We start from the raw sequence: 71,755 nt of genomic DNA on the forward strand, positions 1-71,755 counted from the left end.
TATACATACACACACATACACATATACACACATACACATACACACATACACACACACACACAAACACACACATACACACAAACAGATATCTGCCCAGCCCATTGGAGGCCTGGACACACACACACACATACACACACACACACCAAGAAAACCAAAGGGCAGCCTGGAGGGCCACAAAGGGTGCCTCCGTTAACTGCTGGAGCACAGCCCAGTCAGATGCCACCTTCCCATGGCTCCAGTCTTTCCACAGGCGCTCAACCTCCAGGAGCCACGGACCCCAAAGAAAGCAGCATTGCAGGTGCAGACACTGAAAGAGGTGTGCGGCTCAGAGAACCTGAGGTGGGAGCGGGTGGGGCCTGGACTGGAGCCAGGCAGGTGAGAGCCAGGCCGGGGTAGCACATGTTACCAAACACATGCAGAGGTGGGGCCGCAGGTCGGACTGCGAGGGCCCGGGCCTGGGCAGCACCTGCCATCGTCCCCACACAGAACCGAGGATACACAGACACCACCACTCAAATGCTCAGCTGCTCACCTGTGCCTGTCCCGAGCCGGCCCAGCTGAGTGACGGCCCCTTGGCACAGATGGCCCGATTTGATGGGTCCCTTACTTCCCTCTCATTCCTGTCTGACAGAGCCCTGGCAGGAGCCCAGGCCAGGTGACGGGCTGGGAGGAGAGGACAGGACATGTCCTCTCCTGATGGCAGACACGGCAGATCTGTTGCCAGAGGACAGCCCCGCACTGGCTTCTGTAGACAGACAGCAGGCTGCCAAGGTCTGGCTGTCCCACAAGGGGAGGGGGTAGGCAGGAGTGGGCGCAGGGTCCAGGCAGGTGCAGGAAGCCCCGAGGGCACCTGGGTATTGAGCCTCTAACACAGGCGTGGGCACAGAGGCGGTTCTTAGAACTACAGTGAGCAACCCCGCTGCTCCATCCTGCGGGCCTCAAGCCATAAAGATCTCTGCGAGGCTTTGTAGGCAAGACCCGGGTGGCAGGAGACGGGGGAAGGGGGACAGAGATTTGTCAGAACAGGATGGGCCACACTGTCTCCAGGGGCCAGGGGCCTGGACCTCCCAGGAGAGATGCCACCGTGTGGGTTGGCTGAAGACTGGTTGTGACTTTGTCCAGTGGGATGAGAACGCTTCCTGCGCGGCCCTGGGGGCCCTGTGGCTTGTGGAATGGACCCCTGGATGCACGAGACACCGCTCCCTGAACACAGGCCACACCGCATGTCCCCAGAGCTTGTATATGGTGTCACCTGGGCCCCGGGGATCCCAAACATCAGGCTGAGGTGGGGGAGAGAGAGGAAAAGGAATCTTGAAGGAATCGTTTGATGCCTTAGCACCTAAGCTCTGGGCCACCGAGTCACATGAGTCAGCAGATGCTCCCTTACAGCCAAATGCCACTCGGCGGGGTTCACAGCCACCAGAAGGAACCCCATGTGCTTCAAGGCAGAAGTTCTGGGCTGTGGGCCAAGTTGTTTGGTTCTGGTAACACTGTTCACACCAGGGCAATGACCAGTGACCACTTCCTCCTAATTCTATGAGTTCCTCGTTAACTAGCTGGTTTCCTGGGTTCAGGCGAACCTCTGCTTTTTGGATTTGGGGAAGACGAACCAAAGTAAAGAAGATGGGTGGAAATGGTAACTAAGCCTGAGGCGTGCCACTCTGAAATGAGGGGCGCCACAGATGTCAGCTGCCCCCAAGACGCTCCCCTGCCACAGCTCCTGCAAAGCTTCCCTGGATTTCCACGTCCAAGACAGGCTAAAGGTGAAATGGAACGGACAACATGAACCTCGGGCTTTGAAACGTCACAGGAAGCCCGGCACAGCACGACGTCTCATGCGCCCCCTCACGGAGCACGCTCTTCAGAGCAAGCCCCACCCAAGGTTTCAAGGTGATCAGAAAAGATGGTCTTCTCCGTCACTGCCCCTTCGCAGGTGACCGAGCCCCAGGGGAGGAACTGCATCCCAGAAGGACTGGAGGACACTGCAGCAAAAGCTCCCTGTAGCTGCTAGAGGTGTTCAAGGTTGCAGCAGGAGAGATGGTCACCTACCTGGCTCCCAGCTACAGGCAATCCCCAGACCCCTACACTGCCCTCTGGTGGCACAGCCCTGCCTTGCAGCTCAGAGAGAGGAGAGCCACAAGGCAGTCAGTGGCCTGAGCCATGAGGCCAGAGGGGACAAAGGTCAGGATGGGTTGAGCAGGACACACCCCAAGTTACCTTGGTGGGCATCGCTTTTTAAATCAGGCCAAGGGTGCAGCTGCCGATGCCCCCAGGGCCCTGCAGGGGATGCTTATTGCAAGGCCTAGAAAGACCTGCTACACAGCAGGATCCACCCCAAGACTGCATGGAATGGCCAAAGTCCCTGAGAGGCGGCATCGCATCTTTGTGTCCCTGTGACCTGAGCAGACCCCAGCCTGTCCCCTGGAAGAGAAGCCCAGCTGCCCCTGGTCCCCTCAGGGCAGAGCCAGACCTCAAGAGGGCTCCCGACTCACCCTCCCTGTTGGGCTCAGGGCCTGGCCTGGGAACTCTGAGGCAGCTCAGCAAACCGAGGGGAAGCCTCTTCCCTCCAGGCAGGGGCACGCCATTCATGATCAGCCAACGACATCCAAACCATCTCTGGAAGCAAGCCTTCTTCCACAAGAACTGAGTCCAGAGTCTCCGCCCCTTCCACATCCTTCTCTTCAGGATTTTTCTGCTTCCCCCTTACGGACTCAAGTGTCATCTGGGAGTTCTAGGCCCTTAGCCTCGTCCACTCCACCATGCCAGAGAGGCCCAGAAAATCACCCAGCAGGTACCACAGGCCACTGAAGTTGTTCTGACCAGGAAAACATCCTAATAGAAGATGTGGATGCATGGCAGCCCCGCGGCAGCCCCACTAGTCTCAGGACCACACACAGTAGCTCCACCCCCTCCTCTGACAGGCAGCTGCCGCTCCATCCTACCATCCCTCCGTCATCTTCGACCGCCATCGCCATCGTCTCAGAGTGAGCAGCAGATGTTACTGGTACCACCTGCAGCCTCTGGTATAAGCGACAGTGGTTGAAGCTCACCGTGTGCTGTCTTCTAGGTCATTTACCAGAGAGCTGTGTCGGGGCCCTGAATAGATGAATTCTACAGCTGTGGCCCTGGGTGACTTCAATACTCCCAAGGGAGAATGTTCCTGGTACCCTTTCCAGAAGACCTCCCAGACTGAGTTGCTCTAATAAATAACTAAAGCAAGCGGTTCGCACAGCCATGCCCTGAGCCTTTGGGGGACATGGCCATCTACGTTGGCAAGTGTCAGGACTCTGTGACAGGTGTTCAGCTACTGGGTCTACATTGTCCATTTACCCTCAGGTGGTCATCAAAGCCTTTGGGACAGAGCATGTCCACTCAGGGAGATAGAAGCTGTCAGGACAGCTATGCTCCTAGGGCAGCCATGTTCCCAGGACAGCCTCCCTAAAGAAATGAGCCTAGAAGGCTGTTGAGAGGGCGTTTTATAGATGTGGCACACAGCCACAGTCCACCAAGGAGCTGCAGATGCTACTGAGGCTAGTGCCAGTAAGCGCCCAGGACGGCCAGACCTGTCCCCAGGTCCCCGGTGTAGCTCTGTCTCATGGTAGCAGCCACACCCTGCAGGCCACAGTCACAACTCAAGAAGCGGCTTGGAGTTTTGCCTCAACTCTTGGTATCATCACCATGTGGAGGAGTGTGCAGGTGCTCTGCCCCAGCAACAGTCCCCTCCTCTTACAGATGCTTCCCTCTGGGCACATCAGTCCCAGAGGCCCCAGTGACATCTACAACTACCAGGTGACATTTGAAGAACAAACCCCTTCCAAAATAAGCTAGAACACACCACGAAAGCTCCTCTACAGCCTACTGGGCTCAACAGTAGCTGCCCAACAGCTGGCTTCAGTTAGACAGACATCGGTCAGACAGACAGACAGTAAACAGACATCAGTCAGCCTCGCACTGACTGCCTAGGCACTGGCTTCTGCAGGGCACAAACCAAGCATCAGAGTACACTCAGGATGAGCTCTGGCACTAATGTCACCGCAGTAGTAACAGAAACTGCAGTGACTGTGTGACAAAGTCCAAGACAGACCATGAGCGAAATCAGCAGGAACTAAAGTCAAATCAACACCGGTAGAAAGAGAGGGCCGCTCTTACCTGTGGATCCTCGGTCACGTCTGCTCTGCCTCCTCCAGCGAAGAGCCGGCCTGTCTGCAGGGCTCCGACACACGGCTCTCAGCGCGGACTCTGTCAATCACACACAAACATTAAAGCCATGTGAGTATTGACTGTCTCCCAAACACAACTCGGTGTGGACCCCACGGCATGAGGTGTGGGGCTTTGGAGGTCTTTCTTTGGAGGGAGGCCCTGCTCTGGGGTACTGGTGTTAAGTACTCGGATTCCCTTCCGCTCCTCCAGGAATGCCTCCCACAGTGCTCCCCTGCGTGAGTGTGGGTGAGACACCCGTGTTCTCAGGATAACATTTAGAGCTTCGTAGTCTCATGTGCGCCTACCCTGGAGACGCTAAGGATTCAGACCCCACGGCAGCTGGCGCACCCTCTGTGTGCTAAGCATTCTGGTTGCTGCACAGAGTCCCAGAGGGGTTGCCCACTGTCTGTACTGGGCTGCCTGGGGGTGGGGTGCATAGGGAGGGGCCCGGATGTCAAGGCCCAAGAGGTCTTACTTCTAAGCATTTCCGAGGGAGGCCCCTGATTTTCCAAGAGTCTGCCTTCCTTCCTCTGGTCTCTGTTTTCTAGGATTCTGGATGCCACCTTCTGGCCTGAGCCAGCAGGGATGATGGTGCCCTCGCCCTCCCTGCCTTCTGGCCCCTTGCTTGGGTTCTCTGCCCTTTCCCTGCCACTTCCTCTGTCTCCTCTCCGTGTGACCAGACGCAGAAAGAAGCCAGTCCCTGCCAAGGTCCTGGGAGTCATCTGGGGAAGTGAGGACCTAAAGACTCACGGAAGAGTGAGAGATTTGGAGACCAGAGCTCTAGGCTCCGCCCGGCCAGGCGACTGGTGCTTCTGTCAATGCCTCCCCACAGCCCCAATGGGAGGAAAGAGACTCTCGTGCCTTCTTCAGTCTTGTCAGAGATGCAGCACACAATCTCGGGACCTTAAAGCTCTCGGTGTTGCCCCCCCCCCGACCCCCAGTGTGCCCCCGGAACACCAGTGGTCACAGGAAACCAGCCTGTGAGACTGTTGGGTAAACCAGTTCCTTATGGCTTCACAGTTCGCACTGGTTACTGGAACCAACTCCAGTGTCCCCAAAGACACATTTTCCTCCCCGTCCTGGAGATTCCGTGCATTTACACGGACCAGGCTGGTGGCTAGGGTCCTGTGTGCTAGGCCCCATGCACGCTGAGTCTGGCTTACCCGCTCCAGGTGCTGCTGGCCTCCCCCGCCCCACATCACAGTGTGAACTGCCCAGACTGTCAGCGGAACATAAAACCAGCTGCGGCTAGAGCCAAGCTCACGTGGCCCCCTGTCTCATCTGCCCTTCAATTAATAGTTTCCAGGTCACCGTGGCCCATGGGAACATCTGTGTTCCATCTCTTCTTCCCACAGATGTGGGCTTTCTGGAGACGGCATCTCAGGAACACTTTAAAGAGAATGTGTCCATCCCCCGCCCTCCACCCCCTCCCCAACCCCCAGTCTTCTGGCGTGATAGTGATAGTGTGTGCACTCACACTTGCAGCAGAGCTTGCCTGGGCTGCCCCCAAGCCACTTCCGGCATCAGTCTGCCGACCACATGGAGCCCATGAAGAAATTCTCAGGAGCCACATTGTGATGAGTGAGGCCTGAGGTCCATGTGGTGTGTCACACACGAAGCCTCGGAGGGGACAGTGCCCCTGGGAAGAGCAGATCTAAACAGAGCTGAGCTCGTTTTTTTAAAGTTTTTACTGCATGTAGCGGCACATGCGTTCCATCCCAGTACTCAGGAGGCAGAGGCAGAGGCAGGGTGATCTCCATGAGTTCAAGGCCAGCCAGAGCTACATGGCAAAACCCTGTGCCAACATTACCTTTCCCTAAGTGTGGGGACGCACGGTGAGGCGAGGCTCCAGCAGTAGTGCGAGCTGCTCGTGCTTTACGCGCAGCTTCCGTCACCTAACATCTCTTTTTTATGAGATTCATCCTTTTTAAAATTTTGTGTGGGAAAATATGCATAAGGTTTCCTACTTTTAAAGCACATTAGTGGTGCACACAGTCTTCACCACGATCCACACAGAACTCTTCCCATCTCCCCAACGGAAGCTCAGCTACACTAATGGCCCCTGGCACTCCCCAGCCTCAGGTCTTCTGTGGCTCTCCTTTCTGTGGCTGTGCGTGTGCATACATGTGTGAGTGTACATGCATGTGTGCCTGTGTGCATGTGTTCAGGTGTGCCTGCATATGTGGGAGCATGTATGCATGCGTGTATGTGTGTCTGTGCATGCATACATGTATTCATGTGTGTGCAAGGGTGCATGCATGTGTATGGGTGCATGTTTGTGTGTGCAAGTGTGCAAACGTGCGAGCGTGTGTGTGGGAGCATGTATGCAAGTGTGTGGGAGCATGTATGCATGAGTGCATGTGTGTATGTGTTATGTACACACATGAGTATATGGTGTGAGTATATGTATGTGAGCATGTATGCATGTATGCATGCATGTCTGTACATGTATACATGAGTTCATGTATGTGTGCAAGTATGCATGTGTGCATATGTGTGAACGTGTGAGCATGTGAGCATGGTGTGTGTGTGTATGTGTGTGTGTGTGTGCGCGCGCACTGAAGCAGATTCACAGTGCTGTGTTCATTCTCATCCTCGTGCCCTGTAGATGTGTAAGCCAGAGGTTGACATTAGATGTCATCTCCCCAGACCCTAGGCTTTTCTGACTGGTTATTTCTCTTAACACAATCCTCAGATCTCTGTGTTGTTGCATGAGGTTGAAGCATCTTTCCCTTTAAAGGTTAGCATTTCACACTACAAGGGGATCACATTTTGGTCATCTGGATGGAGACCTGGGTGCTTTTGTGCTTTTAGCAATTGTGAACACTAAAGCCTTCGGCAGTTTGGGTTTCATCCAGAAATTGACTTGCCCGTCTATAACAGGATCTCAGTTTCCTTCCTCGAGCGGCATCTGAGCTGTCTTCTGTAATGGCTGGCCACTCTGCACCCCCACTGCAGTGCACCTGATCCCTGTCTTCCCGACACTTGTGGTTTTCTACCTCAGGGTAGCTCAGCCGGCTCATGTCCCCATTGTGGTTCTTATTTGCAAATCCAACTGATGAGAGAGATAGTTGCAATTGTCAACTTTACTGAACTTAGAATTGGCATGGAAGCACACCTCTGCGTACGCCAGGGAGGGCCTTTCCAGAGAGGCCTGGCTGAGGAGGCAGACACACCCTGATTATGAGTGGTGCAGTTCCACAGGCTGGAGTCCCAGATGGGAAGTGAGGTGAGCACCTGTAGCCATCTCTCTCTGCTTCTGACTGAGGCACAGCTGCCTCACTCTCCCGCCCTGACTCCTTTCCATAAGGGACTGGACTTTGAACTGGACCTTCCTCAAGATCATATAAGTTTTTTTTAACCTTTATCTTATGTGCATTGGTGTTTTGCCTGCATGTATGACTGTGAAGGTGCCAGACACCCCAGAACTGGAGTTACAGAGAGTTGTGAGCCGCCATGTGGGTGCTGGGAATTGATCCCGGGTCCTCTGGAAGAGCAGCCAGTGTTCTTAACTGCTGAAGCCATCTCTCCAGCCCCTGTTAAGATTGTTGTTAACCAGACATTTAGTCACAGTAATGGGAAAAGTAACTAAACATGTGAGGCCCAGCTTCATCTCATGTGTAGAGACGTGTGTTTTTAATGTGTTTATTCCACTTTCTCTGTGTGCCGGGGTGTGATACCTATGCACCACCAGCATGCAAGGGCCCACAGATGTTGTAAGAAGTCATCAGATGCCTGGAACTGGAGCTATAGGAAGTTGTGGGTCACTGTGTGGATGCTGGGAACCAAGCCCAGGTCTGCTGCAAGAGTGGTAAGATCCCTTGTCTGCCGAGCATCTCCCCGGCCCCACCACATCAGGGCTTGTTTAAAAGCATTCTGCAACAAGCCTTCTGCTCAAGATGGCCACTGCAGGGTAGGGGATGACCAAGGACTCATTTCTTCCAAATGCTGTTTCTTCCCTGGCGTCCCACCACAAAGATATAAATGGCTTCTGCCTGAGTCTCTGTCAGTCACCTTCTATCTTCTATTCACTGTCCATCTATCTACTGATCATCCACCCATTATGACCAATCCTTCATCTTCTATCCACCCACCCATCCATCTATCCATCCACCCATCCATCCATCCACCCATCCATAATCCACCCACCTCTCCACCCACCCATCATCCATCCATGCATCCACCCATCCATCCATCCACCCACCCATCATCCATCCATGCATCCACCCATCCATCCATCCACCTATCTACCCATCCATACATCCACCCACCCATCATCCATCCATCCATCCACCCACCCATCATCCATCCATGCATCAACCCACCCATCATCCATCCACCACTCATCCACCTACTCACCTACTATCTACCATCCACTTGCCCATCTATCATCCATCTGCCTGCCCACCATGTGTCACTGTCCATTCACTAGCCACTCAGTCCCTGGTCCACGGTTCCCTGTTGGGGTCAATGATTGTTGCTCTTGCCTTGACACTAAGCAGACGGCCACTCTACAGTCCCTTTCAGCCTGGCTCCATGTTCAAAGACATGGTGTGCCCTGGGCTTTGCACTGGTGCTGTTCAGGCTGAGCCTCCTTCCTGTGAGGCACCACGTGGCCTCCCTGGGGAGGATGCGCTGCGGTTACATCTTCCCATGTTCCCCTTTTCTCTGTTGGGACAGCAGTCGTGAGAGCTTAAAGAATGGCATGGGATTCCCTGGGCATCATGGGCATCTCCCTGGGAAGGCAGCCTGGCCAAGACACCAGTAGTATCTCAATGAACCGCCAACAACCCTGCAAATAGCTTCTGTGTTCTCTCTCTTTATGTCTGTCTGTCTGTCTCTATACACACACACACACACACACACCTGTGGACTCAGAGAGCAAACAAGCCGAAATCTCACCCTGACTCTGGAGCTCAGTGACCTGGAAGAGGGAACCCACCCTAGTGTGGCCCTCACATCCCTACACTGAAAATAAGAATACGTGGACGGACCCGTGAGCGAGCGAGTGAGCGAGCAAAGGCTCAGAAGGCAGTGCTGCCCGTAAGGACGGCTGCTGGACGCTTCACAGACACGTCTCAGAGCCAGGCTTCCCTCCCTGGGGAAGTAGAGGCCGGAAGGTCAAACCCAAGTGCAAAGCAAGGCACTGTGGAAAACAGCTGAGGAATTCCCCACCCCCAGGCCCACGGGATTATTTCAGCGGCTTGGAATCTGGACAAGGCCTGAGGAAAAAGTGTCAGGGTGAGTTTCTCTGATTTCTATGCTGTGGTCGCAGGGGCCACCTGGAAATACTGAGGAGCTCACCATGTGAATGAAGCAGGACACTTCCTGAAAGGCAGGCCTCACACAGCCCTGAGACTCACAGTCTCAACGCCGCCCCCTCCAGCAGCAGATCTCACAGGAAGCTGCTATGCTCACCAAGAACTGTTGATAAAACACCCATCTCAGCCAGGCAGTGGTGGCACAAGCCTTTAAACCCAGCACCTGGGAGGCAGAGGCAGGAGGATTCCTAAGTTCGAGGCCAGCCTGTTCTACAGAGTTCCAGGATAGCCAGCTATACAGAGAAACCCTGTCTCGAAAAAAACAAAAAACAAACAAAAAACCCACCCCCCCATCTCTCCATCTTTGCTCTCAGTGATGAAAAGTGGGTGGCAGGGTGGGTAGGCTGGAGATTGGGGTGCTGGGCCTAAAGTGAGTGAGGGGCAAAGCCCCAGTTGCTCCCCTCCCCATCTTCACTGGCTGTGGCCCGTTTCCCTCTAAGGAAGGGTAAGAGCCCCCAACTAGCCCCACCCTCTGTGTCCACACCAAGCGAGCCTTGGCTTCCTCTGTCCCCGCTGTCTGTGACCATGACCGTGCTCATCCAGCCTTAGAGTTTCTGCTGCCGTGAAGAGACTCCTGTAACTCTTACAAAGGAACACATTTAATGGCGGCTGGCTCAAAGTCCATTGTCATCATGGAAGCACGGTGGCGTCAGGCAGGCGTGGTGCTGGGGAGGTAACAGAGGGTTCTAGTTCAGATCAGCAGGCAGTAGGAAAAAAGAGTAAGACACTGGGCCTGGCTTGAGCCACCATCAAAGACACACTTCCTCCAGCAAAGCCACACCTGCTCCAGCAAGGCCACGCCTCCTAATAGTGCGACTCTCTGTGGGAGTTTTGGGGGCCATTTCCATTCAAAACTTATACTCTTGAAAAAAAGAAAAACAATTGGCCACCCTGCCATCACTGGCAGGTGTCCCCAGAGGCACAACCTGTGGGAACAGCCCAGACTCTCTGTTAGAGCCTTGAGCTAGACAGCCGTGCCTCCTGCAGCCCCTAAGTCCTTGAGGCCACCCAGAAGGCTGATGGGTTTCCTACCTGAGAGGAGGGGTGGAGGAAGGCTGGCCTAGCAGTTCTCTATGGCAAACAGAGTTACAGTGGCTGTCCCCAGTGCTGGGTGACTCAAAGGAACACGTTAGGGCTGAGGATGTGGCCGGCTCCTTTGGTGGAGTACTTGCCTAGCATGCACAAAGCCTGGGCCCAGACCCCAGGACCCATAAACCAGGTAACCCCAGGACTCAAAGGCAGGCGAATCAGAAGTTCAAGGTCATTCTCTATTATATAGAGAGTTTAAGCTAGCCTGGGCTACCTGAGACCCTGTCTCAAAGCTGATGAGTGGACATCTGTAAGCTTGCAGCAGGAGAAACTGCAAACTCTGGGTCTTGGTGGTGTGAGAGCCTTCGCATCCAAAATCCCGCTGCCTTCCTCCTGCATCTACAGGGTAAACAGGGGTGGGCACTGAGTCTCTCGAACATCGGTCACAGGCAGCTCGTGAGGCACCTGAGGTCTCTGTCCGTGCCTATCACGAGGAGGACAGGGTAACTAGAACACAAGAGACCACAGCAGTGGCTTCAACATTACTGGAGCCCAACAGATTTTCTTGAGTATTCCAAAAGCACTGAGAATCAAAAATAAAAGCATCCGAGCGTTGTGGAGAGCAGAGGCTCTGAGGGCTCTGAGCATACGGCTCCTAAGCACCTGGACATAGACTGCTACAGCTCGCAAGGGTGGGATCTCAATGTGGCCCCAGAAGCCACAGATCTGCATGATTAAGATGGCGCAGTGTTGAAGGGACAGAGCTCAGAGGTCACCCCACAGTGCAACACGATCCGATCTCCTTAAGCCAACTTGAGATGAGTCACAAACTTACTATAAAATGCTAATATACCTAGAAGCCGTGGCAGAGGACACCCACGCGACCTTGAATTGCCAACGAACATTAGGCCGCGCCAAAAGTGTGACCCAAAAGATGAGAAAAGATTAGTGAGTTTTATAGACTTTAAAACTGGCTGTGAAGGAAACAGAAGGATGGTCCATTGATCAAGGAAAACACCCACAAATCATATTTCTGAGAAATGACTTCTCATGCACACACACACACACACACACACACGCATGCACGCACGCACACACGCACGGCACTCCTGGAACTCAGCAAGAAAACAAAAGAACCCATTTTAAAAACAGGCAAAGGATCAGAATGCTAGCTGCATCTATGGATACCCCGGGCTCTGTCCACCTTCCAAGGATATCAGGAAGAACAGGACATCCTCCTGGTGAACGGTTCTGCCCTTGGGCCTCAGTAATATGGTCTCTCCAGCCTGGGGGGACAGTAGCCAGGGTATCCCCAGAGTGGAGGGCCTCAGAGGTCACAAAGGCCCTGGCTTCTACTCCTGGTTTCTTGGACTATCTTCTCCAGTCATGTCTATTTTTCTTTTTGGTGGGGAAGGCCGCTGGGTTTCGAGACTCTAGAATTTTGAGCGAGGGACCCTTTACGGCAGGCTCTCTGTAGTGGCCACTGGATCCTGTACAGCTTTCCTCCCCACTCTCGGATACAATGCCTCAGAGAACCATGAAGTTGGGAGTCCTGCAGAGGAGAAAACTCCACGCAGCCCCAGAGCGCTGAGCATTCCCTCCCGTTGACTGCTACCATGAAGAGGAAAACCAGGTGAGGCCACGGGTTATCTGGTCCTTCCTGTTGCTTTGACAGAATCCCTGATGTGACTTATGGAAAGAAGGGTTTATTTAGGCTCCTGGTTGGAGGGCACAGTCCACCATGGTAGGGAAGGAGGTGACGGTGGGGAAGGAGGTGATGTTGGGGAAGGAGGTGATGGCAGGGTGGGGGGGCAGGAGGTAACGGCAGGGTGAGGCAGCTGGTCACATGGCATCCACTGGCAGGAAACGGAGAGGTGAACGCTGGTGCTTAGCTTGTCTTTCTCCTTTCAATTCACTCTAGGACCTGGCCCATGGGGCGGGTCTTCCTGCCTCAGTTAACCTCTCTGGAAATGTCCTCATAAATACACCCAGAGCTGTGTCTCCCAGGTAGTTCTAAATGTACTCAAGCTGTGGGTCAGTACTGTGGGGCGTGGCTGCCCGGCATCGCCATTCCCACTCCCCTCCCCCCATGTGGATGGAGTTAGTAAAGTGAGACTGTGAAGCAGCCCAGAGGCACCTGGGAAACTCTCTGAGGGCTGAATGTGAGGCAGGAGTGAGAACTTTAGGTCAGAGAGGTGGGCCTGACAACAGCTCACAGGAGGGGATGGGGATGCAAGCAGGGGTCAACTGTGGCTCTGACCTGTGTCAAAGAGGGCTGGGGAGAGAAAGAGGGGATGAAGGGATGGAGGAGACAGGTCACAGTCCTGAGGACGGGAGAAAGGCAGGAGCCTCTGCAGATGTCAGACCAGTAGAGGTGGCAAACTGAGAAGGGCCATGGAAGTGGGCATGAGCACAGGATGGCCCAGGGCTATGGAGGTGAACATGGGCACAGGATGGCCCAGTGCCATGGAGGTAGACATGGGCACAGGATAACCCAGGGCCATGAGCAGAGAGGCTAGATGGGCTGGGTGGCCAGTGGTGGACCACAAAGCATCCCCTCCCCTCTGTTGACTCCTTCTGGAGAATGCAGGACAAGCGTTGGGCAAAGGCCTGAAGCCCCTGGGGCAGTGTGACCCTCTTAAATCAGTGTGACCTTCTCGGGTCACTGTGACCTTCTCAGGACAGTGTGACCTTCTCAGGACAGTGTGACCCACTGGGGCAATGTGACCCTCAGGACAATGTGCCCTGTGGGATAATGCCATCCGCAGCGTGTATAGGAGACATCCAAGCGGGCCTGAGGTGCTAGGAGGCCCAGGCAGTCAAACTCGTGGTAGAGGCCCAAGCTCTGTGAACACTGGCCAGGGTCCCCCAGTGAGCTGACGAGGTGTGAGCAGTCTGGCCTCCTGCCTGCTCCTCCAAACTGGGTGATAGGCCCCACCCCATGTGGTGCCACCTCTCTCTGCTTTCACAGACCTGCGACCTGTCTGCAAGGAACTCATCTCCTAGTTCACATGCTGCTCCTGGGTGGAGAAGGTCCTGGAGGGCTCGCCCTGGGAGACAGGGTGACCCCTGTGGGTGGCTTTTAAAGCCATGGACGCTGCAGTGCTTCCTGCAGGCAGCTGTCTGGACCGTGCAGGTTGGTGGGGGGGGAGGGGCGTGGTGACCCAGCCAAGGAGAAGGTACTTCCGTTCCTTCCTTGCAGTTTTATGATGGGTGGGTGTGGTCAGCTGAGCCAGCTGGAATATTTCCAGGTCATCAGATGGATCCCAGACCTGCTCTTGGGAGGGCTGTGTAAGCTATCTGCTGCCTAGGTCTGGAACCCCTCACAGCTACCGGCAACAGACCAAAGCCCTAATTCCCAGACTGGTCCCCTCATCCATCTATCCATCCATCCGTCCACCCATCCATCCGTCCATCCGTCCGTCCATCCATCCACCCATCCGTCAGTTCATCTGTCCGTCCATCCATCCATCTGTCTGTCCGTCTGTCCATCCATCCATCCATTCCACGGGCCCAGCTCCTGCCCATCACAGGGCTCCCAGCAAGCTGCCCCTCTGCTTCTTGAGGGGCCTTCCGTGAGTCTCCTCAGCCACAGATATCACTGCTCATTGAGCTCTCTCACAGTAATACCAGAGCGGAGAGGCCTCAGTAGAGACGCATGCCTTCCACGGGTACCCTCATTCTGCCGAGGACTGGTGTCATATGGGTCACGTGAAAGGGGTAGTTGGACATACCTGCAGTCTGTGTACATACACTGTCTGGTTTGTTTTCTGATCTGTGGAACATTCCGTTGGTGCTGTGGAGAAGTACGGTTGGCGTAGCTGCCCAGTGAGCTTGCTCACCCGGAGTCCCTTGGCACAAATCCTTTGAGATGGCACAGCCTGACAGGGTCCGTCCTGACCCCTCTCATGCTGGTGACTGTTTCCTTAGGCTAATGTCTGCTGGAGGTCATGCCTGTACCATCTCAAACAGTGAAGTCCTCGGCAGCATGTCACCAGCTGGAGGTGGGCACCGCCCTCACATGGGGATGGAGTCAGCCACCTAAGCCACCGTCACCTGGCTGTTGACAAGCCTTCATCCAGCAGGCCTACATCTTACTGTACTTTGGGTGATCCCTGAGATAAGGCCCTGGTTCTGTGGAGCCACCAAGCCTGTTATCAGAGCATCCAGTCCCTGCCCAGTGTGCCTCAGCAGTCCCGTCAGATCCAGAGAGGCCTGGCCGTGGTTCCTAGGACCGAGAGAAACATGTTCCTTCTTGTCCAGGTGGAAGAGGGACCTTGTCCCCTGGCCAGATGCTCCCTTTCCAAGCAGGGTTGGCCCAGTCTCTCCGAGTATCTGAGGCGGAAGCTACTCTCCCTTTAGCCAGTCCTGAGAGGGTTCCCAGAGCCCAAAAGGAATAGGGGATCGCCAGAGTAGATGGCCCAAGGTGGTTGAGGTGGTGACAGTAGGAAGGGACAGGGTGGTAATAAGGCTCTTTCTCATAGAAGAAGAGTCTGTGAGGCACCATAGGGATGGAACAAAGGGGAGGCATTTCCTCCACACCACCAAAGGCACAGTGCAGGAGGCAGGTCTCCACGTCTGTCCTCAGCCGCTTGGTCTTGAGAAACCTCTACAAAGCCCCCACCCACCCACCCACCCACGGCTCAGGGCTGGCTCCGCCCACTAGCTCCTGTTCACTGGAGTGATGTTCTCTCCAAGCCCTTCAGAGCGTGCCCAGTCCTTTTGTTATTTCAAATGTTATTTCCAGTGGGTTTCCACTGCTGGGGCCATAGGATGGAGAGGGTGTGTTTTTGCGAATCCAGTACGCCCTTAAGCAAAGCAGTTTTGGGCAGAAATAGCCTCTGGGATCTGAAGGAACGCAGTGGTGTCCTTACGTGGTTGGAAACATTAGCACAGCACAAGCCCACCCACCCACCCTCCACCGCCGCCGCCGCCGCAGTACATGTGCGGGCCAAGTTCACCAGGGGCCACAGACTGCAGAAAGTTCTGGGTTGCGTGGACTGGGTGTCCCTGAGCTCTCTGGCTTCCTGCAGGGGCAGCAGGAGCTGAGCCCAGCACCAAGGCCTTGGCTTCTGCTCTGTGGTCTGTTATGGGGTGTGAAGCCTTCTGTTCACTGGAGAGCTGCCCAGGAATCCTTCTGCCTGGTAAGCAGCTGGGGAGGGGGAGCCTCAAGAAACCTGGGTCTCTGTGGTTACTCCCAGCCTGACCACAGCCAGAAAAACAGGGCAGCCCCTGCCTCAGACAGATTTCTGGCAGCCAGAACTACCTACTCAGCTTCCCAGCCTCAGAGCAGATGGGGGTGGGGGCTAGGCAGATTTGACCACATCGCAGGCAAAGACTGCCTTAGTCCATTACCCTTATCCCTGTGGATTCCAATCTTACTAACTCATTTCCTTACAAAGCTGGAGGTGTGGCCAGGGTAGGAGCTAGTATCCCCTTAGCCAGGTCTGACAAGGTCCCCAATGCCCAACCTAATGGAGGCAGCAAGATCGGAGGGGGCAAAGGCGGCTGGGGTGGGGGAGTGTCTGAGGAGACAGAGTGGTAGAGAGTCTCTTTCTCACAGGGAAGGAGTTGTGAGATGCCTTCTGTCTGGGAGCCTCTGTCTCTGGAACATGGAGTCCCTCCAGGTCTCACCTGCTCTTGTGATCAGCCTGTGCCCTAGTTGAGAATGCCCAGTGTCCCCATAGCTAGAGCAGCAGCCGGTCTCCAGGCCCTGCCTCTCCCGCTGACAGAACCAGGAAGTGTCTGCTGAGCAGTTAGGGCTGGGTCTTCAGCCTCCCTGTCCTTTTCTGTCCAGCTCGGGTGGCAGGTGACCCTCAGCTCCGCCTTCCTCTTCCTCCTGGACCTTTAGTTCTCTTTGCTTGTCTCTGGTGACACTGGCCCCACCCCTTCCATGTCCCAGAACCACCTCCCCATAGGAGCAACACTAATCCGGTTGCGTATCTTACAGGGGCGTTGATGGCCGTGAGCTGGAGGCCATTACAGCTGTGTCTATGAGTCGATTCCAGAGTGGGCTGTGACAGCCTCTAGCCTTGTGGAGTGAAATCAGGGGGTCACTGGCTGCTGCACAAAGCCAACTGGGGAGCTCCTGACCCGGCCCGGCCCACAAATGTCCCCTGGGTCAGGGTGATGAGGAGAAAAGACCCCAGGTCCCCTGGGAAAGTCTTTCCATGAGGATGTCCTAGTTCAGATCCGGAGCAGTGAGTGGTTTTCAACCTTCCTAATGCTGTGACCATTTAATACAGTTCCCTATGTTGTGGTGACCCCTCAATCATAAAATTATACTTACTATGACTGTAATTTTGCAACTGTTATGAATCATAGTGTGAATTTCTGTGTTTTCTGATGGTCTAAAGTGAACCCCATGAAAGGGTTATTCAATTCCAAAGGGGGTTGAGACCTTCCTGTTGAGGACCATCTGCCTCAGGGATCAGTCCAGAGGCTCCAGTAATAGCTGCAGAGGCCTGTGGTTCCCTCTATCCTTGTCGGAGATGCTTCATGAAAGACACTGTCCGCTAAGAGGTCTGGGCAAATGAAGACACTTGGCCCTGCGGCTCTCAGCCCAGCATGAATCAAGGCTCACACAGTTAGGCCCCAGGAAAGGGGGCACCGCCCCTGCCCTCCAGCCCAGTGTCACCCTCAAGTGTTAGGACAGGTATTTAAAAGCAGCCTTTTTCCAGGAAACCCCAGTTCCTCACCTGAGCCACAGTTAACTAAAGTTATCTGGAAACCCCAACACCTTCATCTGCCTGCTCACTGAATGTCACCGGCTAACTCTGTGCACAGGTAACTAATCCCTCAAGAAGTGTCCGTCACACACGTGTGTGCAGACACACACCTGACCACCAGACCGAAGATACACAGAGCAGTCTGAGTTTTAGAGTCCTGTCTTCTACCCAGAAAAGTTGCCTAAAGATCTCCAACCAGTGGTGACTTTGGGTTCTGGGAACCAGAGACTAGCTGAACAAGACCTCCTTTCCTTTTGGGGGATACTTGGGAAAATATGTGTAAGCAGAGGAGCAGGGTGGGGGAAATGGGGGATGGGGGGATGGAAGAGTAGGGGGTAGGGTGGTGGGCCGTGAACGAGGCCCAGGAGACTAGAGTAAGAAGCCTGGAAGGGTCACAGTCACAGGCCTGGGAATGCGGTGAGCATCTCAGGGCGAGACACAGACTCCAGGGCAGTGGCTTCCTGGAGTGGAACTAGAGGCATGTCTGGCAGCCAGCTTTCTCAACTCTATGACCAAATACCTCAGAAAGACAACTTAAGAGAAGAAAATGGTATTCCGGATGATGATTTCAGAGGTTCCGGTTCACACAGTGGGCCTCACTGTTGTGGGGACACGGGGGAGGGGGGGGTCTGTCTGCTCTAGCTCACAAGTGGTCTTCCTTCTCCCCTTTGCCCATCAGCTGACTGGATTGGCTCCCTCAGACACACCCAGACAGCTAACCTAGGTGCTTCTCATTCACATAGGATAATCAGTTGGAGGTGAGTAGGACCCTGGGGGTGGAAACCTCTGAGAGCCATTAGGAGTGCCACTGACTCCGGGGGACTTTGGCAGCCAAGCAGATTCTGAGGGCCAGGACAGTTGGCCTTTTGAAGGCAGGAGGGTCCAGCTGCCTTGGTCTCAGAGGTTTGTGATATTTCTTCACACTGAGCTCTCTGGACTAGATAGAGCATGCAGAATATCTCAGTCTGGAGACTCCAGAGCGGAAAGGCCTGTTGTTTTTCCCTTGCGAGCTTGCACGGACAATGGTGGGTTTGTCTTGTAGCTTCCTCCAAAGATCTGGCTGTTCTCTCTGCCCTGAGCCAGCTTCCTGTGAGGAGGGCACAGTGGGACAAGGAGGTGCTCCATGGAGGAGCTGGGGCATCTTCTGCTGAAGCCTGATTTCCTCAAGACACCCAGTAGCTTTTGGGGTACACAGGCCTCCAAGTTCTGAGGAGAGCTGTCCACTGCCACCGTGAAGGCTCTGGGAGTCTGAACATGAGTGAAACCCTGGATTCCTTTTGCTCTAAGACCAAGGTTCTTTCTCCTGGGAAGGCTTTCCCTAAAGGGGAGACCGGCAGGGTGTTCTCTGGCACGCTCAGCTCTGTCCCCTCAGTAGGCAGGCCGTGCCTAGGGGCCACCTTTACCTGATATACATGTGGGGAAAGTTGTGGCCACCCCTCTGTCCAGGTCCTGCATTGTGGGGTCACTGGGTGAAGCACTGTGGAGAAATGCACCTCCTCTGTCACCACCAGAGCTCTCTGTTCTTCGTCACTCTGAAACGCCACTGGCTTTGGTCACATCTGTGACACTCAGCCCCATCACTTTCATGCTGAGTTTCTAAGAGAGAGAGCACGTTCTAACTAAACGCTGTGGTCCTTAGCACCTGTAAACCGGACCTACCCAGAAGGAAGTCTGCCCCTGACGTAAGCACCCCAAACTGTAAGCCCAGAATCTTGAATGACGCGGGACTCCTTTGCACTGGATATGCTTTGGCCGATGTCTCCTGTTACAGGGATGGCAGAGCTGATTGTCTCTTGTACCCAGAATATTCCCCAAAGGCCTGAAAGGACCCTGGGTAAGTGATTAGACCCCCTTAGGGATGCTGTTGTTGGCAGTGATGAAACCTTTAGTGGGTGGAGCTTACTGGAAGATTATGTCATGTGGACAGTCAGACTCCTACCCCTTTCCCAGCTCACTGTTTCCCAGCAGCCATTAGAAGACCAGGCTCCCTCTACCCACGAGGCAATATCATCACAGACCCAATGCAACAAAGTGGACAGAGAGACCAGGAACTTGAGCTTCTGAGACCAGGAGCCAAATCAGACTTCTCTCTTATAAATTGATCTTGATGGCCACTTTCTGTGACAAAGGGCTAGTCACCATGGGGCACCTCGATACGTGCCTGGATGATATGTGCACGTGTGTGCACACATGACATTGGGGAGTTCATGTGTCACCATGACTAGTAACATTACAACGGTAATTCTTTGGGTTCACCTCAGCCTGATTAGAAACCCTTAGAAACCCTGTCAGGTGGGCTGGCGCTGTCTGACTGGCTCTCTTCAGACCCTGGTGGGGCCTCAAGTGTGAGGACACTGCTCGGAAACCTCACACTTCTCTGCTTGGTTGACACCACACCCCTCCATCCTCCTTCCTCTGGGGAGCCTTCCTTGACTCAGCGAAACTTCTCCACCAGGCCCTGTTTCCATACCCGGTCTCCCAATTCCACAGCAAGTACTCAGCAGGTACGTCAGCTGTTCTCAGCCTTTGGGGGTTGAACCACCCTTCCACAGGGGTCATGTAAGACCATCGGAAAACACCGAGACTTACATTATCATTCATAACGGTAGCAGTGGAAATAATTTTACAGTTGGGGACAACCACGACAGGAGGAGCTGCATTAAGAACAGGTGAGTGGCTGGTTTTGCTCAGCCCTTCCTAGGATGATGGGTAATCTGTCAGAGCAGGATGCCCACCGTGGGATTGCACTGGATGCTGAGAAACAGCCTGGGACCAGAGTTGACAGCCACACAGCACATACTTTCTAGGCACTGGCTGACCCTTCTGACCCAGTAACCTTTGCTTGGTGCTTGCTTGGGCAACTCCTGACCTGCTCTAGCTGAACGAGGCAAAGTGACCATCATGGCGGCTGGACTGGGCTCCATGCAGGAACTCCCTGGGGAGGCGGGCTCCATGCAACAACCTCAGTCTCTATGGCTTGGTCACAGTGTAGCGGACACCAGGCCACACGCAGACGTGTTTGATGTCTGTTAGAGCAGGGTGTGGGGAGGCGAGTTCCCAGAGCAGCTCTGAAGAGGAATGACCTAAAAATAGGCAGTGAGGCGTGACTCATGAGCTCTGCGGGCAAGAGGGAGTGCAGTGCCTGGGGACAAGATTCCCCTCCTCGGGGTGACTTATTTGGGTCTGTGGATGATGAAGAAGGTGGCCATCATATGGTGACTCATCTGGGAACACAGAGGTCAGCCTTTGGCTGCTCCCATGCAGCTGACCTCTCTGCCTCAGACTTGTCTCCAGGATTACTGAGGGAGACGACAGTGTGACCTTACAGGGGTCACGGGAGGACGCAGCCCAGGGAGGCAATGCTGGGAGCTGACGCATCCTCTCACCCACTGTTCTGGAGTCAGACTCCGACAAGAAGCAGGCCTGAGAAACGGCGCTGCAGCCCAGACGGCAGACTGAGTCAGGATTCTCCCTGTTGCTCAACATCCCAAAGTTCTCACGGCTGTCTGCCTTCAGGTCCCGACTCGGCATGAGCTCGTACCCAGCGCCTCCGAGAGAGCCGGTTCATCAGAAGCAGTCTCCCAGAACACCCCCTTAGCACGGCCGAGGCCACCGAGAATGCCATCAGTGTCACCAGACTGCCTCTGTCCCCTGTTGTGTTCCCGCAGCTCGGGAGTGCTGAGGCTAAAGGACAAAGTCCAGTTCCTGGTCTTGCCTGGAGTGGTCATCTCCTGGTCACTGACAATAAGACCGCACTATCCCCTGGAGTGGTCATCTCCTGGTCACTGACAATAAGACCTTTGATTAATGGTCTGGCTAATGGCCTTTCTGTGTCACACCATTGGGTACTTAGGATGCTTTAGCTATCACAGTCAGGTGACTGTTTTATTCCCACCCGACTGTCTGTCTGTCTATCCCTCATCCACCAGTATACCCATCTACCCACTTATCAGCTCACACGCCTACCCATTCAACAGTTCATTCATCCACCCAGCTGGCCTGCAGTGAGCCACACCCAGCCACCGCCTGTCTACCGTATCCATCCAGAGAACACACACGGAGTGCTCACTGCCCGGAACTGCGCTAGGAACGTGGATTGGATGAGATGCTCTGTCCCCTGCTTGCCCGAGAACAAAGCCCACTGAGATGGGCCACTCCCCTTGAGAAGTACAATCTTAGGGGAGTCCATATTGGATGTCTGCAGAGCAGGGCATGAGCCCTAGGTGTGAACAGACCTATCCTGCTACCACTCTGCCTAGGGAATCTAAGGAAACTTCCAGAAAAGCTTATAGATGTCTTACAAGCCACCCGAAGCCAGAGGAGACACATTTGCACATAGGGCATTCACCGGATTAGGGTGCACATGGGAGGATGGGGGTCACAGAAACATCTTCTTCCAGTGTCCCTGGTCCACACTGATGCCCCTGGAGGATGCTGTTAGCTACTGTGTGAGGACTGAAGAGCTGCTGAAGGCAGAGGAGGACTCGTGGCCAACTTCCTAGCTCTGTCTTTGGAGTGCCGTAGCGGGGCTCAGAAGCCACCCTGATTGTGTAGTGACCTACATATGCGTCTACATGGCGCCTCCACTAGCTGAGGAGTTGGTCCAGAGGAAGCTGGAGTGAAGGGAGGGAGAGCTCGTGAGCGGAGAGCAAGACCAGACTGCACATCCCAGGTCTGGATGTGAGCACGTGGCCTGCAGGTTGTGCACATTCGGTCAAAATGGGGCAGGTTCTTAGGATCGCAATGGCCATTCCAGAAGACAGGGTGAACTGTCTGGTTACGGAGATAGGACCTTTGGGAAGATGTCTTAAGTGAAAGAAGCCTTTGTCCGATGTATGAGCTTTCTCCTCATACAGTCTGTGCCCATGCCCGGTTTTGGAGCTGCCATTACAGAGCCCCACCCTAAGCCAGAAGGTTGTCATTGCCTCAACCCCAAAGGGGCCGAGTCAGGGGCTCAGGAGTTGGACGGGAGATGCTGTGGTGTTCAGGATCCCTTTTCCAAGCAAGCTACTGCATGAAATGACTCACTGTCTGTCATGCCCTCCTGGCCTCTCGGGACCCACAAGGGCTTCAAGAGGAAGGGGATAAAGATGTCTTGTTTCAGGGCATCCCTGACCCAGCCAACTTCAGAGCGCCAGGGTGTCTCTGGAAATACCTTCCCGCTGGCACCCACACAACCTTCTGGGAGCTGATGCCCGCCCTCAGGATACAAGTACCAAGGAGGGGCCTGATCAGAGGAGATGCCAAGGGGCTCTGTGGCCAGAGCTGCCCCCTCAGCCTGGGTGGGCACCAGAGTGTCTCTGTCAGGGAATGTGCCCCTTGTGTGACATCAGTAATAAAGAATGTATCAGATAACAGCAAAAACAAAACAAGGTACAGCGGTGCCACCTTATCTGTGGCTGTGGCAGTGCCACCCAGGTCTCTGTGCTTATCTGGGGGCTACGGCAGTTCAGATTTATTCCTCTTGGGTTGCAGGAGATGTTGGGATATTTATGGAATGTCCTCAAAGGCCTCAGGCAGAACCTGTTCCATTTAGAGAAGAAAGCACAGGCTGTCCGGTCCCACCTTCAGGCTTCTTGCCCTTGGCTGTGCAGAGGCAGCGAGCAAGAGGCTTCCCCAGAGACAGCTTGCTAAAGCAGGTGCTGGGCGGACCTTGTCTGAGCAGCTTGTAGGGATTACTGGCCACAGACGCTTACCTCCTCGGGTCCAGCCTTGCCCAGCCATGCTTACATCTTCCCAACAAAGGCAGAGAGTACTTGACATAGTCGCAGGCGCCTGGGTGTATCACAAGCACCCTCGTCCCACCCACCAACAGTGGCAGAGGCTAGCCCATGCCCGCCCAGTGCAGTGTTGCTAGAGCCTCCCCTCCAGCTCAACCTTCCTGCACCTCTGCTCTCAGGACTTCGGTTCCTCATCCTGTGGCCCCAGCTCAGCCGGCCCCGCCTTCTCTGTGTTCTCCTTTTCATCTCTGATCCCAGAGGAACGGATCCCTGTGGTCCTGCTGGAGAGGCTTCGAGCACACAGAAGGCATGGGACTGACATCCGCCTGCCACACCCTGGGAACGCTGACAGGGCCACCGCTTCCTGGTTGGCAGATATCTCCTGTGACCTTCAGTCTGTCCCATGGTCAAGCAGAAGACATTAGCCACCATGCCAAGCATACCAAATTTCAGGATGCTGTGTCTGGTTTGGTGTCAGGTCCAAGGCTGTGACCTGGGCCCCAGTGCCATTTGGGCTCAAGTAGAGCCGATGACTGCAAACCCAGCCAGGCCAAGCCTGGGCTCTCTGAGCCTCCCAAGCCCCGAAGCAATGAGCACACAAGGGAGCAAGGCCTCGCTTTAGCCCTCACCACCGCTCTGTGCATGGAGCGAGTGTGAGGAGTGCCCGGCAGGGTCATGCATGAGCACGAATACTCCAGGACAGAGAACCAGGCAGGTGGGCCTGCAGGACGAGTATCCTGGGGTGGCCTCGCCTCCAGGCCTCATGGGTGTCTCACTCATACTTAGATGGTCCACAGTACTGGTCTGCATGTATTGAAGGTCACTAGCATACACTGGGAAGGGCCCGGCTCTAGAGATGGCACTTCCACACCACACGCACCCTTTCCTCTAGCACCCTTGGGCCACAGACCTCGGCAGTGGTTTCCCTGACCCTGAAGCTGTATCCCACACAGCCTCATCTCCTCTTCCTAAGGCTGCGGAGCCCCAGAACTGCACCACACCTGTCGGCCTGCTCTGTCCTGAGCTCTGTGGTCAGTGTACACCCTTGCCCATCTGTGTACACGCATCCGTGTATCCTACTCGGTCCAGGGTCACAGAGGGCACTGGATGCATTGCCTGCACACAAACACCTTAGAAAAGCCTCCTCCCCACCCAGGCCAGTGTCCTCCCCCCAACTCCCCCCTACCCAGGTCAATGCTCCCTCCACCCAGAGCAGTGCTCCTCCCCACCCAGGGTAGTACTCCCTGTCCCAATCAGGGCAGTGCTCTCCTGCTTCCTCCTCACCCACGGCAATGCTCCCTCCACCTAGAACAATGCTCCCCCACTCAGGGTTGTGCTCCCCCTACCCAAGGAAGTGCTCCCCTGCCTCTTCCCCACCCAGGGCAGTGCTCCCCCTACACTCCCCCTGTCTTTTTCTCCTTCCTTCCCTCTCAGTCCTCATTACACGATTCTTACAGAACTGACTTGGGTCTGTCTAACCCTCCTTAAGTGGGCCATTTCTGGTGATGAGAAGAAATAGGCTCTAGGGATGGGCTGGGGCACAGCAGGCACTGCTCTGAGCCAGTTTCCCCTGGCTTGTGTCAGCAGCCAGTGAGGTAGAGCCTTCAACTCTCCTTGACACAGGAGCAGACAGTGCAGGGACATGAGGCAGAGAACTCTGGCTCCTGTAGGACCCATGGTTTTCTGTCCAAACAGGTCATAAGGCCAGCCTGACCCAGAAGCAGCTGTGGGGCCTGTTGTGCGAGTGAGAGCTGTCAGAGCTAGCCAGGAGCCATGGTCACCACCAGAGACCATGGCAAAGTCCTCATTCAGGCCAGGATGGGGGACATGGGGGACCTGTCTAAAGTAAAGCCAATGGCGGCAGGCAGTCCAGTGGTCCCAACATCTTTCTGGTCTGTATCAGGAATGCAAAATACATGTCATAAGAGGGGACAATGAGAATGCGGCTCTTCAATCTACTCTAAGAGTGGGCTAGCCCACTCTTCTGGGTTACACAATCAGCAGAGCCTGCAGAGAAGCCCGGAGGGCCCCGCACAGACGGCAGCTGAACATGGCTCCTGACCCACATCTCGGCAGATACGGCCAGCCTGTCCAGACCACGACAAGGTCCTTCGGACCCAGTACTCTGCAGGGTGTTACCAGCTCTCCCCAGACAGTGTGCAAGCCTGGACTGGCTCTCCTTCCCTCACTTGACCCCCAACAGCTTAGGTCAGACAGAAGAGTGATTCAAGGCCAGGAGGTGGGGCCATGTTTCTGCTGTCCAGCAGGGGGCCACAGAAGGGTGACAACTGGGCTCTGTCAGGACAGGGTCAGGATTCTAAGGCCGCTTCTTTAGACAATCATTCCGCTGGGAAGCAGGGTGATTGCCCTCAGGGACAGTGACATTGGTGGATCTGGTAGATCCTGAGCGGTGGCTAAGGCACAGATTCCCCTTGCTTCCACTGAGAGGCTCACAGTGGGTGGAGCAGGGAAGGCTAACCATCTCGCTGCCTTTGGGTCTAGATTCTCCTCCTGTGTGTGTGTGTGTGTGTGTGCACGCGCGCGTGTGTGTGCGTGTGTGGATGAATGTGCATGTGTGTGTGCACGTGTGTGCGCGTGGGTTGGTGAGTGTGCGAGTGCATGTGCATTTGTGCGTGTGAGTGTGCGTGTGAGTGTGCTCGTGAGTGAGCATGTGTGTGAGTGCACGTGTGTGCATGTGTGTGCACGTGAGTGTGCGCATACGTGTGTGTGCACGTGAGTGTGTGTGTGAGTGCGTGTGTGTGTGTGCGTGTGCGTGTGCATGTGTGTGTATAAGTACAGGTACCTGTGGAAGCAAGAAGAGAGCATCCAGTCCCTTGGGTGTGAACTCCCAGGCTGTGATGAGATGTCTGATGTGGGTGCTGGGAACTGAACTCAGGTCTTCTGCAAATAACTGTGGAGTCGTCTTTCCCGCTGCAGACATGTACTGTTTAAAGTCTAGATTAAGTTATTCCAACACTAAGATGGGAATGCAAAGAAGGCCAGATTCTTTGGGTGCTGCTAGGCCGACAGGGTATCTATTTGGGGCCCATCTCTTATGTTTTGATCCCCCGCCCCACCCCGCCCTGCCCGTAGCTTCTCTGCATGTCTGCCCTATGAGTCCCCAAACAGGACTGAAGCATTCACTTTCATCTTTCTCCCTTTATTTCACTAACCCATTGAATACAGACAGACAAGGAGCTGCTCTGCCTCCCATGCTGAGGGGGTGCTCCTGGCCATGTGGTCAGGACAGACCTTCAGACTGGTGAGGGTCACGGAGAAGCCATGATGGGAGTAGAGGGGAGGCAGTGCTCATAGCTTTAGCTAGGTTTTCTCATCGCTGGGACTCAATAGCCGTTAGTCAGAATGGCAGCCTCTCTCTTGGGGTGGGAGTCTCCTTGAGGGTGTGGACTTGGTGTTCGAAAGAAAGCTGGGACAGAGCCTTTGAGGTCTCCACGGAATGCTCTGAGGAGGCCAAACGGAAAAACTGCCAAGTTTGATGGAGTGGACTTTGAACCCTGCTTATCTATTGCCTGGAAGTGGATTTATTGTTGGAAAAAGAGGGAGACTCAGGGGCCCTGGTTCGAGGCTGGGGTACAGCCAATAGGGCCTGTGTCTGTTGGCTTCCCCAGCCTGGGCCTCAGTATGTGTTGGGTTAGGGGTGAGGTGCAGGGTGTACAGGGCTACTCTAAAGCTTTGTAATGGTTGAATCCTAAGTGTCCCCCAGGCTCACATTTTGACACTTGTTATATACCTGATGGCACTATTTCAGGGACCTCAGGTGAGGCCTCAAGGGAGGAGGTATGTCACTAGGGTATGTCTGTTCCGGTCTCACTCATTCTCTGGTTCACTGTGATAGCCTCAACCACACACCGTCCCGCGTAATCTGAGCTGCCCGGCTACGCCTCCGCTAGTTGTGTCTACTGGGCATTTTGGTCACAGTTATGTGACAGTAACAAAGACACCAGCCTTAAGCGGTGACAAATGCAAAGTACCAAGCTGCTGGAGAGAGAGAGAGAGAGAGAGAGAGAGAGAGAGAGAGAGAGAGAGAGAGAGAGAGAGAGACGCCTGCGTTCCATATGGGGCTGATACACAGAGAACACAGGCAGCTGCCGCGTTCCCAGAACAAGGGCGCTGCCAGATGGGTCCCTCCTTCGCTGAGGGGCCTGGTGCAGAATGCCAGCGTCTGTGCAAGTGGTAAGGATTTTCAGACAGGATTGGGAAGACGCACAGACCTAGACACCTGGAAAGCAGGAGCTGACTGGCTTGTGGGCGTGCTTGTGGTACATTTTCTCCATTATTAATTGATGCGGGAGATCCCAGCCAACTGTGGGTGTTGCAATCCCTAGGTTGTTGGCCCTGGGCTGTGTATGAAAACTAACTGAACAAGCCAGAGGGAGCCAGGCAGTCAGCTGCACTCCTCCATGGTCTCTGCTTCAGTTCCTGTCTCTAGGTCCCTGCCTTGAGCTCCTGTCCTGGCTTTCCCAGTGATGGACAGTGATCTGTAACCAAACAAACCCTTCCCTTCCTCCAAATTCCTTTTAGTCAGTGTTTTATCACAGCGTCACAAAGCAAACTAAGATGACACTGAAGCGTAAAGACCCAAGTTCTGATCCCCAGAGCCCATGTAAAGCATTGGCTATGGTGGCACATGCCCATAATCCCAGCACTGAGGGCATGGAGACAGAGACAGGAGGAACTCTGGGACTTGTTGGCCATCCAATCTAGACAGAGTACTGAGTTCCATGTTTCCTGAGAGGCCCTGCTTCAAAAAATAAGGGAAGGATTGACACAATGTCATCCTATGAGCTACACACACACACACACACACACACACACACTATATCCAGTGGTTTCAGAGAACTAGCCCCTGTGCAAGGCCTTCTTTGTGGGTGTCTGTAAGGCCCTTCCCGTCTTTAGAGTGTGTAGAACCCTGGCCAGAGGGTTGAGCCCTTGCAGGACCCAAGAGCTCATCCAACCACCTATCAGGCCACGAGACGTTCTCTTAAAAATGGACACTTGACTCGCTGGAGTGAGGAAGTCAGGACTGTAGCGGCCTAATGGCTCCCTTGAGACACAGTGAGCGAGCCCCTCTAACATCTCAAGACCCTCACAACCATTCAGGGCCAGGGAGCCCCAGGAATCACAGGGGATTTCCAGCACGTCCCTGCTTTAGCCTTCGGTCAGCCGAGCAGGTGCTTCTGCCTCTGTCTGAGAACCTGCCTGCCATCTAAGTGGACACAGCTGCCTGCTGGAGCTCCTGGCTGGAGGGGGACTGCCAACTAGGACCCCTTGACATGAAGCCGCCACCCTCTGCAAGCATCTGGACACCCTTCTGAGGCCAGAAAACTCTAGAATGGAGTACCTGGCTCCCTGAAGGCCATGCTCTGGCCTAGCCTGGCCCTTTCTGTGGAACGAGAAAGGCTGACCAGGAAACCAGTGAGAGCCAGGGTCCTCCCCACCTTGCCCAGCTCCACTGTTTGCTCTGGGCAGAAGCCTCCTCGCTGACTCTTGGGAAGACTGCCTCGGCTGAGGGTGGAAAAGTGTGGTCCCACGGATGCCACAGAAAGCTGACAAAGCCCTTGGGAGTCAAGCAGGGCTTCTGTAGTTGGTGCACCAGAAACTGAAGCCACCTCAAAGGTCAAAGTTCACATTGGCTGCCATGCCTGTCAGGAGTGTGATGCCCAGCCTGTCAACGGGAGCTGCTCCCTGGAGTCCCTCAAACCAGACTGACCAGTGTCCAGAGACCTGACAGAAGCCAGTGAGCTCATTCAGCTAGGATGAGGAAAATGTCATGCTTTTGAAAAACACTGAAGCAGCAAATGATGCTGGCAGGAACCGGCTGTGGAAACTCACTGTCAGGCAGATCAAATCCTCAAATGGAGGCTTAGATATGCAGATGCTAGAGAGGTCTGCGGGCAGAGACAGCAGGGTGCTGAAGCAGAGGCTTACCAACAGTGAGGGGGGAAGCTGTCCACTAAGCAAGTGCACACTGCTCGTTCTTGCACACACACCCATCACTGCTTTCCCTGCTGCCTCCTGAGTGCCCCCCGGCTCCTCCCTGCAGTGCAGGATGACCCCAAAACACCTGTTCTTCCCCCCACCCATTGACTTGTTTATTCACTTTATATCCCAATCCCAGCCTCCCTCCCCCCCAGTCCCCCTCACACAGCTCCTCCCCATCCCCCTTCCTTTCACCTCTGAGAAGTGGGAGGACAGCCCTGGGTACCAACTCACCCTGGCACATCAAGTCACTGCAGGACTAGGCACATCTTCTCCCACTGAGGCCAGACAAGGCAGCCCAGTTAGGGGAACAGGATCCACAGGCAGGCAACAGAGTCAGGGACAGCCCCTGATCCAGCTGTTAGGGGACCCACATGAAGACCAAGCTGCACATCTGCTACATATGTGTGTGGGCCTCTGCACAGCCTGTCTGTGTATGCTGTGTATCTGGTTGGTGGTTCAGTTTCTGGGAGCCCCGAAGGGTCCAGGTTAGTTGAGTCTGTTGGCTTCCTGTGGAATCCTTGTCCTCCTTGAGTCTCTCAATCCTTCCCCCACCCCATTCTCCCACAGACTTCCCAAATACCATCTAATGTTTGGCTGTGGATATCTACATCTGTTGCAGTCAGTTGATAGGTGGAACTTCTCAGAGGACAGTTACGCTAGGTTCCTGTCTGCGAACATAACAGAGCATCATCAATAGTGTCAAGGATTGGTTCTTGCCCACGGGATGGGTCTCAGGTTGGACCAGTTCTTGGTTGGCCATTCCTTTAGTCTCTGTTCAATCTATCCCTGCACCCTGAGGCTGATGACTCTGCTGTGTACCCAGCAGGCTTTGTGACCTGAGCAGAATTTTCAAAACCGAACACCTCCAATTGCAACTGTTTTGTGACTGGACACTTGTGAGGGTGGCCCTTTTCTCCCACAGAAACCCCTAGACCAAGACACTGGTGCTACCATGAGCTGTGTCAGCCCTGTCCAAGGTATCTGTGACAGACTCTCCACAGTATCACTATACCTAGGTTCCCAGGAGGCCCTGAAACCTTAACACTGTCCACTCAGACTTTTATGCTGGGGTTGTAGACAAGAAAAAGGAAGTTAACAGGCCCTGGCCTGGGGGTGCCCTGTGCCAGCCACACAGTACAGAGAAGTGGGAGTGTGAGGTAATACTCTGGAGTTGCCCCTCGAGCATCAGAAGGTCCCACTGGTGCAAGGGCCTTTAGTGGCCACGTGACCCAGCTTCTAGGCTGTATGTCCTCTGTTCCCAAGGGAGATGCTGAGTGTTTTCAGGAGCCTTGTCCTTGACTGGCTATCTGGGGCAGACGAAGCTCCCAGGAACTCTGCTGCTCAGGCAGAGGGGAAGCAGGGCCAAGGCCTGGACATCCTCGCTTGGCAGGAGATGGTAACTCAGGCCTACTCGGTCTCCTGACTCCTGTCTGCTGAAACCCTGAGAAGGGCTCTGGACAGGAAACTTGCCCTGACCTTGCTCGAGGGCACAAGAGCTGAAATCTGGACACGCTTGCCAAACGCCTGCTGGGCTGCCAAGGGAGTTCCCAGGGTCGACAGACAGCCTGGTCATGAGCACCTTGGCCAAATGAGCTCAGAAAGGTGACACGGGGACCTTGTCACCCTTGTCCTCAGACTTGTGAGTGGTGACAGGGGTGGAACATGAGCTCTCCCACACCCCTGGCTTCTGGAAGCCTGCAAGGTGCACAGACTCTGCCCATCTCTGGGCCTGAGCAGGAGCCAGAGATCTATCAATGTCTCCTAGTGCCAGGAAGGCTTGTTCCCATTTGGTGCAGGAGGAGACTCTTGGAGAAACCAGGGCATGCACATAAACACACACACACACACACACACACACACACGCATGCACGCATGCATGTGGGGGGAGGGACTCTGTATACTGCATTTATCTGACTTGCCATGGTGCTTGCCAACAGGTGAAAATATTACCACCAACTTTATTTCCACCCTGGCGCCGTGCTGTCACTTCCTTCTGGCTCAGTTGGTTTATTTGAGAATACACTTATTTATGTGTGAAGTTCCAAGAACCAGAATTCCAGGACAGGTGATGGTTACCAGTGTCTCTTGGACAGTCACCATCTTACCTGGATGACAGACAAAAGATACGGCTGCAACTGCCACTGCCTCTCCCTGGCCACACACCAACTGACCCTGTGGTCCTCCCACACATGGCACAACCCTATCCACCCCAGAGTACTCTGACTCCAGGCTAGACCTGTGCATCGTTCACCAAAAATGAAGTTCACAATGACATGTGACCCTGTTGAGATGCCCAAGAGATGGTAAAAAAAAAAAAAAAAAAACTGTTTTTCTCGGACAATCTCAATGACTGAGACAATTCACAAGAATTTAAAGAGTCCAAAGTAAATACACTGAAGTATGAGTTATAGCTGTCCCCGGGTATCTCTTTGTTCTTTTATCTGACTTTACTCGACTCCCAGATTTTCAAAACGAGAACATGGGACCAAAACAAAAGACAAAACCCAAACCCAGACGTTGCCATTTTTAGCAAGTTCAGTGCAAGGCTCCCAAACAAGTCACACAGATGTCTCCTCCCTTCCAAAGCGTGTTGCCACTCAGAGCAGCTCCTCAGAAGGGGACAGGAACCAGGTCTGGCTTAGGCCTTCTGACCTGACGGGACCATCATGAAACTTACCCTAGGAGTCCTGAAATCTTCCTGGGAGGCAGGGGCTGGTGGCCCATTTTACTGGCAGAAAAGGTGTAGCCTCAAGTCACACAGCCCAGATCTAGGCTAGCACATGCGAGGGCCTGCGCTGCATGGGTCTGTCTAACCTGCACCTGTGAGTCTGGAGTGTTCCCAGTTCCCTGAAGGCTGAATGACGGCCACGGAGCAGTGCGGGCCCAGCCTACCCTGCTGTGGTAAGGTGCAGTGTGGGCCGCCACAAACTCTCTCGCTGGGACCGCTGAGCATGGGCTCGTTTAGAAGCCAGAGCTTCACAGTTGGTTTTAGATGACACTATCGTGGCTAAGGGCCCTCAGCCTGTGGCCATGGTCTCTGTAAGGGCAGAGGAAGGAGCTGTGATGGCAAAAGTTTGGGGCTGGGGTGATGGCCACCAGACGGAGCCTGCAGGGATAGTCAGAAGTTGTGTGACACCTGAATGTCTCCCTCGGGGCCCTGGCAGGAAGGGACTCTGCTTATGATTTGGATGTAGAGTCTGGAAAAAAAATGAATTCTGTGACTATAAACCCGACATTTGCTACAAAATACTGGTGCCAAAGGCAGGGTAGGAACTGGAAGCAAAGCTAGAGGCCCACGTGGGTCACAGAGGCTGCAGGAAGAAGGTGGTGAAACCTGAGGCCAGGCCCGGCCAGGACCCCGAGGTCTCTCCACCCACTCCCTCCTGCCTGCTTCTCTGTATGTGATTCCTGACGGATGGCCAGCATTGCCCCCTGCCCTGGAGGGGTGCAGCTTGTAGCAAGGCAATCCTGGGGCCTGCCTGCTCAGACACACATGGCGGGCAAGCAGGTCTCAGAGACACAGAACAATTCCTCACCATGAATGTCTGAGCTGCAGGGCCCCTGGGAGAAGCCTGAGGAGGGCCACAGGGCATTTCTATGTCCCTGAGAAAATTCTCTCCAAGCTGAACTGGACTGTATTCCTGTATCCTACCCACCGCACCCCCGCGTCCCTATACCCCCACATCCCTGCACCCCCACACCCCTGCACCCCCACACCCCTGCATCCCCGTATCCCTACATCCCCGCATCCCCACATCCCCGCATCCCTGTACCCCCATAACCCTACACCCCACACTGCTGCATCCCCGCATCCCCACATCCCCGCATCCCCACATCCCCGCATCCCTGCACCCCACCCCTGCATCCCCCCAGCCCTGCATCCCTGCATTCTTGCACCCCACACCCCTGCATCCCCACATCCCTGCACCCCACACCCCTGCATCCCCGTATCCCTACATCCCCGCACCCCTGCATCCCTGCACCCCCCACATCCCTGAGGCAGTTCCCAAGCATCCTCTACCTGGGGACCCACACCTAGCAAAGGGAAGGAGAGGGAATGGGACCTCGAGGTGACCCAAGGGCAAGAGAGCCGACAGGGAGGCGCCACACGCACAGCATGCTGGGAATGGAGCTTTGTTCGGATATGAGCAGGTGTCACCAGGTTAATGTAAGGGCTGGAGGGAGGACTATAAACCAATGGCAGAGACACCTGCATGCCCCCACTGAGTGCCGCACTGTGCACAGGGGCCACGCTGTGGGGCTGGACTAGGTGTTCATCACCCGATACGTCTGCGTCGGGGAGGGAGGGTTACTATGAAGTTTGAGTTAGGTGTAAAAGATGGAAGTGCATCACTTGCAGAAACAGACGCAACTAGAGATCACTATATTCCGGGTTAAGAAATTGGACTCAGCTACTCAAGGCTGCCGCAGGGACTGCCTTAGAAAGGGGCTCCGACCACAGCCCCCATAATGTCGGGAGTTCTCCATATCAGTGATGCATGTTGGCACTGCTAACCCCGGGGAGCCCAGTGGCAGGCACAGCGTAGCCTAGTGGCCCTAGTACCCCAGCACCCCTAACCTGCAGGGCACAGCCCTACTGTGCAGGGAGCAAGGGTTTCTGAAGAAGCTAGCTGCCAGAGTTGACAAAGTGAATTAGGGTGGCCATCCTGGATCATTCAGGCACCACAACAGGCACCGACAGGCACCGACAGGCGCCGACAGGCACCGACAGGCACCGACAGGCACCGACAGGCACCGACAGGCACCCACAGGCACCCACAGGCACCACAACAGGCACCGACAGGCACCGACAGGCACCACAACAGGCACCGACAGGCACCGACAGGCACCGACAGGCACCACAACAGGCACCGACAGGCACCGACAGGCACCGACAGGTTGGGTGATTTGTTAATAACACAGATACTTCTAGGTTCAAGGTCTCAGATGTTGGCAGGTTCCCTTTAGTTCACAGATGCCGCCTTCTTACTGTGTCCTTGTGAGGAGGAAGAGATGGCCTCTCTTAGGTCATCCTCTCATTGGGGCACCTATCCCATTCTGAGAACTCCATACTGTGACGTCATCAGCTCCAGAGACCCCGACCCCCGTCACTGAGGGGTGAGAGTTTCAACTTGGGTGAGACTTTCTGGACAGAAACAGCCCATGGTAAATGGCCAACCCCGAATCCTTCTGTGCCCTTAGCATTGTCCCATCTCCCCTAAAGTGAAGCCCTCCCCCACCTGGAGCCACCATGTCCCTTTCCTCACAAGAATGTGGTTCTTCATGAAGCGTCTCACCTGACAAGACTGAGGAAAGGAAATTCAGACTTTAACCCCGTGGAATCTGAACTGGGTTAGTGCGGGATCCAACTGGAAGACGCTAGGGTCGGGCAAGCAGACCGAAGCTCTGGGGGAACTAAACTATTTCAGGAAGTTTGAAGAGGGTCATTTGATCACCTGTTCACAGACAGGTGGCCTGAGGAAGCTAGGGGAGGGAGTTAAGAGAGCACAGGGAGGAGAGATGGAAGGACGTGGGGACACGCAATGGACGGCCTGTTATACCTCCATCCGTGCCCTGCAACAGGCAGGGAACTAGAGACGGCCAGCCTTCCATGCTCGCTGTGGGGAGGCCGACAGAGCTCGGTACTCTGTGGGATCCTAGGCTGTGGACAGTGCAGGGGAAAGGCTGCTCCTGCAGGCACAAACCCTGGCCTACTCCACACATAGATCCGAGAAGCGTCCGGTGGGGGCTCCCAGGTGTGAGACGCACACACATGCCTCCAAAGTGTTTGCACACACGAATCCAGCATGCAACTGCATGTTCATACTCAGATCCACCTGGAGACTCTGAGTTTTCATTTCTGGGGCAACCGCACACAGGGCTCACAGCTCCTAAGCCACTGCGGCACCTGCCACCCTGCACCCAGCACCCTGAACCTAGCACCCCTCACACAGCACCCCACACCCAGCACTGGTACCGGGCACAGCCCAGGTGCTCAGGAAAGAAAGAACCAAATGATGAAGCAAAGGCTACAGGGCATGCTGGGTTCCCCTGCCCCAACAGGCCTGGGGTGGCGGTAATGCCTGCACTCAGCCGTGAGAACTGGAGACGAGGCCACCCACCCCCAGCTTGCGTCTACTGTGACACGACCTAGATCCCTTCCCTGGAGCGAAGGGCTCAGAGCTGGGAGGGAGAGAGCCACAGGTGGCAGGTGACCTGGAGCCCTGGGACACCTTCCTGCTGTGTGACCTCATCTGGACTCGCAGGCTCCTGGGGCTTTGGGCTCATTAAAAGAAGCCACCATGTCTGGGCCTTGGCAGCACAGACTGTTTCACTCTTGCTACGGCCTTCCTCCAGTGTAGACGGGATGAACGAGACCTTGACTCATGTGACATCTTGGTGACACTGAGAACCCAGAAAGGAAAGCTTACCACTCACGGGGGCCCCTGCACTGCCTGTGTCGCTGAGATCTGTCCCTGCTGTCTATCTGTCTGTCTGTCTTCTGAGATTTGTCCCTGCTGTCTGTCTGTCTGTCTCTGAGATCTGTCCCTGCTGTCTGTCTGTCTTCTGAGATTTGTCCCTGCTGTCTGTCTGTCTGTCTCTGAGATCTGTCCCTGCTGTCTGTCTGTCTTCTGAGATTTGTCCCTGCTGTCTGTCTGTCTGTCTCTGAGATCTGTCCCTGCTGTCTATCTGTCTTTGAGACCTGTCCCTGTTGTCTCTCACCACAACTTGTCGTTGTGGGTGATGCCAACCTGGATCTGCAGGGTGTGCGATCCCTTCCTGGTTCCTCCTAGCCTCCTCCTCCTCCTTCTGTCCCCAGGGAGTACAAAGCCGCCACCAGACACCTGCACAGCCGACAGGCGTCATCTCTTTAATGTTGCTTCCAACATAGGAAAGTGAACTTCAGTTTTCGTGGACAAAAAATAGTCTTCCTTAGAGATAGTTAGGCAGCTAGGGGAAAGAATGAAAGGTTTGAAAGCATCATTCATTCATTCATTCATTCATTCACAGCTGCTCCTCCAGGCCCAGGTGGGATGTGCCAGGATCCTGGCTGGGGTGCAGTAAGATGGTGCAAGTGCCCAGTATTCAACTTGTACTTGACAGAGGAGGCAATGGACAGACACGGGCACCAGGAAGAAAGGCCAGATTGGGGCAGACTGGAGAAATCCTGTGAAGGGCTGGAGGACAGACGGAAAGAGGGGCTAGGGGTGGGGCTCCTTTGGTCACACTGACACACTTTCTCCTTGTCCCTCCCTGAAGTCATTTACACACTCATCACACGCTCACATACACGTCTACACCTGGTCAGCATCCAGCACTGGGTTGACCGTTATTCCTTCAGTCCCTTCCCCAGCTTTGTCCTAGGGCAGATGTCCCCGCTTGTCAACCTTTTCTAGTTGTTACTACAAAGGCGGTGGCGGTGGGCTGCTCAGTGACACAGTCCTTGAGTCTTTCCAGACTCCCCGGTGAGTGGACACTTAGGTTGTCCCCTCTTCCTCCCTGTTGTAATGGCCTCTGCTGCCGACATCTTTGGGCTGAAGGTTCTCACCATCCAGTCAGTCCTCCCTCCCAAATGTGTGACCACCTCTCGGCGAGACCCCAGCACTGCCGCAGTGAGAGGCTCACCCTCATCAAGGAGCCTGCAGCACGCACACCCCTGCGCTGCCCAGAAGCTGGGCAGGCAGATTAGTGAGCAAGCAGCCACCATTCAGGAGAAGAAAGCCAGGCACGGTGATGTAAGCCCAGCTCTGGGAAGGCTGAGGTCGCAGGTGGAGACCAGTGTGTGTGTGTGTGTGTGTGTGTGTGTGTGTGTGTGCCCGTGCACATGCATGCGAGGGCATGCACTAGAGAGAGGGAAGGAGAGAGGGAGAGAGAGACAGAGAGACAGAGAGAGAGAGAAGGGGGGATGAATAGAACATGAAAGGACCTTGTGTTCACTTAAAAGGCCGTGCTCCCTCTTAGGAATCCGCAGGTGAACAGTGGTGTGCAGGTGTGTGTGTGGAGGGAAGTGGAGGGAGCACTCCTCACTGCGGAGCTCCGCAGAGTGGACAGTCTGCCAAGAGGAGGTAATCTGTGGCCTTCAAGGTCTGTGCTCTGAAACTGAGAGTGGCCTAATTAGAATAAAGGGACTTCGTAGGATAATTGGTGACATCAGGATGGGTGTACCAATGGTTAGGGCAGCCTCTACTCTCAGTGACAATGGTCCTTTTAAAAAAGAGAGACAGAAAAGGCCCAGAGAAGGCCCAGACAACTGAGGCAGAGCCTGGGGTGAGACATCTGTTTACCAAGGGAGGCCAGAGACAGGGGAAGTGCCTTTCTGAGACACTCAGGAAGGGAGAGTGCCTGAGACACCTTGATGGGGACTGTGGCCTCCAGATGCAAAGAACTTGCTTTTACTGCTGAGTGTGTGTGTATGTGTGTGTGTGTGTGTGTGTGTGTATGTGTATGGGGTGTAGGTATGTGTGTGTGTGTGTGTGTGTATGGGGTATAGGTATGTGTGTGGAGTGTGGGCATGTGGTGTGGGGTGAGTGAGTGGTATATATGCATAGCAGGTGCCGGTACATAGGAGGTACAGGTGTGTGCAGGCTGTGTGTGTAGGGGTGTATGTATGTGTGCAGGCTGTATGTGTAGGGGTGTATGTGTGTGTGCAGGCTGTATGTGTAGGGGTGTATGTGTGTGTGCAGGCTGTGTGTGTAGAAGTGTATGTGTGTGTGCAGGCTGTGTGTGTAGGGGTGTATGCGTGTGTGCAGGCTGTATGTGTAGGGGTGTATGTGTGTGTGCAGGCTGTGTTTGTAGGGGTGTATGTGTGTGTGCAGGCTGTGTGTGTAGGGGTGTATGTGTGTGTGCAGGCTGTATGTGTAGGGGTGTATGCATGTGTGCAGGTTGTGTGTGAAGGGGTGTATGTGTGTGTGCAGGCTGTGTATGTAGGGGAGTATGTGTGTGTGCAGGCTATGTGTGTAGGGGTGTATGCGTGTGTGCAGGTTGTGTGTGAAGGGGTGTATGCGTGTGTGCAGGTTGTGTATGTAGGGGTGTATGCGTGTGTGCAGGCTGTGTGTGTAGGGGTGTATGCATGTGTGCAGGTTGTGTGTGAAGGGGTGTATGCGTGTGTGCAGGCTGTGTGTGTAAGGGTATATGTGAACAGATGGGGGAAGACTGAGTGTGTTTGTGTGGGTATTCGTGTGTGCACGTGCGTGTGCGTGTGGTGTCTGTAGCGTGTAGGTGTGTGAGTGTGGGGTGTGCAGGTGAACACAGTGCCATGCATGTGTGTGTGACAGTGCTCAGCCTCAGCCATCCTTCCTCAGGTGCTGTCTACCTTGATTCTACGACAGAGTCTCTCACTGACCTAGTGCATACCACGTAAGCAAGGCCAGCCATCCCCCAGTCGCAGGAGTCCCCCTGCCTCTGCTTCTCCAGCCCGGGGATGACACACAACCCACACCTGTCTTTTCTATGTCCAAGGAATTGAACTCAGGCCCTCATGCTCGGGCATGAGCCGTCCTCCCAGCATGCCCCCTGCTGTTTTACAAGCCTCAGTTTGTGGGACTCTGTGACAGAATCCTAACAGATTTCAGATGGACACACACTGGAGAGCTGCAGGGCAAGGAGCCAGGGAGGCCTCCTCGGCTCTGTCTGTAAGATCTGTTCACAGGCCCCGCCCCCATGCCTGAGACCACCACATTCCTGCTCCTTGACAAAAGCCTGCGTTTTGGCCCCATGGTCTCCTGGGGGAAAACATCCCTGTGGCTAGGGAGGCTTGGGCCGGATGGGGGAGCGTGATAACAGCCCGGAGAGTGTCTCACAGAGCTGAGGCATTTCCTTCACTCCCTGTGTTATCTTACTGGAGCCCCTGACAGCCATGGGAAGCTGACGGAAAGACTGCAGTGCTGAAGGGGCCAGGAACGGACACAGCTCTGCAGCCCCCAGGCCCGTGTTTGCCTCTTCTGCCAGTTCCTGGTGTTCTGTCACGAGCCCTGCTTGGCCTCCATGCGTGAGATGTTCCCTGTCTCACTCTGGAAGTCCATAACACCTCATACCTGAACTGACCTGGACAAAACCGAGGAGAAGTTTCTCTCCATCTCCTGTCTGATGTCTTCCCCACCTCTAGTCACATAAGGATCAGTGTCCTGCCCAGGTAGGACACAGGCTAGGGTGGGGCTGGATGTTGACTAAGAAGATTGAAGTGAGGAACCCCTGGGCAAGTGACTCCACCTCGTCAGCCTCCATTTCTCCATCTGTGAAATGGGATCATACTAGCCTCAGCACTGTAGGGATGAAGTGCAAGGAATGTGTGGGTGAGTTTGCAGGCCTTGGTGGGCATGGAGTAGGAATCCTGTCCACCTAAGTCCCTTTAGGAGTGACAAGTCTCTCATGGTTACTGTCTGCCTCCAGCATGCATTTGCAGACCAGGGACCTGATGACATGTGTGCTCTTACAGGGATACCGTGGGGTACGCAGGCCCACTCCCACGGGCGCTCCAAATCATCCCAGCAGAGCTAACCGTACCTCAGTTCCAGGACTGGCATCAGGTTAGCAGTGACGCCTGGGCCGGCAGCAGCATTTCCAGGAGGAAGGACACAGGGTGATCAAGGAAGTGACACACAGTCGAGGAAAGTGCGGCCACTGAGGCTCGCTCACACTGCTCAGCCTCCAGCCAGGAAGGACGTCATGACCGAGAGAGAGCATGGGTCAAAGAAAGGAGCGTGTTCCAAGTGACTCGGTCTTCAGGATTTCAGACAGAACCAAGAGGGGTGGGATCTGTCTGTCTGTCTGTCTGTCTGTCAGGGGAGCAGCTGAGAGAAGGACAGAACCGCTGAGGGGATTTTGAACCAAAGGAGAGAAGAGGAGCTCGGGCTGGACAGGCTGGAAGGGGGGGGTCCTGCTGCAGCTCAGAGTCGCAGAGAGGAAAGGCGCTGGAAGAACAGAGCAATGTCAGAAATGTGAGACTGGGCCAAAGGTCAGGGGAGAGAGGAGACCGACAGAATCTTTTAAAAGGAATTACAAGGCCTCAAGCCCCACGAAGCCAGCAGCGTGGCAAGGCAAGGGCTTCTGGGCAATGTCAACTGAAATGTCTCTGAAAAACAAAAATAAAGTCACAAATGCTACCAGAGAAAAGGAAGGCAGCTTCAAAGGAGCCAAACAGGACTGGTAAAGGGCGGGAAGGTCCAGAGAAGAGACGCTCCTGGAGACCTTGCCCCAGGGGGCTGGCGCTGCGGCTCAGCTGGTGGCTTGCTTGTCTGGCATTCACGGGGCTCTGGTCTCCCTCCTTAGCACCACAGAGAGAGACACGGTGTGACTGTGCACATCTGTACTCTAAGCACTGGATAGGGAGAGGCCGGAGGGTCAGAAGTTCTTATAAGGTGTGAGGCTAGCCTGGGCTACATGTGAAGACCCTGTCTGGACAACAACATCATCAAGGCAAACAATAAACTCTGCGCTGAAAGAAATACCAGAAAGGGCCCCCTCAGGCAAAGCCAAACTGACCCAAGAGAAAGGACAAAGTGTGTGGCGGGGGAGGGGGGGAGTTGGCAGCAGCGGGCAGATGTGGACAAGGCAAGCGGACATGCCCCTACGCCATCGTCAGCAAGGCAATGGCCAGCGTATGACAGAATCCCAGACTGAGGACACGGGAAACACACAGTAGGGGCTGAAACGGAAGTCTCCCTGCAGCTCCCACAACCTGAGCCTGGGCTTAGGTTGCATAAGGGAAAGTGACCTTTTCACCCTGAGGTCACCCCTAGAAGATTAGTAAAGGTCAACTCAGAAAATAAGAATACAAGAAAACAAAACAAAACGAAAACCAAAAACCTGTTCCAAAGAAAGGGAAAGGGAAGGAACAAACAAAAGGGGAACAAGAAGTGATGGAATTGGAGGAACAACTCAGCAGGTAAGAGCACTTCCTGGTCTTTTAGAAGAACCAGATCACAACTGCCTATAACTCCAGTTCCTGGGGCCTCTGGTGCCCTCTTCTGGCCGCTCTGGGCACTGCAACTACACAGTGAACATAAACTCACATAGGCACACACACACACACACACACACACAATGAATAAATCTTAAAAATGAGAAAAAATTACAGTAACTATAAATACAACAGATTTATGTTAAACATGTTAAATACAGGTAGATGTGCTGATGAAAAAATCATTATAAGCTAAATTTTAAGATAACACGTTCATCTGCATATTGATTTTGAGGCAACTCTGAATTCTAAGGTTGAGAGTCTGAGAGAGGAAAATGATAACTGGGACTGGGTGCGGTAGCCCAGGAGGTTGACACAGGAAGGCGGTGCATTTGAGCTAGCCTAGGCTACACAAAACTCTGTCTCAGAGAACAGAGAAAACAAAACTAAGAAGAAGAATTCAAATCTCATTTAAATAACTGTCAAAAGACAGTGGGACTCCACTGTGGTCCTATTAGAGAAACCACGTTTGAAACAGGCTCCTTTCCAGGGAGATAAAGAGGGACAGTCCCTAATAACAAAATAGAAAAACACTATATTTTATTATAACAATTTATTATAAAAAATAAAATGCTTCTTATGTTTGTATTTGTTAAGCAAAAGCCCAACAAAAGCAGGAGAGGTGAGAACTTTCCTCATGATGGGATAGTAATGCTCCCCTTTCAGAAAATCTTACACACAGACGGCTGGCAGGTTCTGGGGAGCACCTGCCTTCCATGGCATCCCCATTGCTGCAAAGTGAGGTGAATGAGGAGAGACACCTTGCATGTCCTTGTCAGGAGGCAGCACCCACAAGCTTCTGTGAAACTGTGTTCCTCACGGAGCAGGGTGGGCGGGCTGGGCACTCTCCCTTCCTGTCCTGTCTGTGTGTTTCCAGACTCCTCACTCACACTAGAGAGCATCCTGAAGGGAAAGGATTCGGGGTGCTGGGATTTGGGCGGCGACACCTCTGAAGGGAGTTGCACACAGGGGTTATTGACACTGAGCCACTGGGAGCCCACATCTTTGGTGAGTGTGCAGGGTAGCTTGCTCTTGCTGCTGTGACCTGGCGACAGAAAGGCCAACCTTGGGTCCTAAGGAGTCCTGTGGCTAGCAGCTGCTGAAGCGGGGGTGGGGGGGGCAGGGAGCGGGGGGTGGGGGGTGGGGGGGGGCGGGTGAATTAGGGAAGTCATACAGGAAACAAAAGAGAAGGCAGGGATGAAAGCACCTCAAGAGAGGGTGTCCCCAGCAGGCGGAGAGACCTGGCAGAGAGCATGCCTAAGACGGGCTTCAGAGAAGTCTCTGGGATGAGGAGGTGGCCCCAGAAGGCCAGCACTTGGGAGGAAGAGGAAGAGGTGTGTAGCTCAGGGATGGAAACAGAGTCACAACGTGAAGGGACACCCCATACACACACACACACACACAAATGTCTGGAGAACCAGACTCTGTAAATGAGGGGCTCTCAGAGGAATCTGATGGCAAAGTCTAGTTGACATATCTGTAGCAGGGCTCAGCACAGAGCAGGAAGTCACTTGACACACAAGGAAACCTGAATGCACCCCAAATGGGGTCCCGTGTGCCCACTCACCCACCCCAGAGACACTGGCCCTGCAGATAGTGTACAGTTACGACCCTGCTGGCCTTCATCTTCTGGTTTTCCTGGTTGGCAGGGGGAACAGAACGAGCAGGCAGCCCGTTCCCAAGCACCACCTGGCGGGGCTGCCGAGCTCCGCACAGGATGCATTTAGATATACAAGTAAGGAATGTGGAAATAAGAGCATCTGAGGAAACCTTTCAAAGAAGCCAGAAAGACACACAGTTGCAGAACAAATGAAAGGACAGACCCCCCCACCCCCTTCCCCGCCTCCGCCCCCGCCCCCATCCTGGGCCCCCCCACCTCCGCCTCTGGCCCACAACACAGGAACTCCATTCTCCCCAAGTCCACTCATCTGGTTAAAGAGAGACAAACAAGACGCCCAGGACTCTTTCGTGCACTGCCAAATTGATGCGCAAGTCTGAAGGAAAGATAAACACGGAGGAAATCTAGAGAGACGCTGAACCCTGTGGGCGAGGGCTGGGAAGGAGGCACGCAGCAGAGAGCAGGGAGCTAGAGCCCGGGCGCTCTGGTTTGGGTTTGTTTGGGGGTTTTGTTTTGTTTTGTTTTTTTCTTGAGACAGGGTCTTGCTATGTAGCCAAGGCTGCCCTCCACCTCCTGAGCCTGGGATGACAGGCGTGCACCACCGTGCCTGGCATCAGACAGTGGAAGTGACCTTTGGACTCCAGCAGGATGAGCTTTCTAACGTATGGTGCTCTGCCAAGCTGCCCGGCCACTCAGTAGAAGATGATGTGGGCCACGCCTCCCGCTGTACACAAAGCCCAGCTCCAGATGGACCGGAGAGAGCTCAGCAGAGCTTAGCCTTAGCCCCTGGACGCCGGACGAAGGCTGGGGAAACGGCTGGAAGGTGCTCACGCCGTGTGAGACAGACCAACAGCCTGGGCGATACAAAAATAGAACTTACCAAAGTCTCAAAGAACACTGCGTGCGGGAAGATGCGGAGAGCAATTATAAATTGTAGAATACACTTGAAACATATTCAGATTAAAAGGATCATGTCTGTAATATAAAGACTGCAATTAAAACAAGGTGTGGGGGATGGCTCAGAGGTTAGGACCACTGACCATTCTTCCACAGGACCTGAGTTCAATTCCCAGAACCCACATGGCAGCTCACAACAGTCTGATACATCTGAGGGTACCAGACATGCATGCAGTACAAAGATATATATGAAGGCAAAATACCCATACACATAAAAATTAAATTCAAATAAATTAAGATAAAAGTCCACAAGAGGGCTCATGAGAAGGCTCAACAGGCAGAGGGTGTCGCCAAGGGAGATGGCCTGAGTTCGGTCCCTGGAACCCATGGTAGAAGGAGGGTACGAACTTCCTCTAGTTGTCCTCTGACCGTTGTTGCGTGAATGCACACAACGTATGTGTAAGGCTATGTTTAGACCACGAAGTACTATGCAGCTCTGTAAAAGAATGAGGAAGCTCTGTACAATCTTACGCACATTTCCAGAAAGTACTAGACGTGAAAAACGTGAAAATGGCTACTTCTAATACAGCAGCTTGTGGAGAAGGATAGGAGAAGAAACTGTTTCTTCCTTGTCAAAGAGACAGGAAGAACATGACAGAGACGGGAAGTGTGGGGGAAGATTGGTGTTTCCCTGGATGCCCTCGTGTGTGAGGCTAACGATTTGGATACTCGAGGAAAGGGGCGGGGGGGGGGCTCCAAACTGACCACAGAGAGAAGCGGGACGCCCCATCCTCCTAACGAGCCGCACGTGGGGAGGGGGCGGCAGACAGAGGGAAACGTGGAGGGACGCGCTGAGCGCTGCTTAACGGGTTTGTTTGTCACGGGTGTGGGTCGGCAGCCTAAAACTGTGCTCTGTTTATTCTAGGACAAAGCAAATGAGTAATAGACCAGGCTAATGGAAGCCAGGCTTCTCACTGCGGGGAGGAGGAGCTTCGAGGATGGACAGAGGATGCAGGGGAGACTGGGAATTACGGAGTGTGGTCCAAGTGTTGGTGTGAGCCCATGGCTCTCAATGCATGTGTGCAGCGTGTGTACTCTGTGTGTGTAACGTGTGTACTCTGTGTGTGTGTGTGTGTGTGTGTGTGTGTGCACTATACTGCAGGTGTGTCTCTTCTTCTTGCTTCTGTCTTCTTCTGTTTCTTCTCTCCCTCCCTCCATTTTTCCTCATTAAAGACCCAGAAAAGCTCAAGTCCCTGAGAGGCCCCCCATCCCTGGATATGTGCTTCTAGGAGTGTGCCCCCTGGAGTGCACCCACTGAGAGAGCACCTCCCTGGGGGAGTACCCCTGGAGAGTGCCACCCCTGGAGAGTGCCCTTGGGAGTGTGCCCCCCAGGAGTGTGCCCCCCAGGAGTGTGCCACACTAGACTACACCCCCACCTCTGGCAGCAATATGTACCTCAACATCTAATGCCAATCTTGCTTTCCAGACAATCTGCACCATGATAAGAACACTTCACGGGGAGGAAACGTGGTACAGAGCAGGCTTGGCACAGCAGCTCAGCCTACCATCCCAGCACGTGGCGGGTAGAGACAGGAGGGTGAGGAATGTCAGGTCGTCTTTGGCTACATAGTGAGTTTCAGGCCAGCTGGGGATATGAGAACTAGTCTCAAAAAAACAACACACAAAGAAAGCAAGCAAGTCAGGCTGCGGGCGAGCCTGAGGCCCCTCCCGGCACAGGTGAGAAAGCACTCAAGGGACAGAGAGACCTGAGAAACATGGAGGAGAGTCCCTGTGGCAGGATCACTGCACCTGAAACAACCACAACACGGAGAGCCACAATGGTGGTGACAAGCCAGGATGGCGGTGACAAGCGACTGCCCGTGAAGTAAACCAGAGGCCTACTCGCGCACCCATGTGCGAACAGGTATGCTCGTGAAACCAAAGAAATCAGGTCAGAGTTCTACCTCCACAGATGTCAGCGATCTCACAGAGAGGAAATGAGAGACCCACAATTCACAGCTCACCAGCCCTGGAATTAATGAAGCCAAGTCCACTGACAAACTCTTATTTACCCAAAGACTGTCTTGTTCTTTTTTTTCCAAAAGGATTCTATGTTGTGTGTGCTGGGGTACATGTGGGCAGAGGTGTGACTCTGCTGCCCTTCCTCAGATGCTGTCCTCTTTATTTTCTGAGTCAGGGTCTCCACTGATCAGCTAGAATGGGCTGCCAGCGAGCCCCAGGGTTCCCCCTTCTCCACCGCCCTGTACAGGGATAAGGAGTGTGTCCTGCCACACCCAGCCTTTTATGTGGGTTCTGGGACTCGAACTCCAGTCCTTTACCAACTGAGTCATCTCCTTAAGTCCTGTGAGAGCATTCTAAGATGAGATCCTAAGGGTCTGGGTACATGCTGGGAGCCAGTGTGCCAACCACAGAGGAGGGACAGAGCCTTTGAGTCAGAGATCCAAGCCATGCGTCATCTAGCTATGAGCCACCAAAGTCTAGAGAGGCCTCAGGTTATGACTCCCAGTTGGTACCTATGTCCCTTCCATTCCTGATGTGATGCTCAATCTGTCAGCTCTGACCCTGGGCAATGGCTCTGAGCACGTGACCTGCAGAACCAAGCTGGAGTATGCCTTTGCCCTTTGACCTCCGCCTGTGGTTCCTGGTGGGGACAGCTCCAGGATTCACTGGAGAGGACTGACAGCCACCTCAGCCAGCTGCTCAGGGACAGACCTGCTGATGGGATACTGTGGGGACCAGAAGGCATGGTGATCTTGAAGAACCTCATGCCACCTGGTGGCACCTCTGATCTGACCCAGACTATCCTTACTGCTCCTTCCGGGAGGGTCCACCGGGCACCATGTCGCCAGGAAGCACCAGGCAGTCCCTCCAGTAAGGCCACCAGCATGTTCTCCCCAGGAATACTCAGGACCTAAGGGAAAGCAAGCCTCAAGTGCCATGGCCACTTTTATAGGCCAGAGCGTACTGGGTAGGGCTCCAGTGTGGCTCCTGATTGGACAGACACCAGCTTTGCCCTAAAGGACAGGCCCAAGGCCACAGGCAGAATCTGGAAAAGGTTGTTTCTAATGCTGCAGCTTCGCGTTAACCCTCCGGCTTGAAAGACGCAGTCCCTGGTTACGGAAGAGCTGCCCTGTGCTGGAGAACTCTATTATCAGAGGATGAGGAAACTGGAGGAGAGACATGAGCAGAACGTCCATCCAAAGCATGAGCTGAGCTCAGCGGGCAGCCCAGGCTCTCCACGGAGCCTCTGTCAGGCCAAGGTGGCCTTGGCCTGTCCAGGCAGCATCTGTCCCCTTGCTCAAGTCTCAGCTGTCACCGGGATAAATCAGAGAGCCACCGCGGGGCCCTCTCAGCTTCTCCAGTGCAGCTGTCCGGAATGGTGTCAAGAGGTCAAGAGCATGCAAAACCCCAGATGAGCACAAGGCTCCCTGCTCTGCCGACGGCCCAGGATTTTCTGCCACCATGAAGGAAGACTCAGGTCTGCTCCACACGTGCCTCTGCCTGGGCTCACTCCCCTCTGGAACCTTCCATGGCGCCTCAGTTCTCCACGCTCGCTCACAGTGTTTCCTGGGCTGGCCTCACTGCAGACGCTCTGTGGTTTCAGGATTTCGTTCTGTTTCCGTGTTAACTTCATCACTTTCCTGGCCTGTGCGCATCCTCTCCACCCCACCCTACCCCACAGATGGGATACTGTGGGGACCAGAATCTGGTCCTGCGATCCCAGTTCCCTCCTCGCGGATCTGTCTGAGGAGACAGAGCGTCCCTGACACCTCATTGCTAAGTGCCGGGGAGGTGGTGGCTGTGTCCCGGGCCCTGCTGTCCTGTTCGTGGGGCCAGCTGTGGGCGGTTTCCTCCCTGGCGCATATTTTTATTGTGAATTCCAGGGTCACTTCAAAATCTTTGACTCTGCCTTCAGGGTCGACGTGTGGGAGTGTGGCCCGTTCAATCACAAGTTCAAAACACTGGCCTTTCTATGAGGTTGGGTATAGGATTAGAACTCGGAGACCCAGCCAAAATGGAGAACTCTGTCTGGGCCTGAGGTGGGGCCCTGAGGCCCCCTGGAAACCCCTCTGGCTTCTCCAATCCTCACGCAGGAAGGAGGGTAATGAGTCGTAAGACACCAGCTTTTCTAGCCAGAAATCTCCCCGCCATGGTTTGAGGTCATGTATTTGGATGTTATTTTCCTAACTCACCAGTTATTTTCTTAAATAATCAGCTCCCGCGGATTCTTGTGGCGAAGAGCTTCCAGTAACGTCTGGGCGGAGGTGGCGTGTCGGGATTCCGACTGTGTGCTTTAGGCCAGGTCACCTTGTGCAGGAAGGCCTGACACATCAAAGCAAGGGAGGCAGGCCGCAGGCCTCCACTCCGCAGCTTCGCCGTCCTCTGCTGATTTTTACATTATACATACAAGAGCTGGCGGGGCTCAGGTTTCTGTTGGATGCGTGGAGCACTCTGCTCTCCAGTTTCCTAGACGCCGGGAGTCCGGCTGCCGGCACCCAGACTGAGAGCTTAGAGATGGTTTTCCATATGCTGGTGTGTGTGGGAGGGGGAGTCCTTAGAGGGTGGCACTGAGCTGTCACAGGCTTCTCCAGAAGCCCAGCCAATGCCTGCCACACCCTGTTTCCAGGAGGCCAGTGAGGCCTTAGGGGTACAGCGGGAAGGGCTAATGTCCTAGAATGGCCTGCACCAGATGTGTGGACCTCCCTCGCCTGGCTTCCTCCTAGAAGGGCAGGTCACCTATACCAGCCAACGTGAAACAGCCATCAATGCAAGGCCCCCTCCTGCTGGCAGGAGAGCGAATCCTTCACTCACAGCAGAACCTCCTTCTAGGAGATTCTCTCCCAGCAGCAAGGAGGCAAGGATGGCTGGGGAAGTCTGAGGTTAGCAGCTCAAAGATGGAGGCTGGGATTCCCTGCTTTGCCAATGACATGTCTGGCACCTGCATGGCCCCTCCCTGCTCAGAAACTCAGAACCAACACTTCCGCCATATCTAGTCACCCTTCTATTAAAAAAAAAAATCAAAATCACTATTTAAAAATTCATGACTTTCAAGGTGCCTCCTCCCTTAAAACTTGGTTGAGGTCCTGAGCTTGGCTTCCGTGTGGCCTTGTTTGAATATGGGATCCTTGCGTTTGTGATTCACGATGAAGCCATACTGGAGAAGGACAGCCCCGACTGGTGAGGGCTGTCCTTGTAAGAGGAAGAAAGAGACAGCAAAAACCAGAAGACAGAGGCAGGGGAGCTGGGGAGATAGCTCAGTGGACGAGACTGCTTGCTCCACAGGCGTGTGGAGCTGAGTTCAAATCCCCAGAACCTACCTGAAAGGCACGATGTGGTTTAGCACAGAACACAGAAGGCTTGCACTCCAGGTTCAGTGACAACTTCTGTGTCAAGGTAACAGGGTGTGAATCGACAGAGCGGGATACCCAATGTCCTCCTCTAGCCTCTGCCTGTGCGTATGTGTACATGCACCACACACGTATACCACACTCACACCTACACACCAAATTAAATGACTTTTAAAAATGGATGAAAAAGAGTCAGGCGGTGGTGGCGCACGCCTTTAATCCCAGCACTTGGGAGGCAGAGGCAGGCGGATTTCTGAGTTTGAGGCCAGCCTGGTCTACAGAGGGAGTTCCAGGGGACAGCCAGGGCTACACAGAGAAACCCTGTCTCAAAAACCCAAAAATGGATGAAAAGATGGAAGCAGAGGCCTGGTTTGCACAATGTGGGTCCAATGTCCTCTTACTTCTGCCTGTGACTTGAGCCAGTGGGGCAGTATCCCGCACAGCCATCGGCCCCACTCAGAGCACAAGGCCCATAGCAGGCAGAAGGACAGGCTGTTAGCCATGTATCCAGGCCACGTAAGCCTAGTGTGGCCTCTTGTCCTACCTCACAGCCTGGCTATGGCTTCCTGTCAGTTGTTCTGTGGTGACCTCTGCTGTGGGGTGACACAAACCAAAGCAGGTTACAACCTAGCCAAGGTTACCTCCTAGCCAACACCTACTCACACTCAGACTGTCATCCGGTAGTGACAGACACTGGGATTTCTGCTCAGCAGAGGGCTGGCATCTTCTCTGTGTCCAGTTCCTCAGCCTCTTCTCAGATGCCGCCTCCTGCAGGAAGCCCAACTGGGTTTGAAGTGCACAGATGTCTGCCTGCTTCAGCACTGTGCTCTCTGACCCTGCTATCACTCCCTCCATTGCCCTCTCCACTGAGACACACCCTGGCTTTCCCAGGTCTGACCCGTCCCCACTGCCCGGGGATACCACATAAACACATATGAAGGCCTGGCAGTGAAGAGCCTGCGTGGAGCCGAGGCACGTGAGGGCCATTCTGGACACAGCCTGGCCTGAAGCTTCCTAAGGCCTCAGCATGCCCCTCATTGTCCTTGGCCCCATGGGTTTCCTGGTGCAGAGGCAGGGGCCTGGAGTCAGACATGGCTCTGCTATGAAATTCATGGGTGGTCCAAATTGGCAAGGTCTGGAGAGAGACTTGGGCCAGTCACCAAAGAATGTGGAAGGGGAGTGAGGGGGCAGCGGGATTGGCTGGGTCCACATCCTTCTCATATCCTCCGAGGCCCTCCCTACCACAGCAGACAGGCACACGAGGGTTGGGAAATTCTGCTCACAGTCACTGTCCTCCCTGACACAAGCCTGGGACCTAGCAGAAGCCTTCCTCTGCAATCACCTTTCTACAGTTAAAGGTGTTATCTTTCCATAGTTCCTGTGCCCTGGGGTGCTTGGTACCAGAAGTTCAGAGCCAGCCTTGGGGAGCAGCTCACAGGCCCAAGGGTCCTTCAGAAGCCTGCGTCTGTCTGAAGATCACAACCTAGGGGCCATAGAGGTTCTGGAACCGCCAAAGCCTGTGGAGGTATTCTTCCAAACCCACTGCCTATCTGAATGACCTGTCTGTCTGTCCTCAGGGACTGGACAAACTGCCCCAGAAAGCATCTACAGTTACCTCGGAAACCATCCACTGTGCATAGAGAAGGAAGGGGAGGAGATCCCCAGGAAATGCATTGGAGGGAGTAGAGGGTCAGATGTGGTGGTTAGCACTGACTGGTGTACCCCAGAATTCACCAAGATGATCCAAAACAGAACCTGACCACTCGGATTGCAGGAATTGCAGAGGGCAGCAGCTATGTCACCTGCTGAGCCAAACCACCTTGGCCTCCAAGGCTCTCACCTCAGGCCACTGGCTGGACCTTGACTCCGGCCCCATCTCACCAGCCCTCGGATTTCTCAGGGTCTTAAGAAGCCAGCACAACCATCGTCCTGGACAGAGACTGACTTGAAAATCTTCTCAAGGCCACAGATATTCACTGACGGAATTTAGACTGTAGTTCCACACTCTAGGGGTTATCAGGAAAACCATCCACAGAGGGTAAGGGGTGGACAGTTACCTAGCTAAGATAACTAGTACAGTGGGTAGCAGGTAGGTGGTTACGTCACAGGGAGCGTTAGTACAACTGTAAGGAGTAGACGACTAGCATCCATGGACAACTGAGGTGAGGCGTGGCCATGTGCATGTCTGTGGATAGCAAGTGCAGAGGCTCAGGGTGACAAGCTGTGCATCTGTGGAAACCTAGCACAAGTAGGGGTGACCGGTTAAATGGTGTTGAATAACTCGTCCAGTAGGCATGCTCACCCTGTGGTGTGTCCATAGACTAGTACGGCGGGAGAGCAGTGGCTTGTCGTCCTGTGGTAGATGAGTGGCATGGTCAATGAGGCCTTCTCTAAACCTGAGTCTCGTACTGTGCCCTGAGGAGGACATCTCCCTCCTTTGGGCCTGAGCCTCATGGGCTAGCCACTGGGGTGGCACCTGAAAACACATTAATAGTGTGACCAGCAGCACTTGTGTGGGATTCGGGAGTCTGGGTAACTGTTGAGAAGAGCTCCCACCCTCTGGTGAGTAGCTACCCACCTCTCCACAGGGAGGCAAGACCTGCTAACACACGCTGCACGTTTTCCCACATCGATATGTGCTTCCAGACACTCTGCCCTGAGGGGAGACTAACGTGGCAGCTCCCTCCAAGGACAGCCTCAGCTTGGGCCTCGGGGCCGTGGCCACGGCCACCACGTGGCCACTTTTGTGGCCAAGCCTGAACCCAGGAAATCAGCAATAAGCAGGGCCCAGCCATGACGTTCCCTGCAAAGGGCCGGTAGCAAAACCAACAGCCACATTACAACCACTGGACAGGATGTTCTGGCTTCAGGGAGCCCAGGTGGGACCCGACCCAAATAAGAAGCGACTGGGTTTTCAGAGCACACTGTCCGTCCTGAACACCCTAAAAGGCACAGGCTGTGCTTGCCACTCTCCCCGAGAGCAGCAGACGCCAAGGCTGCAGAGAGGCTCTGGGAGCTCGCCGCCTGTGTTCTGGATCCAGCAGAAGTGGGCTGCAGTCCTAGCTCATGCTCAGCCCCCCACCCCCCACCCCCGCCACAAGCTTTCTAGCCACAGCCACGAGGTGACATCATGGGGTCAGGGCCTATAAACTGAATTTAGACAGAGGAAGAGAGAGAGAACAGGAGAGGATGGCCCTCAAACCCACTTCCAGTCTCCTGATCATCTGGTGAGGATATTCAGTTATTCCTGTGTCAACTTCAGTTCCTCCCCCTCCCAAAAGCTTTCCTCCCTCCTTGCCAAAGCCACATGCTGCCCCCCCCCACACACACACACACCACACTTGAGTGGAGCCAGGAAAGCTGCAGCAGACCAGGCCCCTCCACCTCCTAAGGATGCCAGGATACTCTCCCTGGGAGCCAGCTTGGCCTCTGGCATAGCTAGTTCATCGCCACAACCTTCAGACCGATCCAGTCTGCCCCCAAGCCGGTGGTGGCTCAAGGGCGCAGGTGCTGCCCAGACAAAGTGACACTGGGTTCAGGTGTTGGCCTCTAAGTGACACCACATTGTCAATACCACCCTGGGGACATCCACACCCTTCTCTGGACCTCAGTTTCCCCAGCTGCCAAAGGAAAGGGTGGGTCTGGCTTCTGAGGTCCCAGACGCAGATGGACGGCGGGGTGAGTCAGAGTGCAGAGCCGCCGTCTCACGTGGAAACGGGACTTCGCTGATTTCACGAGAGGCAGAATACAGCCTCCTCCCGCCGCGCAATTCCAGCTTCCCGAGTCAATCGCCCCGGAGCGATTATCTGGCCATCGGACCATCCTGTCTGCCCTCCTCGAAGCTCCACCCTGTCTTCACAAACCCAGAGGGAACCTCCTCAGTTCGCACAGACCATCAATCACATGCAGAAAGATTTCTGTTTCGATAGCTGGGCATAAAGAAACTAGTGAAAGTCTCTGGGGTTGTTCCCAATATGCCCGGCCATTCTTCTGTCTCTGGGACACTGAGGCCTCACAGCCGCACCCCGTTTCTGTGATTTCTTTAAAAAGTGTACAAGCATTCTTCATCCATCCAGTGAGGATGCCCCCCCACCCCCATCTTGCCTACCAAGCTGGATTATGTGCTGGAGATACATCCCCAAAACTCTGTTACTAACTACCTGGAGCAGAGATGGCAGAGGGTCTAACCTCTAACACCAGTCTCTTGAAGCCTCCCCAGAAAGCTCTCATTCATCCACAGAGCCTCAACAGCTTGGAGTACACATTAACAAATTGTGGATTTTCTTACGATCCCTCTCAGCTACAGAAAATGGCTACTGATCATCCACCGCCCTTCACTGGCTATAAGCTATTCCAGATCACAGAGCCAGGCCCTGCTGCCCTCCGTTGGCTTCCTCATCTTCACAACTCTCCAGACCATGGGTTCATTTGTCTACACTGCAAAACCTCGTGCTCCTGTGACAATACATCTGACACACATGTTATTTATTGCCGAGATCTCTGTGATTACAACACAGCCCAGCTGGAGTCTGACAACAGGCAATTTGCAAGCCACTAGCCATGCCTTGAAGCCCGTCACATCCTCGCCCAAGTGCGTTCCCTATCTGATCTTAGAGACAGCACGTGAAGAAAGAGCAGTCTGTCAGGCCACACCTCTGGGGCTTCCAAAGCCCAGGGTTCTCAGAACAAGTCCAGCACGCATTGCCTCATGACCCCCTCTAAGGCTGAAGTCATGGAGAAAGTGTTCTCTAGGAGAGCAATGAGGCTGTCTCCAGCTGAAATGTTCTATAAATGTTCGTGAGCCCCTCACCTCCCGCGTAACTCATTTCACACCGTGTACTTGGCTCGCACTGTGGAACCCTGCCCTGCTTCCCCACCCCCATCCCACTCCTCCCATCCCCAACCCCTGTCTCTCGCTGCCTCCTAAAGACAAGAGCATCGACATTTCCCTCTTGGCCAGCACTGGCATGGGGAAGAGTCGGTTTATTCCCGTCAACTCGCCATGTTAAGAACAGTATTGATCTGCCCTGACTGGAGTAATAATGGAGTGAGGAGAGCCAGCAGCCTGGAGCGCCCGATCCAGGCTGCCTCTGTCCCATGCAGACACGGGAAGAGAGGTGTGGTCATGCTGTTGCTTTCTCCACGGGAATGAGTCACTTCCAGATGCTGCCCCAGCACCTGGTGCCCAAAGCCACGGGCCCAATGTCTGGGAGAGTCCCTCCAGGCAGATGGCACAGCTAACAAAGGCTGTTTCTCCCATCATGTCTGTGCTTGGCTCAGGGAGGCCACTCCCCAGTAGCTGGCAAGGCCTGGGACAGACCTCAATGGTGAACTAATGATGAAATAAGCCACGCCCCTCCTTCTTCCCTGGGCTGACCTCACAGGGCCACGCCCTCCTTCTTCCCTGGGCTGACCTCACAGGGCCACGCCCTCCTTCCCTGAGCCGATCTCATGGGGTGCACAGGGACAAGCCAGCCAGCCGTGAAGAAATGGCACCTCGCTCAGCGGAGTATATTGCTACTTGGATCGTGGACTTCTCATACGCCAGAACTCCAGAACTGATTATACCAATTGCTGTTGCTTATAAACCACACAGCAAAGTACAGGATTTTGTAAATGCTGGGCCAGGGACTGGGGGCCGGGGAAGGGGTGACTAAGATGACCCTGACCCTTCCTCATCTTCACCTCTGTCTTCACTGCTGTCATCTTCACCACCATCGTCTGTTTCATCACTACTATCACCATCTCCACAATCCCTACGACCAGCATCACCACCAGCATCACCACTGTTGTCATGACGATCACCACCATCACCTTCATCATGCTCACCATCACCACCAGCAGCGGCATCACAATCACCATCATCATCACCAGCAGCAGCAGCAGAAGCACAGCCACCACTGTCACATCCATGACTCTGCCCTCTGCTTCTCCTCAGCTGATCTAACTTCCTGAGCTCCTGAAGAGCAGGAAGTAGAGCTCTAGTAAAAGTTCTGGAGACACTGGGGTTCCACACCCGCTGGGATACACACCATTGTCTCTTCCTTTGGCAGTGTGCCTGCTCTTGCCCCTGCCACACCCTCCCAAGTGCCCAAGAGAGACCCATACTCTGGTTACAGCCTGGCACTCTCTGTGCCATAATCCTCTGGGTCCATATGCCCTGGAAACTCGCCAGGTGTGGCAGCAAGTCCACCAATGGTATGGACCGAACCAATGCCCACAGCGGTGAGAACAAGTTCCTCCCAGCCCTGGGGATGAAGTCTGAGATGAAGGAGCTGAGTCGGATTCTGACGAGGCTCCTTTATTGTGATCATAAAAAGAGAAAGCGGCGTACGTTCTATGGCGGTGTGGAGGAAGGAGGCGCCTCTGTGGGCCCACACCGAGGCATCCCTTCCCCCTGAGGGACACACAGCCGTATAGTATAGAAGAGAGTTTATTCAGGGCATGGGGAGGAGAGGCAGAGAAAGGCAGAGAGGGAGAGAGTAGAGAAGTAGGGACCGGCCATGACCACATGGAGAGAGGGGGGAGGAAAGGGGGAAGGGAAGAGCCCAAGAGGACAAGAGAAGCTGAGAGAGAGAATAAGAGATGAGAGAGAGAGAGAGAGAGAGAGAGAGAGAGAGAGAGAGAGAGAGAGAGAGAGAGAGAAGAGGGACAAGTGGCCCCTTTTATAGTGGGCCAGGCCTACCTGGCTGTTGCCAGGTAACTGTGGGGTGGAGCTTAGACAGAATGCTAACATCCTTGACCTATCTTGTCACTGTGTCCTCAGAGAACATGGGGAATGAGCTCTTGCCCTCTTGGACGGATGCTGACGCCATAACAGGGCTCTGCTCTCATGACCTTTGACCATGATCACCTCCATGCCAGCTAACGGGCATCAGGGCCCCAATCTGAGAATCTGAATTCAGTTCATGGCGTGGGCCTTACGTGTCTTGCTAGGTAATCCTCAGACATGACTAGTGGCTCTCAGAGCGAGCACCACAGTCCAGCGCACGTTGCAGCTCCTGTTTGCCTACCCGGGCGAGTGGAAACAGTCATCATTTGGCTTCAAGCTCCCTGCATGACCTGTTACCAGGTCTCTGAGTGAGAGGAGTCGAGACAGAGTTTCTCCGTGTAGCCCTGGCTGCCCTGGATCTCACTCTGTAGAGCAGGCTGGCCTCGAACTTATAGAGATCCATGTGCCTCTCCATCCTGAGTGCTGGGATTGAAGGTGTGTGCCACCATGCCTGGCTTTTATTATTACATCTTGATGGTTGAAAACTAAATACTGACTGAGTGGGTGAACCAAACAATCGAGCAACAACTCTATCAACTCGTTCAGAACAGTGAGATGGGCGTGGTGCCACAGGATGCGCCACTGTGGGGTGGAGCTGTCAGTCGATGTTGCCTTTCACTCCCCACAAGCCCTTCCTTTGTAACTCAGAGGACCGTGACACACCGGCCACCCTTCCAAGTGCTTCCTGATGCACCTGTCCATCCGGCTGCTGGCGACGCAGTCGGATGGGTGGTACCGTTTAGTGCTCCGTTTATCACTGGTTGTTGGGGAAGCAGTGAATCTAATTGAGATGTTTGGGCCCCAGATCCACTAGCACCCCACCTGTAGGCTGCTGGGTGCTCTGGCAGGGAGCTCTGCACTGTCCACTCCCACATGAGCGCCTCCGCAAAGAATGATGGTGCATTCCGAGCAGCACACTGGATCGCATCTGGTTGAAACGGTGTCCCTCTGCATGCCTAATGAGTGTCAGTGTGTCTGCTCTAACAAATGTCCGCAGACCTGGCAGGTCCAATCAGCCCAGCCTGGAGGTCAGCAGACCTAAAGGAGAGGTGTGCACTGGTTGGGTGCTGCTGGCAGGCCCCACCTCCACCCCCAGGAGGCTGTACCCTCACCTGAGCCAGCTTCCGGTGGTACCCACATCCCATGGCTCCTTCCATCTGCAAAGCCGTCTCTGCGGCTTTCCCCCATCTCTCTCACCACTTTCCATGATGACAGCTCCTCCCAGGCTCTGACCAGGGGAAGGACACTGTGATGCCAGCCCAGATGACCCCAGGGATCTCCCTGCCTTAAGACACATCACTCAATCCCACATCTGTGAGTTCCTACAATAGAGCACTATATTCCAATGTGTCAATAACAACACAGTGCTTTCTCGTGTTCTGAGGTTGGGACCTGGGCGTTCTGTCCGCACGATACTTTCTTTTGGGTGACTGTCATTAGGAAGCATTCAGGGAGTGAACCCAGGCGAATGGGTTAAGAAGAAACCCATACTGTTTCATGTGGGGAAACTGAGGCCCATCCACAGCCACACCACACAGGAAGAAAGCATTTGACTTCTTAGGTTATTTTCATTAACTCCGCATCTCTTCTGGAGTCCCCAAGTCTCAGAGCTACAAAGGAGGAAAGCAAGGGACATCACGTCCCACAAGTCGCAGGTTCCCTCCAAGAGTCACCTGAGTTGGGGAGGTGACCAACCTCCACCATTTCTGAGTGGTCACCAAAACCAGTCACCCCCATCGCTGCCACCCTGCTCCTAGGTCTAGCCTGCAGCGGAGGGGAAGCTGTTATCAGAGAGATTCAATTTGCTGCTGTCTCGGTGGATTCCCGTCTTCCTGCCCATGGCCCCATCCATCACATTCAAAGATGAGCTCGAGCAGTAACCCCATATTGTCTCCAGTGGCCGACTGCCTCTGGCCTGCTTCTAGTCACCTGTTGAGTGTGAGATCCACATGCATCTCAGAACTCAGCCCGTGTGTGTGCTGCCTGAGGCTGGACTCGGAGCTAAAGTTCCCAATGACTTGAGAAAATCATTTAAACACCCTTGGGGGGCTCCGATAAAGATGGCCCCTGCCTCTCTGGTTCTGAGACAATTGTCTGACCCTCATTTCTGCCCTCAGCCTCCAGAGCACACAGCTGTGTGGTTCCGTGAAATCTTTGCATCCCCACTCCATTCCTCGTAGCTCTTGCCATTTCACCCTGGCTAAGCCTCGGGTCTCCAAAACCCCAACTGAGCAAGCTGTCAGAGACATATACTCCGTTTCTCTCCTCAAACGCTCTGAGCACCTGTCCCCTTCTGACCCTTTGGACTTGGTCCCCACATTCTTGTGATTAGTCTGTTACTCTCTCCACTGTGTCCTCTCACACCCTTCCCCTAACATAAGCTGGATCGAGTCTCCCAGCCAGGTCCCATGGAACAGCAGACCATTGGTTGTGACTGACACCCTGAGCTACCTGTCCTACTGACCCTCTTACCACCCACTCTCTATGGATGCTTCCTACCTGCTCTTGCCTTCAACAGGACAGCCATTAACAGCACCGGAGGACAAGGGACAACCAGTGACCCTCAGGGAAGCAATGGGGGAGATTTGTGCAGACACCCTCAAGTGGATGAAGCCAGGGGATTTCCTTTTTGAAGGCTGCTCCATCCACCAGGACAGCCATGCATACCCCGGAGGACCCTGTCTCCTGAGACCACTGAGGTGGGTCTTGTGCTTGGCAGGATAGCCATGGAAGCTGACTAATTTTGCTTGACACGTGAGCCTGACAAGATGCAGGGTGGGTTGGATAGCCACGTGGGTCCTCGTGCCAGGCTAGCTGATTTCACAAGCAGGAGGGCAGCCAGCCAGAGCACTCCGCCTAGTCAAGGAAGGCATCCTCCACCCTTCCCCCAGTGAGGGCCCAAGGGCTCTCACAGAGCCTCAGCACCCAGGAGCCCTCTTCCCTGCAGTGGCTACTGTCTCCTGCGTCCCGCTGTCTAACATCCAAAGAGTCACCCAGAGTAACAGGAGCTGTGCCAGCTGGAACAGCACCCAGTTCAAATCCCATTCGTGCTGTGTCTAGCCATAACCCTGTCTTATGCCTCAGTTTCCCCATCTGTAGAGGGGTGCTGTTTTAAAATAAGGAGACTGCTGAGTTTCCATGAGAAGCAACGACCTCAAGCATCTGCTAGGCTCAGACATGGCGACGTCACCCCAGGTTAGGAATTGGCATCAACTCTCTGGGAAAGGACAGCCCCAGTTCCCAGGGAGGAATGAAACTGTACAGTCCCCCAATGTGACACCAAGTTATTGGGATCTACTCAAAGCCCTACAATTCGACATGGCTCCCCCAATGTGGGATACCTGTTACTACCCATCCCCCAACACTGGTTTCTGAGACCACATCACTCCAGGACCTGAGAGCATCTATGGCCGAGATGGGGACAGTCACTGAGCTGAGCCTAACTGAGCACAGGTACACTGAAGCCAAGTCACCACAACAGGGCCCTATGCTCTGACTGCTGAGGGGGCTGTGAGGTGGTTGTGTATACACAGACAAGAGACCCACCAACCAACCACAGGTGACCTGAGTGCTCCTAGCGGAACCCCCATCTGCCTTAGAGGACAGAAGAGCTGGTGGCACAAGGGAAACAGAACCAATCCAGGACCCTCTGAAGCCACAGACTGGGTCCCTACTGAGCAGCGTGGGGACTGAACACAGCACTAATGGGAGGTACAGCCACTGTTTCCGCAAGCACCCCTCAGATCCATGTGCTTCTGTAGAAGGACAACTCCCTGACACCGGGCTGGGAATAGCAATGGCGTGTGTACATGGCCGGGCCTGTCCTCCAGGCAGCATGGCTACCCCAAGACCCACAGGAAGCAGGGCCCAGGAGTAACCTGCTTCAAACTCACAGGAGGCAAGGCCACAGGCCTGGCTGAGCCCACCCCACCCCTGGGAAACGAGATCACAGGGGAAAGACATGGACACTGGGCAGGAGAGGACATGTGACCACTACTGACCACGGATGCTCATGTCTGCCCCCGGAGGGACAGTGGCACCTGGGGGTATCTGTCCTCTTGTCACGGCCCTTTTCTCACTCCCTTCTAAAAGCTCTTAGGGGTCTCCACAGCTCTGGGTCCCATGCTCCATTCGATTTTGAGAGATGGATTTTTTGAGTTGGAAAGAGACAACTCAAGATACACAGCAAGAAATACTTAACGGAAGGTAGACAAGCATGCACAGGGCCCGCCGTGTGCTCCCTGCGTGGCCTCACCTCACAGGGTCCCAGGGACAACTCTGCCCTTCTCAAGGCAGCTGAGGGCTCACGAGATGTCATTTTGTGTGGTCAAGTAACTGGCTAAGTCAATAGTGATTTGAAGGCTTCTGGACACCCTGGGATGGGACCCTCAGGAGGATACAGGCAGCTAACCTTCTTCCTGTAAGGCTCAGGATGGCACTGGTGTCAGAGAGAAAGCTGAGCCGGCTGCTGTACGTGTGACTGCGTCTAGGACACAATTTCTTTCCTCACTGTCCAGAGCACAGCGCATATAGTCGATGGAGTTTTGGACACTGTGGTTCTTTGTATCTTTTTTCCCTCCAGTTCAGAAGGGGATGGAAGCAGCCTGTCCTCTACGGCCGCCTCGTGCACGCTGTGGCCTGTGGAGAGTCAACCTCTAATGTGCTCAGAAGACACGGCTCTAAACAGGCTCCGCTTGGAGATGTCTCATATCCCAGAAAGCCTAAACTTTCCATCCACGCATAGGCATCTATGTAGGCTCCTGGTGGCCATGCCTTGATATCTTTCTTCAAGACGTGTGGTCTGGGCAGCGCTGCCCAGCTCCAAGAATGGCCATAAAACCAGCCCTTCATCCATTGCCTGTCCGTGGAGCACAGAAGGGCAGTGACCTTAGCAACACACACAAAGCCAATGTCCCAGGGCTGCTTGGGGCTGAGCTGCCCATCAGATGCTTCTCTGAGCTCCGATTCGCCCCCTACACCAGTATTTCCACCCGTGCTGGAGACTGTCCAGGCTGGACTCCTCCGTCTGCGGCCAAAAGCTCTGGAACAGTTATTTTTCCTGTTGCTGTGATAACATATCCCGACAAAAGCAACCTCAAGCTTGTATGAAATGTAAATACCAGGCCTTTTAGGCTTGAGTCAGAATCCTTGGGAGAACCCACTGGGACCCAGCAGCCTCCTGAAGCTCTCAAACGCATGGCCAACTTACAGCTGAAGACGCTTATACCTACATGGCCCAGAATAGCTCTGAACGTGGCCCAACGCAAAACTGGAAACTTACTTAAAATATTGAGCTTCTTGTGGTTTTTATTATTTTTTATGTTTCTGTACCTCGACTGTGTAGTTTCTCAGCATAAACTGTACATGGTAAGATCACATTGCTGCTTGCTGAGCACAAGAGGGCAAAGAGATATTTGTCCAGAGATGCCAGATCCTCCTCGGTGGCACAGAACAGGATGCTACTGACCACTCGCATGCTGTCCTTGGAGCCAGACACATCTCAGCATCCTTTTTATTGGTCCAGAACTCAGGGTGACCCGCGCAAGCCTCAGGTGAGGTCACAACTCCCACAGCACCAGGTGCTCACCCCGGGGCCGGCACCTCTATGGCAGTGCACTGCACCAATGTTTATGGAGCTGGGAGAAGGGCTTGGGGCTTGGAGGTGTTGTGGAGGAGGTGAGACAGGAACTGGACACTGGAAGGCTGTGGAGCTGACCAGACAAAGGAAGAGGAGCATTCCAGGCAAAGGTCACTGTGAGGGTAAGATAGTGGAGGCGAGAAAGCTTGGCTTTGCTCAGAAGCTGCGTGCAGGGACAATTAGAGTCAAGATCTGAGCTCTAAAGTAGACATAAAAGGAGGCATGGTGAGGAAGACGGCAGCTTCCTGAGACAGGTAACAGGAGCCTGCAGAGCCCCAGTGAAGCCCAGGCACTGCCCCTCCCCCCCAGGCTGCCCTGCCAGCCCTGTCTGTCTTCCCAGACCACTATCCTGAGACCCTGCTGAGAGAGACAAGGGCCTCAGGGGTGGGGGGAGACCAAAAGGATTTGGGACACTCCAAGATAAACATGACAGGCTGAGCCCTAGTCCACCAGCCATGGGAAAAAAATTAGCATTAGCCAGCGCATTTTAATAAAGCACACAGTCTGGTTTTGATTTCACAAATGTAAAAAAAAAAATTTAAAAAAAGGAAAGAAAGAAAGAAAGGAACACAGGCAATCTGGAATTAAGCTGGACTTGAGTCTGTTTTATAAACCACATTTTGGGAGTCTCTTGGTATTGCTAGGATTCAATTTACAGTCATTTCTTCAAGCCAAAGAAAAGGAAAGAGGAAAAGACCCCGAGTGGGCATGGTGCAGGGGTGCTGGGCACACGGCTGATGACTCGCTGCTTAACCAGGCAGCAGCAGGCCAGGCTTCTGCACACTTGGGCTGGTACGCTCTCATGCCGTTCTCGTCACCTACACGGCACGATGTCACAGCAGGGCAGTCACTTCCCCTCTTGGATCCCATGGAGTTTACAGGTTCATCCCAGAGCAAGCCACAACGCCAACAACGTTGTCTCAAACGCCACAACGACACTCTGTCCCAGGGCCAGCTGCTCAGGGGACCCAGAAGAGCTAGGTGCTGGGGTTCCCTTGGCTAGGAATGACACGGGAGCCTCTCACACGCTGAGACCTCAGGCACTAGGTGTTCTGCAGTCCAGATACCATCGGAGGGACCTCCGCTAGATCCACAGATCACGCTAGCGGCATTACAGGCCTAGACCAGATAGACCTAGACCTTTCAAGACAAAAGGTTCCCCTACAGACCCTCAAGCCCCGAGGACCTCTTACTCTATCTCCACCTGCTGAGTTGCTGGAAACTTCTGACATAACAAACCTTGCTATCTCCTGAGTTCAGTGTCCTTGCTCTCTTAGGAGCCCCACCCCCAACCCAATCACAGCAGCTTCCTTGGGTCCTCCGGCCACATCCTCACTTCCAACTAGGATGAAGAACAGGGAGCCCTCCCGAGCCAGTGTTGACTTCACTTGGCACATAGCTCTCCAACACAGAGTAGCTTATACACGCACAAGCACATACCCTAACACGCATGCACACGGTACGGGCATAGCAGCCTCCCAGAAGCAAGTGCTACACGCCTTGCATCTTCCTCTGTTTAAGGTACCTTGCTGGCACTGAGATGTGAAGCCATCTTCTGACTTCCAACCCCATATGTTTCCCTCCACAAGAACAGCAGTCCCACGGCCCCGGAGCTGGCATACTGGCCTTGCAGACACTAACGCACCAGCACCAACTGCCAGAGGCTGAAGTCTCATCTCCCTCTCAGGAGCAGACACAGAAACCACCAGAGAAGGGGGGCCCAGAACCTCAGCCCTTCAAGCCTGTAGTCTTAGCTGGGAGGAAGCCCATCTTTCCAGTCTTTATTCATGGCTGACTAGGAAACGCACGACAAAATGCTATTGGCAAAACCTAATGAGCCCCATGGAATACAGAGGTAGCCCTGAATAAAGAAGGGACATTAGAGTCCTGGGAGGAAAGTGCGGGCCTACCCACCACTCCTACAGAATGGACAGCCCTTTCTGAATACTGAGGAATTTAAAATGTGGTCACATCTGCCACCAAAGAACATCACGACCATTGCAACCGAGCAGTGTAGAGAGCCTGGTGCTCTGAGAGGTGATCGTGAGAGCCTGTGGTGTGCACAGCGAGCAAGGGTCCAGAGTGTGACAGGAGAGCTGTGTGCACAGAAGAGTGAGGGATGGGCGGGTAGTCGTATGATGGTGTGTAAATGAGTGGGGGATGGGCGGGTTGTCGTATGATGGTGTGTAAATGAGTGGGGGATGGGCGGGTTGTCATATGATGGTGTGTAAAATAGTGGGGGGATGGGCGGGTTGTCATATGATGGTGTGTAAATGAGTGGGGGATGGGCGGGTTGTCATATGATGGTGTGTAAATGAGTGGGGGATGGGCGGGTTGTCATATGATGGTGTGTAAATGAGTGGGGGATGGGAGAGTTGTCATGTGATGGTGTGTAAACAAGTGGGGGATGGGCGGGCGGGTTGTCATGTGAGAAAGTATACGTGTTCAAGTACATAAACATGTAACTGTGTCTGTATTTACATAAATGAGTACAAGTTTGTAGATGCACATGTATGCACTACACATGTGAGTATGTGCACATGAGTGATGGTCTAAGTGAGTAACTTGTATGTAAATGATGTGTATCTATGTGTGTGCACATAAGCAATAGTATGTATGAGTCTGGCACATAAGAGAGGTGTGTGAGTTGTGTGTGTGTGTATGTGTGTGTGTGTGTGAATCTATGCACACATAAGCAATAATATATATGTGCATGAGTCTATGTGCATGAGTAATGGGTGTGTGAGTAGTGTGTATAAGAGCCTATGTGCATGGAGGTGATTGGCATGTGTGTGTGTGTGTGTGTGTGTGTGTGTGTGTGAATCTATCTATCTCATAAGCAATGATGGACAAGCTCTTAACATACTTGATTTCAAGAGAGACCCTTTCCTCCCATGGGATAGTCCTATTGTCCCTATGTTAATCAACTTTAATTCTAGGGTTGTCTCTGGTCCTGCCATGTTGGGAGGGGAGCCAGGGTCTCCCAGAGCTCCCTGGGGCAGAGCGCCCATCCCAGGAGTCCACTGCAGCAAGATGAATGAGGCAGAGACTCCATACCAGGTGATGACAGCACCGGCTCCATCACAGGACAGGACCCTGTGCCCCTGGTACCAGTGCCTGGTGGACTGTGAGCCGGGCATCTTCTTTTGTCCCTGGTGGGCACACTGCGCTTTATGCAGGCAGCAGACACAGAGTGGCCAGCCCTGCCAGGACCCCAGAGGCAGGGTGACATGTGAGGGCAGGCGTTGTGGCTCAGGCTGGGTTCTCCCGCCTCAGGAGTGAGGAGAAAAACAAACTCCAAGCCAAAAGCCGAGGAAACTGAGCAGATGTGGCCAAGAAAACTCACATTTTTCTTTCCATTTTCTTTCTGGCTGCATGTTTGAAGGGTGGAAAGACTGCTTAGTCCTGACCAGTCTTTCCAAAGTGTGTGTGTGTGGTGGGGGGGGGGGCGGTGTAGCTCACATGGATGGAACCCAGAGTCAATATTGAGCATGGTTCCTCAGAAGCTATCTACTTAATTTTTTTTCTTTTGGACACAGGGTCAGTCACTGAGACCTGAGGATCACTTATTAAAAGAGGCAGACTAGCCAGTGAACCCCAGGAATCTGCCTGTTTCTGCCTCCCAAATCTGGGATTACACAGTGTGCTTAGGAGCACATATCCAACTTTAGGGAGGACTCAGTCTCCTCTACCGAGGGAAGAAATGTCGGGTCTGCAGGTGTCCACAGCTGGACTGAGTTCTTGCCCCTGTATAATTAGGACAGTGCTTTTTATTTTCAGTCAGTGGGTGCTAAGCTTTAGTACATATGTTTTCTGTACACGGTACCCCATCTGCATTTTTTGCAGGCCATGGTTTCAGTTTCCCGAAATCAACCACAGTCTAAAACACTAAATGGAAAATTCTAGAAATAAACACTACGGTTTAAAAATACCACCACTCTCAGTAATTAACAGCATCTACTTCTTCCTGTTTGAGATGCAAATCCCGTCCGGTGTATCTACCCACTACACACTGCTCGCTCTGTAGTTTCTCAGCGGCTGCCTCAGTCATCAGATGGGCTGCCCTGCTATTACAGAACCTTTGCTGGATTCCCCCTTTATTTTGCTTAATAATGCTCCCAAAGTCCACACGTCACGATGCCAAGGAGGGGTCAGGTCATATGACACCGACTGACAGTTTAGCTGCAGTGCTCTGTGGCAGTGCTCTAGGTACAGAGCAACCAGGAGTTAAGCCTGGGTTTGGTAGTCTGGGATCTTGGAATCCACCCCCACCCCCACAGATAAGGAGGGGTGGCTGCGATGTGCATGTGATTTTCTGTTATTCTCTGCGGTGAATAAAACCCACTGGTTTTCAAATGTTGAGGCAACATTTCCATTCCTGGTGTAAACGTGGCCACAAAATTCATATTCTTATTATGTGGCACTGAATTTGATTCGTTCACACTTTGCTAAGAATTCTGTGAGTCCATATTCACAACAGATAGTCATCTGCAGTCTTTATCTGAAATACTGACTAGTTTGGATGTCAGGATGACGCTGGCCTTGTAAAAGGACTTGGAAAGTGCTTCCCCTTGAGGGACATAGACCAAGGCTCCTAAGTGTGTCTTACGTCTACCACGGGGAGCCCAAGCCTCAGCACATCCTACCAGGCAGCTTCCGTTCACTGGACACTGAGTTCACCAGACCTGCTTCGCTCCCAGGAGCAAGACAACAGCTGGAGGCAGGAGGGACCTCACTAAAGGAGGAGGCCTGGTATTCAACCCCAGCTCTCTTACCCATAATCCTCCTGGGGCTGCAGAGGCTCAAGACCTTGCTGATGAAGAAGGGAAGATACAACCGAGTGGTCCTTCTAAGCCCCAGCCTTGAGGCCAAGGGAGCCAACGGCCCATCTCACTCTCTCTGCTTTCACTTGTTGAGTTTCATGTATCCTCTCCCTTGTTTCTCCAGGTGACAACAGACACACAAGTTTTCCTCTTTAGTAATGGAGGCTTTTGATAACGTGGCTTTCCCCCTAAGGCAAGGTGTCGGCTGCCTTATGTCTTGGACACTCTGTCTTTGCAGGTGCCTGTGCTCCGGCTGCTTCCTGCGCCACCCCCACCCCCACTACATTCTTGACACATCCCAGAGCTTGCTGTTTGATGTCAAATACTTAGGGACTCTGCAGGTATGCTTCTGAGGTTGTTGTCTAATTATATTAACCCCCTTGAGGTCAGAAAACACGCACTTTTTAAATCAATTGGGATCTGCCTTATAATCTGGGATGTAGCTATCTTTTTGTTTGTTTGTTTGTTTTTTGTTTTTTTGACACAGGGTTTCTCTGTATAGCCCTGGCTGTCCTGGAACCCACTCTGTAGACCAGGCTGGCCTCGAACTCAGAAATCTGCCTGCCTCTGCCTCCCAAGCGCTGGGATTAAAGGCGTGCGCCACCACTGCCCGGCTGGGATGTGTCTATCTTGATGGATGGCCATCCATGTGTGTTCTGCTGGGTGACTGGAGTTTTCTGTAAATACCCAGTAGGGAAAGTTCGCTGGTGGCTTTCTCTGAGTCTTCTCTGTCATAACTGCCTATCCACTTGGCCTGTGGATTGCTGAAAGAATATGCTGACGTGTTTCTGGTGTCTTGTGATGAGCCGCCCATCCAGGAGCCCACTCAGTCACTGCCTTAGGTGCTTCTCTCAGGCTTTGCATTTGCAAACCAAGTCCTCCATTGGCTGACTTCTGAAATAGATGTCATCTTGGTGTGGGACCATGAAAGGCAGCCTGTTTTTTAGTCAAGCTAGGTTTAAACCCTGGAGACCCACCAGATAATTCTGGAAGGAATGGAAGGCGTTTGGCCATGCTCTCAGACACGAGGCCCCAGCTCCATAATCCAGTGGGCATCAGTCACATAGGGCAATGCCCCAAGCTCCTGGTGTTCTGTCTGGATTCCACCCCCACAGTTACCTGGCAACAGCCAGGTAAGCTCCTCCCTATGGTTACCTGGCAATCAGGTAGACCTGGCCCACTATAAAAGGGGCGGTTTGCCCCCTTTGTCTCTTGGGATACCCGACAGTCAGTGGGAGAAAGTAAAGGACCCAGTGAAGGCTTCCCAAGGCAAGAAATGGCCCCTGTGAACCGTGCCGCTGGCCGGCTGAACCGTATTGGCCTGACTTACTGGGTCAGCTGTCCAGAGCATTCTATACAGTTCTCTGCCTGGCTGCCTGTTTCCTACTGGTGTTAGTCTTCTGCCTAATCCATGACCAATACAAGGACTGTGGTGCTTCGGCATGCTCATGTCTCAGGGACAGTTTTGTTGTGCTGAAGTTTCCCAGGTTAGTTCAGCAAGTGGGCTCAGCACCACAGAGCAGCCAGGCCATGACCAGGAATCAGTTCCTCCACCTCAACTCTCGACTTGCCCGTCACTCTTTGGTTGATGTATTTAAGAGCTTTAGGGATACACAGAGGAGGGTTTTTGTCCCTGGGTGACTTCTGTATCCCTGTGCTAGTCTGCATCTGGACTCCACTTCCCTATTGACAATCCCACAAGCTTCTGTTTATTTGTATCTCAGAGTAAATCTTTGCCCAACTTCATTTAACCTGCTTGTGACTTAGATTATATTCCTATTTCCCTCAACTGCGGATTAGCTTTAGGGCCTCGCGCATACCAGGCAGTCCTCTACCACTGGGCATGGATATATGGATGGATATATGGACATATATATATATATATATATATATATATATATATATATATATATATGTATATATATGCCAGGTCTCTTTGCACTTTTCATTTGAGACACGTCCCAGTGAGTTGCCTGGGCCTTGAACTGGCTGTCCTCCTGCCCCAGCCTCCCATGCAGTGAGTTGCCTGGGCCTTGAACTGGCTGTCCTCCTGCCCCAGCCTCCCATGCAGTTGGGAAGACAGCTCTGTGCCACAACACCTAAAATTACGCTCGTTATAGGCTTGGGTTTTCTTCCTTAGGCTGCCGTACTCTGTCTTGACTTGTGCTGGGAGGCTCTCCACATCCACTCCCTACCCCGCTCCCATACGCCTTTGTTTCCATCCCCATCTGGTCTTTGTTTCCTCATCTCGTCCCTCTTTTTAGGTTCATTCCAGTCTTGTTTCAGCTGGTCTCTTTTATTATCTCCCATACTCTTTTTTTTAACTGACTGGATGATTTCAGGCCAAAGGCTGACCTTCAGACAATGCTCTCCCCATGTGCAGCACCAGGGACACTCCGCGGCACACATCCACCTCTCCATCCTTTGAGTTCGTCTTAACCGGTTTCATTCTACGTCAGGGAAAATCCAAATAGCACACTGCTGCTGTTTTTTGTTTGTTTGTTTGTTTTTGTTTTGTTTTGTTTTTTGGTTGGTTGGTTGGACTCCTTTGCTTAGTCTTAAACAGTGAATTATCTTATTTGAAGAGATAGAGGAGGTTCACCTTGAATTCTACCTCTTCTCTCTAGCATCACTCTTCCCAGCTCCTCTACAATTCTGCATAGATGGAGATTTCCATCTGGAATCGTTTTCCTTCTCTGGGAAGGGTTCCCTTTAACATTTCCAGTGTGGCTGATGCGTTGACAAGAAATTCTATGGGTTTTTATTTGTCCAAAATAGCCTTTATTTTTTTCCAATTTTGCATATTATTTTTACTGGGTGAAAGAAGATCACTCTTGATGGACCCTCCCCCGGGTACTTCAAGACCCCTGAACAATGTCTTCTCAGATGGCCACACGTCTGCTGTGTCTCTCATTCTGGTTCTTTTACACAAGATGTGTGTGCACAGGCATGTATGTGGATATGTCTGGAACATGTGCACGTTTGTGTGCTCATGTGTATTTGTGCACGTGTGCATGTGTTTCCTTTTAAAAGTTCTGGATGCCTCTAGGCTGTCCCTGTCATGGCTCTCAGCAGTGCGCTCTATGTGTCGTCACGTGGCTCCTGTCATGACTGTCATGCATAGAGGTTAAGTTCCATGGTTTGAAGAGCTAAAAATTTTGTCAAACTCAGATAAATTTCAGTCATTATGAATAAATGACAAGTGGTCAATAAACAAGAGAATTAACGTGAGGTCCTACCCCTGCCTTCCATCTCTTCCTGAAATGCTTCCCTCACTTGGCCAGAGGACTTGCTCTAACCCTAGGAGGCCAAAGCCCTGTTTCATGACTTAGTTCATGACTTAGCTTCATCCGATCCCCATTTGGTTTGGAGGTGAAATTTCTGAAGAATTCTCTGAAGCTTCAAATTCTGGTCTTCTACTTTATTTTCCAGTGAATTCCATCTAGTGTAATTTTTTCCATACATTTTTCATCTCCAAATATCCAAGGTTTTCTGCATGTTTCATTTCCCTCCACACATGATCTCGGTCTCCTCTTCTTTGCCAAACACACAGAGTGTGTTTCTAGGGCTGTTTTGGCATCTTTGTAAAATTCTGTCATTTGATGGCGTTCTAATCGGTTGGTCTCCCATTGCGAGTCTTTGCTTTCTGCATGTCTGGTTGTTTTTGATGGGGTGCCAGCCACTGGGATTTCTGTCATGGCTCTGTGGCTTCTGCCATCCTCCTGCACAGCTCTGGGTCTCATCCTGCTGGGCTGTCACTGGCATCAGGTCCTCCTGAGGCTTGTGAGTGTTATGGAGGGGTCAGAGCAGTCTTGGGCTAAAACTAATTTGCTGTCAATACTGAGACAATCTTCTCTGAAGACTCAGCCCCACACCTGTGTGCTCTAAGGTCTCTCTGCCTCGGGTGGTGGGAGCAAGCCGCCTCAGTCCTCTTGGGCTGCTCGTTCCCAGCTGTCAGCAGTGTCATCACACAGCCATGATCAATTCACAGCGTGCGTAGCTTCTCTTCAGATCCTGGGATCTGGCTGCTCTTACTCTCCGGGACTCTGAACTGGAATTCATATTTGGCCTGAAATATTCCCATTTCTAGGGGCTCTGCACAGAGCCTTGATCCTCTGTCTCCCTGCCCTCAGTGCAGGAACGGTACAGCCATCTAGTAAGCCTCCCTCTTCTTCTTGGCTACCAACGTTGTGGTGTTTATTGTTCCACAAAGGTTGTGCCCTGTGTCTCAGTTCTTCAGTAGGAGGAGAGGTGCCAAGTCTATGCTCCATCCGTGTCACCACCTCTGTCCAAGGGTCAGTGAGACACCAGAAGACTCTTTGGACAGATGTGGGGCTGAAGACCCTTCGTCTTCACGTTTCAAGAACAAGCCTTAAATTCACGTTATCCTGTTCTGCCATGACGATGTCCTTCCTCCATCCACAGGAAAGATACAGACTCAGGACAAAGGTGTCCTCCAAGCTGTCATCAAGGCAGGGCAATGATGGGTCTTCATTAGTGTGTGGCTGCTATGCAACTTCCTCATCTAAACTTGGCTACAGGTCCTTTCCATGGGGGTAACTGGGGACAGGTATCGACCAGCAACAGCAGAGACACCATGACTGGAACTAAACATTAAGGAGATTTTTCATGGGAGCTGAGGACCTGTCTCAGTCAGTGAAGTACTTCGTGTAGGTGTGATGACCTGAGTTTGATCCCAGAGAACTGGTGACTTAAAATGGCAACAGTGGGAGAAGTATGACCATGCATGCTTTAAATCCTATGCTGAGGAGGTTAAGACAGGAGCATACCTGGAACATGCCTCCCAGATGGTCTAGCCTAGTGAGCTCCAGGTGCAATTAGAAACCCTGTCTCAAAAACTAATGTAAACAGCAATAGAGGAAGACACGTGCTGGAGGAAGACACATGCTAGCACACATGTGCACATGCCCCTAGACACGTATGACCACATATTCACACAAACACACAAAGCTCTGTTGATGCTTGTGTATCTGAAGTCGAGATGGTACCTGACTTTCTACAATGTTGCAAAGCTGAAGAGGGCAGTTTTCTGTAAGGTGCCACAGGTGCCTAATATCTGCGTGGTTTTGGGGGGGGGTCCATCATCACCATGCACCCTTCTCTAACCACTGTGCCCACAAAGTTAACTTGATACAGCCTAGAGTCTTCTGAGAGGGAAGCCTTTAGTAAGGAATTTCTAAGTAAGATCAGGCTTACCCATAAGGAAATCTGCAGAAAAGCTGTCTTGGTTATTCACGGGTCTGGGAGGACTAAGCCCACCGTGGGCGGCACCATTCTCTAGGCGGGTGGCCCGGGGCTGTGTGAGCAAGCTAGATTAGCGGAAGTCTGTGAGTGAGCCAGCGCTCAGTGGTCTTCTATAGCTTCTGCTCCAGGTTCCTTTCTCATCTTCCCCAGGTGATGAGACATGGCCAGGTAAATGCTTTCCTCCCCTAAGTTGTTTTTGCCCATGGTGTCTGTCACAGGAACAGAAAAACAATAACACCCAGATAGCAATGTGTCCACTGACACACAGCACTTCAACACCCAAGCAGGGCTAGGACCCTCAGTGCTTAGGAGCTGGGTTCAGCTGGGATGATGCTACCCCAACAATGACAGTCCCTCAATGGCTCCTCCATGCCTGTTTCCTCTTTAATAACCTGTGAGGGTGAAGGAGGCAA

Source organism: Apodemus sylvaticus, chromosome 21 (assembly GCF_947179515.1).
Source record: "Apodemus sylvaticus chromosome 21, mApoSyl1.1, whole genome shotgun sequence".
Lineage (NCBI taxonomy): Eukaryota > Metazoa > Chordata > Mammalia > Rodentia > Muridae > Apodemus > Apodemus sylvaticus.